The sequence below is a fragment of the Myotis myotis genome, unplaced genomic scaffold, assembly GCF_014108235.1.
Source record: "Myotis myotis isolate mMyoMyo1 unplaced genomic scaffold, mMyoMyo1.p scaffold_m19_p_6, whole genome shotgun sequence".
Taxonomy (NCBI): domain Eukaryota; kingdom Metazoa; phylum Chordata; class Mammalia; order Chiroptera; family Vespertilionidae; genus Myotis; species Myotis myotis.
The window spans coordinates 29,105,133-29,166,080 of NW_023416368.1; the positions used below are offsets into that span (position 1 = coordinate 29,105,133).

Genomic DNA, 60,948 nt, shown 5'->3' on the forward strand with positions numbered 1-60,948 from the left:
GACTTTTCCCACTGCCAACCTAAGTGCCAAATGGCCTGATTTAAAAAAATCAAGATGAATGAAAATCAATGTTGGTAGGGATGACGTTATTGGAAATGCTGTGGAGATTTGCAATATTAAGGTAGAATCCCTGTTTTCAAGGGAAAAAGCTGGCTCCTCCCCCTCAAGTTCTAGAAGTATGGGGGATAATGCTGAGGTGAAAGCAGTGGTGACGTATGCTGGCCTTGGGGTTAGGAAGCAAAGCTGAAAAAGAGGTCTCTTTACTCTGATCTTGAATGAACAGAACTGGGCCCAAAACCCAGTTCTCCAAATCAAAAAGTCCTGTCTTCTTAGAAAAAAGTTGTTACTGGAAGTAGAAACAAAGAGATTTCCAAAACCATGCAAAAGAGCCAAAGTAAATGACATACCACAAGCTTAAATAAAAGTTAACAACAATGGGAGTTAGGGTGGGCAGAGATTGTCAGTTACATCACTAGAAAAGAAACAGTTCTGTTGAACATGGTGGGCTCCTTATTTGGGGTTCCTGTGGCCCTACAAGCCTGGCTCTGTAGTTAAAACCTATTTCAAATCTGGGACATTACCCTGCAGCCCTGTATTTGGTGTCTTTAAAGATTAAGGCCACAGGATAGTTAGGAAGGGGCCTGGCCTCTGGCTTTTTACTTCCCTTACTGCAAATCATGGCTAGAGTTTCTACCATAAGCTCTTGTGCCTGAAAAGCCCTCCTCTCGGACAGAGACCCAGGAGTTGGTCTGACCTCCCTTGAGGAGAAAGAGGAATCTAGTCTCCTTAAGAAGTACCCACTGTCCTCTGTGTGCCCCCCCAAATCAGAGGCATGATGTTTCTCTCTCTCTCTCCCTTCCTCTCTGAAATCAATAAAAACACATTTTTTTTTTTTTAAAAAAAGAAACACAATGATGAGAATCATTGATAGGCTGCACGCCCTCTACTAAGGGTCAAGCCCACAACTCACTGTGACCTCCTGGTTCATAGGTCAACACTCAACCACTGAGCCATAATGGCCATTCGAAAACCTCACCTACCTCCCCCAAACAGTATTACATGTTAAGTTTTTATATGGTAAAGTCTCTGCATTATTTTCTATTGGATTTAGTGGTTATCAGAAGTAGAAGCTAGTTCAATAGCTAGTCTGCTGTTCTTTGCAAAGAAGGGACATTTTAGCAGAAAAAAACAAAACAATAACGACAATGGTTTCTTAGGATTTGCCCAGGGAAGCCTGGAACTGCGATACTATGAACTTGAAATACTTCAATGGCTATGCATTTTTAGAATATAATCACTGTCATACACATTTAAATAAGATTGTATTTTTCCACAGTGTAATTTCTACAAGAACCCTGTTCCTGCAATCACTTGTTTCAAACCTTCCTACACCCAGCCTGAAGGTAACTGAAAACACCAGGAAAGATAAAATGAGGAGAATGCCACAAATAAAACTTCTAACTCCATTTCTAAAGGTCAAGGAAATGTCATCTCCCTGGGCTTCCACTGATTTTTGAGTTAGGGGCAAAAATTGGGATGGTTCTTCTTGGTCAGATAATCTAATCTTCAATGAGAAGGTCCCATTAAAATTATTCTGAAGGATAACTCCTGTGCCACATTTTTATTGGTAAGTTTATTCACTGTCCACCACTCCACTTACTAGAAAAGCAGTTTTAAAAGATCTGATTTTTAAGCATTTCTATTATTTCAGAATATTCTCTTCAACTTTTGTCATATACTCTTTTGTAACCCTTCTACAACCCCAAACCAACTCCAAATGTAAAACAACAGAAAACAAAAACCTTCCATGGGAGAGGCATGATATAGGGGAAAGTTTTTCTTTCTCTTCAGAAAATTTTCAAAATGGACTTAAGAAGCAAGATAGGGATGCCATTCGTGCTGTCATCAATAAAAAAACAACCAAAAAAACCACAAACCCAATTTGTTTTAAAAAATCGTTTTCCAGTGTGAGAGTACATTTAATGCTGCAGCCAATTAATGACCAGGCAAGTATACCTGTCACTGGGTGCTATAAATGGTTTCCATCTATCAAATATTAAAAAAAAAAAGAGAATACCCAGGAGCAACCAGACCCTCCCCAAAGGCACTGAAACAAAAGACTGATCTGTTTATATAGTCACATGAAAAATAAACATCTTTATTTTTTGCCTACTTTATTTCATTTTTTTCAAATAAAATTTAAATCTGTACAAAGTATACTGTTACAGTATATATTTTGTAAGAATCAATGCCTAAAAGAATCACAATACTTCAATAAGCAGTACAGCAGACCTCGCTAGTTTCAGCTTTGATATTGAACAAACTCAAGCCGGCTGATGCACAACACATTTGCTTGGTTTCCACATGGTGAGTTCCCAGCACTGAGATGGGAGAACATGACAGCAAGTATGGTTTATATTACAGCCTGACACACAGTGCTTCTTCATATGATAATAACTACACATATTTAATACAGAATGCTCAAATTTACTTTTTAAATTGCATTTGCTTACTTCTTAGTTGGCAAATTTCAGCATTCTCAATGGGGTCCCCAAACAGTACAAATTAATGATATTCTACTATGTAATTGGCACATCTCCAATAAGGATTAACTTGTAAACTCAAAGAATATCACAACTTTGTCCTAAAATTTAACTGATACACATCTGGTCCATTTAACCAAAGTCATTTTGGAAAGATATTAAAGAACAATTCTATTTCTGAAAGGATATCACTTTGACCATTCTTTAGAGAAGATAAATTTTTAAATTGTCATTAAAATGCTTTACTATAAAAATTTTACAAACTTGATTAGAAATTTCAAGATGATTCACAGCAGACAAAAACAAACTGTTTATATTCCAACAATACCTACTTTTAGACTTTCAAACAGAGCACAACCATGTCAGCTGTGTTAACTAAAATTCTGAACAATGTACTAAATTTATAAGTGGTGCTGGGTCTAGCAAGTGTAAATACATAGTATATTTTACTGAAAAGAATTGTCTTCTTTATACTTTATTTGTTTTCCCATAAGGAAACATTAATGTTTACATTCTTTAATAAAGTTAATCTTACATCAGAATATAACTTAATACTGTCAGCAACAAGAACCACACACAGTAAAATAAGAAGCACATTTAAAATAAGTCTGAATTCACATAGATTAACATTTGTTGGTTAATAAAATATCGACAGTATTACAATCTTACAATATTTACAGTAAGAAAAATCTAGAGTAATATATACCTTTCACAGCAGGATTCCTTTTTTTTTTTTTTTAATTTCTTCCAGTTTGGGATTGTGTATACACAAAAAGCTCAAATAAAGCAACTCTGTAATATAATCTTAAAATAATGGCTACTGGGGGAAATTCTATCACAACCATTGAAAATAATGGTGACTTTTCACGGAGTCTGTGGCATCTGAGAATCCAGTTAATTAACCAAAGTCTTGCTCAAACCAGCCTCAGTTACCTAGATTAAAGCTGCAGAACTCCGGCCTTCCCTGACTACTGAAAACCCAACAGATTTTCTCAAAATGCTATAAGAAAAGAGGGAAAATAGGTTTTAGGTCACACCTCATGGATAGAAGCCTCTGGCCAGTGCACACTCCCCAACTTATATTAAAAGAGGGCCAATTTTATCGCCGAAGTATTACAAGAGTTTACCCTCCAGTTACAGGGCACTCTGACACTGCGCTCAATCAATCCTTAACTCTTGTACAATTGGGATAAGACAAGAACTTGGCCCATATATTACACACCAGCATCTTAAGCGACTTGGGACTGGGGCAAAGAAACAGACTAGGTTGGTTTGCATTGAGACCAACAGGGAAAATGGAAAGCAATGCATATTTCCAATTAGAATGGCAAGAAGACCCACATCCCTAAACTGGAATTTTGCCAGGGCATCAGAGTTAGCACCCCCTCTCTGAGTACCACAAGCTATTAGAATGTGTGCTCTGGGCCTCCTCGAAGAGAGAGCAACTACAGTAAGTAACACCATGTGGGACATTATTTCAGTGATGACTCCCAAGAAAGCAGTTACCATTCTTGAAGCTGGGGCTGTCCACAGCACCTGAGAGCACTCATCTGAGCTGTGACTTGTCCCAACCCTGCTTACTTTAAGACATCTGATGGGCACAGAGCACTCAGGGATACAGCTGCTGGCTACTTTGGACTCTAGATCTTACAGGTAATCAACAGGTATCTGAGATTGAATTAGCAAACTGTACCATAGCTCCTTAAACAGACATAGTCAGGTTTGAAATCAGGTGAAGTATGAATCTTCACTGTCAGGTCAGAAATCAAAGTGGGAATCTCCCCACATCAGCCAAGGTTATTTTGTCAAAACCTTAGGAGTTGGACAGTTTTTCATGTTGCAAGTGATTAGTTTACTTATTTCAGTCAAGCTGGATTGGCAAACCAGACTGATCTATTTAGTTAGCTTTGATTTATTGATTCTTAATGTATGTGTAAACCCAAAACTGTTGTATTTGGGTTAAATACACTGACAGAGAAAATTCAAACAACAAAAGTTTTCAGCAAACTTCTGTGGCATTTTCTTTTTGTAAGTCAATGCAAGATCTAAAGGTATTTCTACCCAACAAAATCTGTTTAAGTGTTTAATGTTATTTCCTTTTTGGTCCTATACAGAATGCTATGACTTCTATATAGGTCTGAATGCTGCTCCATGTAGATTCCTTCTGTATATCTAAAAATATATACTTCTCAGTAGTTCAATACATGGTTAATCTTCCCACAGAGGAAGATTTTTGTAATCACATGTTGCAAAGTAGAAAAACATCTCCTTTCTAAGAAAGGAAATATACTTTCCTATTGTACACTTTTGAATAAGCCCAAAGGCATGCACCAAAAATCATTATTAAAACTAATACATGCACTAAAATGGTGTAGAGTTAGACTTAAAGTGCTGCTTCTCAATTTTTAAATTTGGAGAAGACATCTTGTCAGTTGTTGACTCAAAGATCTCCACCCCGCCACCCACCCCATTTCATGGCATCAAGAGAGAAATGTAAAAAGTATGCATAAATCTTTAAACTATTTTTTACATGGGGGAAAGGACAGATATATCAACTATCCTATTTATAAACTGGATTCCAAGTTTTAAATAAAACCAATATTTACTGGTAAAAATTGTCAAAGTGAATACATCCAAAGAAATGTTACTAATAAATAATGTTCTACACAGAGAATAATTTACTTTGGTTTTATGCACCTTCTCAAAAATAATACTGGTGTCCCACATATCACCAAACTGATGTGTTCCAGCAAAGTTGTAAGGCAAATCTTTTTTTCCTAGTGACATCTTGTTTCCCAATAGACAAAACTAAAATCTTTTGGTGAGGAAGGGGTTAAGATAATGGCTAACCCCTTGGCATCCTGAGCATTGTGGTTTATCAAACTCTACCCTGCTAGAAGCTATCAGGCACTCTGACCCCTGCCTTGAACCAGAAATGGCTCCCATGTCTAGAGATGCCCTGACTCCTTATAAATAGCTCTCAGAACTTTGCTTTCTTCCTTCTGTCTGGATGTTGTAATATCTAACAAAGCTGGTTACAATGTCATATTTCGCTAATTGGGGCCACCATCTAACAGTAATTCCAGAAATGTTTTAAGCCAATAGCTAGTTATTAATTTTATCAACTGAATTAAAATATTCTTTATAGAGTTATCTAGAGCCGAGATCTTTTAACTTGGGTTTCAGAAGATATGTGATGCACCTGAGGTTATTTGCAAAATTACCTATGTGCATTTTTTTCTGGGGAGAGGGTCCATCACTTTCATCAGATTATCAAAGGAATCTGTAACCCCAAAAAGGGGTTATAGGTACTTAGAGGGTTACCCGTAATTCATCTTATATCAGGATTGGGAAATGGGGGCAGAAAACTAAAAAGAGCCTAAAAGGGGGGGGGGGGGAGGCAAATTGCTGATCTTTTCCTTTTATTCACATTTGCAAAATAGTGCTTCAAACTAGGAAAAATAATTAATTAAGCTGATTAAACTCCATAAAAATAATCAAAGCCACTTTCTAAAATATTTTTCATTTTCCATATAGGGTAAATTTAGTCTCTAAGAAAAAGTTTGGAGACTGAATTTTTCTCTTTTCCCAAAGGAAATTCATAGACATAATGCTGATCATCATCCACAGTTAAAGATTTGACAACATAAAACTTAAGAGAACTCTAATGATGCAAGCCTTATAGTTTTGAGTAAAGGATTATTTGGAGTCAGATACACATTTGTCAACCTTAGTGTCCCCAAATTGGTCCATATTTAGACAACTACCAGGCACAATTCCACTACATAAGCCTAAAATCTGAACAATGGAAATTTAACTTTCTACTCAAATTAAAAACAAAGCTACAAGGCTCCAGCCACAAACGTTCACACTATGTCATAGAGGACTTTCTCTTTTCAAACATATCACTGAATTCTCAACACAATTTGCAAACAGTAAGATCCAGAATGACTAGCAAGACATGCCGAGAAGAGGATGTCAAGAATTAAAACATTACTCCCAGCTCCCCCCAATCTAGAAACACACTCTGGCATTCCAAAAATAAATCAGATCTGAAGAGAGGCCTCTTACTTGTTGGTTTTAAGTATGAGTTGCCTAAAAGGCTATGGGAAAGGGAATATAAAATGAAATAATTAAACAACTTACAAAAATAATTTTAGCCAAAACACATTTTCACACTATTGACAAAACTATCAACCTTTTTCCCCCCCTTCAATTCTGAACCTACCTGTGTTGCACAATTTCACTAAGACAAAATATATGTTCACAGGTATATTTTTTGTTCTCCTATTCTTTCTAGAGCACATCTTTACGTTATAAGAATGCCTCAAGTTAAAATAAAGTCTCTTATCCCTTGCCACGCCCCCCTCAAAAAGTGAGTCAACTTTGAATTCCAAAAAGGAATATTCATTTAATGTAATTATTCAATACCACTTATATCACATTGACCATGAGAAAACTCTATGAGCATTATGGAAAACTACATGAAAGAGGGAGCTGCCACTTGCCACCCACTTTACTTCCAGATTTTTAAGCCAATACCCAGCTAGACTCAAATCTCATTGATTTCAGTGAATACAAATCACTCCAAAACCAACCCATCTCAGGCTGGAAGTTGGATCTCAAAGACATCATTTTATATATATATATATATTTCTATCCTAAGCTTTCACTTTGTCTATTCAAATAGTTTAATAAAGCTCACACTTACAAAGGATTTTATTGGCAAATAAAGGTCCATATTAAAAATTTCATCAAAACAATTTTTTTTTTCACATAGCTAACACTAAGAAATGTTTTTTCAGATTTACAAAGCATATTTAATTGCATATAAGCGTGCTTTGGGTGGGATATTAAAAACATAACTCTGTAAGAAATTAGAAAAGACTAGAAACAAAAGTGAAAGTGACTAGTCTTAACTTCCAAAAAATCAAGTGCAAAGGTAAATAGTGCAAATAATGAAAACTAGAAAATTTATAGGCAATTTTACATAGTTTTACCCGCTTTTGCACTTTTACATATTGACAACTTTATAAACCCTAACAACAATGCAGCATGGAAATGGGCTATCATTTATCTCCATTGACTAGACTCAAGGAAGCCTTTCAAAGACATTTAAATCACTGGTTCTTGACACAGGTTTGGGAATTCACTTCTTTTTCAACATTCCTAAGGGTAGGAGCTATTAAAGAAGGCTCTGGACTGACTTGTAACTGTATTATAAGTTCAAATCTGACACACAATGAAATGTGAAAATCAAACTGTCAATTCTACAAAATAAGTAATAAAAACAATTCTGCTATTGTTAATGAATTTAACAAAAAATTACCTTCCAAATACAAAATCAACACCTTTCTTTTAGCTATCTTTAAACAGATTTTATCACATATACAGATTTGGGTAAAATGAAACTTGAAAATAATCTGTCAAAATCACTGAGAGTAAGTACATACTAAACTAAAAAACAAGAGTTAATACAAATATACTTGAATTAGGTAACTTTAAAAGTAAGTATTATAGCAATTCTTTATCTTATATAATTTAAAACACTTCTGGGGTATTGGGAACAGAAATCTAAACATGTTCAATTCACTCTACAAAGGGCATAAGAACTTCCAAGATGTACTAAATTATATTATTAACATCTTCCACCACTGAACTCTTGGGAGTTCTGCAATTTGAAAGTAACAGAAAAAGTGGGAAAACAAACAAACTTGAGTTTGGGGGGGTGGTATGTTGTCTGATTTCATAAATATAGTATTCTGAGGGTCTCATAAGGTTCACAATGTTAAAATGGTTGTTAGGATTGCAAATGTAGAATAGAAAAGATGCCTAATATTGCAATTTAGTGTTTTTATCTGGCTTATGGTTGTCTTCTAAGAAATGTATGTGGACCAAAGGCTATAAAAACAAGGTATAATATAGATCTTTGTAGACTGCAAAAAAGTCAAATGATTTTGATCTAAGGACCATTTTGAAAAGTAAAGGTAAGTTATCTTATAATATGAGCCCAGGAGAATAGAGAGTACATATGATATATATTCCTGATAGTTTATAAATTACTAGAGGCCTGGTGCATGAATTCGTGTACAGGTGGGGTCTGGCCGGCCCGCCCAATCAGGGCTGCTTGGGCCAGGCGGGGGAGGAGATGAGGGAGATTGGCTGGCCAGCCCCGTTCCTGATCCATCAGGGTGGAGGTGGGGGAATTGGGGGTGGGGCCGGCAGGGGGAGGGGCTGCAGGCGGTTGGCCGGCCAGTTGGCCGGCCCCGCCCCCTGGTCAAACTCCTGGTTGAGGGAAAATTTGCATATTAGCCTTTTATTACATAGGATAACTGAAAAAGCTCTTAAACTAATAAGTCTGCGGGACCAACTTGCCTTGACCAGAAAAGTTGCCATTCCACAATTGTTCTACGTAATTTGTCCAGAAAAGCAAAAATCCTACATCTAAAAACATATCTGTATAATGCATCATCATTATAATATCTAGCTACAGACCAACAACTTCCCCATAACCAACAAGGGACCCATTTTCTCTGGCAATTGAAATTTCCTTAGCAAAGATCAACTTCATTGTCCTTAGTAAAAAACTCTCATTTAAGACTCCACCTTAGTATCTTTTCCTACCTCTAATAAAAATCCTCCCACTTTACCTTCAAACCATTCCGATATACCTATCACACTCACAAAAGCACATCAAACAACTCTCTCCTTTCTGCTCTCAGATTTCCAAAGCAGTAAGTCTCAGCCCCAGTAACTTACCTAAAATACACATACTTCTTACTCTCTTCAATTCACAAATTTCTTAATTCACAAATTCTTGACAATTTTGATGTCCTTCAAACTACCAACTAAGACTATGGGGAAAACAGCAGTCAGAAAAACTGCCTGATTACCTCATAATACAAAAATTTTCCTGGGGTCAATTAGCTATGTTCTAAGACAGGAGTCAGCAATTTATTTACTTCCTTCTCAATGGGGTAAGCTTGAATGCCACTGGCAAGCCTATGGCAAAAAGAATAAAGAAGGAGAGACAAACAAGGAAAAAGGAAGATGGGTGAAAGAAAATGCCAGATGTGTAAGGCAGGGAGGTAGGTGAAATGCCACCAACAAACTACCTGAACTGGAAACCGTCAAATCCACTCCAGCTGAATGCGAGTTTGACCCACTCCCAACACGTGTCTAATAATCATTAGCTGATTGCCATCATTGTTTGACTAAGTCAAGGTGAATACATAAGTCACCTATCTCATTACGTTGACTGCCAGTTTACAATAAGGACATCTTTTCTTAAGTCCTCTTAGGATCCTTCTACATTAATCCAGGTTAGACCAAAACACATGCTAACAAGAATATTTCCATGTTTCTTAAGATTTTAGAACATAAAGGTTTGGTCCTTGAACTTGGAGGCCTTTTGAATTATTAAAGTGCATCCTAAATCAAGAAAATTAAATTCTTTAGCTTAAAATTTTCCCATGAAATGCTACAAAAATTTAATAAGCAAATTACTAATAATCATTTTAACAAAGTATGCATTCATAAAAACACTAAAATCTTGCAATTCCAAAATTGAGTAAAATATTTCTGGTCTGTAAGAGTAATTTTATTTTACATAGAGTATCACCACCATGTTTCCACCTTTCAAACAAGACAATTTTCCACAAAAGCAAAGCACATCAGGAAAAAGAAAATGAATACCAAACATAACATGGAGACAAAATAAATGAGTAACTATGAAATTCTCTTTAAGAATAACACATAACTTTTGCCACACTCAAACTTTCCTAAAGGCATACATTGCCCAGACCATTCAATATCAAAACTTGGTCGTCAGTTTAGCAGCTGAAAGATGACAAACCGTTGGTTTGAAACCAATCATCCTTCACTTTTCATCTGGTTGTTCTTGCATTTAGAAATTCTACCTGACTCATGCCACTGCTAGTTTAGATGATCTTAGCCCATGATAATTAATGTTCCAAAAGAGCCTGTCAAATGGCCTAGGCCTTGAATTTAGGTTAAGTTTTAGGATTAATAACTTCAAATATTAAAATCAGCTGTTTTAAAAAACACATTGTAAATTCCCTATAGTAACTTATGCTGCTGGATGAAAACAGTAATTTTAATAGCAGTGGTCACTTTAGTTTTATAGTGTACTTCATTATGAATGGCCTATATTCAGTTAAGTTGTAACGGAAAATACCCCCAGAAATATTACAATGTCTGATTTAAAAATGGATAAACTTTAACAGACAACTTTGTACAATTTTAGTTAATTTATTCACTTAAGCAATTCCAATAAATTCTCCTTCCTATTCATTCCACTCTCATGGGGAAGTATATATATCTCCAAATTATTAAGATATTCAAATTTAGGGAAAATCAACTATAAATGTTATACTCAGGATTATCACCAATTGTTCCAAACCTAAGTTGCTAAAGATCCCCTGGATTTAGCATCCTTTTACTTAGAAAGCAGGATCGCATTATGATATTGAAAAGACTCTGAAAAGGGGAAAAAGTCATTAGATTTGATATCTCGTGTTTTATGGGGGGCAATCTTAAAAATATGTTCACATGTATAATAAAATGAATTGTGGAACTATGAAAGCCACCAGAGCAACAATTTCAGAAATCCCCATTCTAAAATCATCTGGAATGTGTGTAAGTAATATTAAAAAATGAGTGGGAATATGAAGAAGAGAGGGTGAACATTCGAAGGAGATAAAAATAATCATGCCCATGATCCAGTCACCAATGGTCGGTAGATATCTCAAAATGTCATGAAAGAAGAATGTTTAGAAAGTTTCAACAGTGCTAAATGCAAAATGTTAAAGCACAGAAACAGTAAATGAGATAACCCCCACAAACATCAATTTCCATTTTAAAAAAAAAAAACAGGAACAAAAAATTGACATAGGCATCTTTTTAATATACCAAATTTTAACTGACTTAAAAGATTATGTAAAATGCTTGGGCCAGTAGTACCCACCCAGATTCTCATTATCATTGACCTTATCTTTTCCCCTCCCTTCCACCCAAATTTAGTTCAGTTTTCCTGCAGGGAAGTACAGCATTCCTATATTAAGAAGAAATGAAAACAGTGAGTACAACTGATATAGATCCATTGACTTTTATTACAAATGTACTTGATCACTTGGCTTCAAAAAGTTTAAAATCAATACCCTATTTTCTGTATGCCAGTACAAAGCAAACTGTTTTACAAATTAAATACCTAAAATTTTGACAAAAATATTAAAATTTGATGAAAAATAATTATAAAAATCCTTAATATCTCTCTCTCTCTTCAAAAAAGGAGGCAGTCTTCCCAGTCCTATTATACAATATTAATAATATTCACCATTTTTAGAATAGGTAGCTAAATTATATTTTTCTGTTAGCATACAAAACTCTTAGACTAATAGATTTTATTTGTATATTCTCCAGTTAAGTTTGTGAATGCCATCTGATTGCAATATAATCAACTATCTTTAATTGAGTCCTAATTTACACTTGTTTAATAATTTGCATAGTTTCAAAGGGATAAAGGTAATTCTACAACTAATTATCATAGGCTATTACAGTGCTATTTTCAAGGCAATAAGTATTTGCTCCCAAATAAAATTATCTGTCTTCTTTAGGCAGGGGTTAAAATTACTAGCAGCTTTCTCAATTACCTGAAAAATAATTTGGAATAGTTATCCATCTCCAGATGTGAAGACCTAAAAAACACACTGATATATATTTTCCACTTTGAGTCAAATTTCAACCCCTGCATGGGACAACTAGAAAGTGAGACTTTCAAGGTTTTTTATTTTCCCTATTGGTTTTGGTTTCTACTCTCCATGGCTTTTAAGAAGCTGGAAAAGTCTGTCTTTCCTAACTTGCATTGTTGTTTTTTCCATTTGGCAAATATTCATCTATCTCCAATCTGTATCTAGTGGAGGAAAAGCCAACATGGCTTTTCTTATAAACTTCCTTTGTTGTCAAAGGCATGTATAATGATTTCTACAGTTCTGGTTAGTTAACTTTAGCTCCCTCTGTGGCTGGATGACTGCTGCTTCTAACATCAGCATGACAAATAGGAGGCACAAATAAAAAGTAGCTTTAAAAAAGATTTGGTGATTTAAAAGAAAAAACAAACAAACAACAACACCAAACACACACACATAATATATGGGCATTTCAAATCTGGTGGCTGATCTCTAGATTAAATTACTTGACAGTGTCTCTCATTTTAAAGAACATCAATATTGCAATGCATTTCAAGTTTTCTTGTATACTTAGGCAAATAATAGTTTAACCAAACTCTTGGACCTTAATAATAAGACAAAGCAGATCATAAAAAATAAGGCATACTTGTCAGGAATTAAGTTTTGTTTGCTTATTTTTGGCACATTTGATCATACTGTCTTCTATGAATAACACATATGGTCAAATATACCAACCATTTCCTTTTTTATTTCAGCACAAACAGGGTTTACCAACTAGTAAAATAAAAACAAGGAAAAACTCCAACATAAAACACTGAGATATAGACCTTGGTAAAGTACCGAGCACCTGGGGAGCAGGAGGCGAAAAGGGAGGGGGGAGAGGGATGAAACAGGAGAGAGAAGGGAAGGTTTGGGAGGGTGCTTGGGGAGGTAAAGTGAGATGCAAAATAAGAGCATCTTTACAGTCACTTAGTCTTTTCTATGATCATCTCTTAAGTCTTACAAGATCTGCATGTGGATTTCTTTTAAAACCCACTGACTATAAATCAGACAATGGTTTCAAAATCTTGGTAAGATTGTGTTTAACTGTTATAGTGTAAAGACAACTGCACAACTGTGCTTCTTGATCCAGTAGGATTCCAAGCAGAATCGGAAGTCTATAGGTAAGAAAGGCTTCATTTTAGGTAACTTAGACCCTAAAGAAAACCTCATGAGAGAACTCGCATCTCAAAGAAAGGACACTTAGCCTAAGTTTGCTGTGTTTTTGTTGACCTGCACTACTTATTGCTGGCTACTATAAAACACTGATCTAGGAGTACTCCAACAACCTGTAGTACAAGGATTAACTTTAAGAAGCTATAGTAAACAAGAGACAAAATCAAAGCAATTCTCTTTCCTAACTAGTAACAGCACAGATAATGCAGTCTTTTCCATATCACAGTTAAAGTACAGTGAACAAAACAGCTCAACAAACCTTAAGACAAAAAAGTGCAGGTTATTAATGTTTACATGCAGTTGAATAAGCATTCCAAATGTCACATTATGCACTGTAAAAGCTCAACTTTACTATGTGGAAATAAGAAAATGCACCTTGGGGAAAGGGGAAAAGCAATTTAACTATTTCCAGTGATTTTGTAAGTAAAGAAATTCCTAACTATTGTACGGTCACTTCATATTTAACATTGTATGAATAGTAAAAGCAAACTATGGGAACTATAATGGGAAAATGCACAGTACAATGGAAATAGCTTGTTATTCAACACATACAGTAGATCTCAAAAACAAAGACAACACACTCAACCAGGGAGCTTAAAAATATCAAATCAAAACCAAAGAACCAGCAGAAAAAAAAAATCCTTCAAAAAGACAACTGTTTCACCTTCCTAGGCCAATGCTTTACAATATGAGAAGCACTGACACCTTCCAGCTCCTACAGGTGATGTCTCCTACATACAGCAGTTAGATCTATATGTCTGAATTTGCCAAGAAACAATTCTATCCACACAACCCTCTCTGTCAGACAAGGTCCTTTTTAAAAAAACAAACACAAAATGCTTTCTACAGAATTCCAAACCAAAATGTACTGTTTAAGGCATCTTTTTTTATAACATTTTCTCTTCACTCAAAGATGATAGTCATGCAGCAGTTTAATGATAAAAATATATTAATATTTTACTATACAGCAGCAAGGAGTTAGTTGTCAATTAAAAGCACACAAACATTTTTAAATGAAAACCTGTAAAAGACTATCGTTACTAACAATTTCAGTTTGGAGGACACCAGCTTGGTAAAGTGCTCTCCTAAGCTTTTCATTTTCATACGCTACACCTTGAATATATGAATGATAGAACATACTTTTGATAGGCTTGTACACTTGGGGAACACAAATACACTTAGCATATAATGTAGCCAGTAATAACTAGCACCACAGCTACATGGAAATCCTTTACGTACACCAACTTAACTTAGCTTTCTCTTTTAAAAGGAAACTCAGAATCCATGGCTCAGTAGGATAACTATAATTGTGTTGCTCTGCTTTTTAACAGGTCTACATAAGTTAATAGCACTGGCAAAAACCAAAGGATAGCTTCAGACCTCTTACAAATTTAGGAGACAGTGCTAGTGACCACAAATAGACTCACTACCTGATGTCCAAGTACAGGTTCACTGGAAATTGCTGCACGTTAGTTTTTAAAATCTTTCTACACATAATGAAAAAAATATATTATGAACAATACAAGTACATCTCATATACACAGTGACAAAATGACTACTCAAAGCAAACAGATGCAGAAAAATATTATGGGAGATTTCCTTTTTCTCTCTTTCTCTATTTCCTTTTGCTATTTGAATAACTTTGGTTCCAACCATAAAAATCACAACTTAGCAAATTTCATTTAAATGCCTTTTTTAATAATTTCTTCATGTTCACAGAAGTTTCACTGACCATTTTTATGTTTAAGGTCCAGATGCAATGCATATTGTATAAAAGAGAGCACTTATTGTTTATCTTGCATGAATTAAACCTACGTACCTTTAACTCTACAAACTTCTGCATAACATTTAGACAAAGCTCAGACACACAGCATGCCTAGCCCTCATATATATATACACATCTCTAATCACAGGTATATAGGGTGTCAAATATACTATAATAACCTCCATGTAAGGTTTGAAATTTGGTAACAAAATGAGAAAAACTAAAAATATTATTTTACGTGTTCTAAAATATCTCTTTTTTGTGCTAAAGTCAAATGTTAGCTCAACATGAAAAGGACTTTTATATAATTCAGCAATATTATAATCTTGACCATTTTGCAAACACTTTTAATAATAATAGCTTAAACGTGTACAAAAGTTCTTGGTTAATTAGGGAAATAAACACTCAGTTCTTTATATTTTTTAATCAAGTAGGAAACACAGTTCATATAATGTTATTACTTTTTGTATTTTTTTTTTGTTTTAGCAGCTGCTTACTGTTTTATATGGTGGATAAAGTGGACAACATCCAGCGATGGGTGGCAAGTCAAGAAGAGAAACTGTCAGTTGGTGGAGGTTCTGTGGGTGGTGCTCCCTTGGAGTTAAGTTTTTTTTTTTTTTACTTTTTATTTTCTCTCTTTCTTTACAGTATATTTTCTGTGTGTGTAGTTGTGTGTGAGTATGTATGTGTGTGTATGCATGTGTGTGGGGTTTTTTTCCATTCAGTTTGATCAATCTTCTTCCCCTTCTTCCTCACCCTGCAGTAGCAGGGTGGCAGCGGTGGTTTCCTCCTGCTGCTGCTGTTGCTGCTGGTGGAGTTGCTCACAGGCAGCTCGCTTCTCCCTCTGCTTCTCTTGAATCTTCTTCATCTCCTCCGAGTATTTGCAGAAGGTGTGTCCGAACTTGGCCCACACCTTGTAGGGCACGGTGATGGAGTTGCGGTAGGTGGGTTTCACCTCGCTCACTCGCATAAACACACCGTACTTGTTGGAGCCCACATCGAAGAAGAAGCGCTTGTTGTCCACAGTCAAGGAGGTGCCCTCGGGCAGCTCTGCCGGCTCCTCCTCCACTCCGTAGTCGTCGATGAGCTTGGCCAGAGCGTCGCGGAACTCGATGAGCCCTTGTGCGGGCAGCGCAATGGTCTGGCCCTGCGTGGAACCCAGGCCGGGCCCCCGATTGACCGTCTGGCGGATGCGCAGGAAGCGGCCGCGCTGGTTCTCCTTGAGATCCATGTAGTACTTGCGGTTCTCGCGCACCAGGAACTCACTCTTGAGCGCCCGGCGCGGCTCGTCCTGCGCCTGGGCCAGGTCGGGCGGCTGGCTGGGGCCCAGCTGCGCGTAGTGCTCGATGAAGTCGCCCAGGTAGTCACGGAACTCCACGGCCACTGACATGGAGAGAGTGAGGCGACTCTTGTTGCCGCCCGCGCCCACCTCAGCGATCTTCAGGAAGCGGCCCTTGGCGTTCTGCTTCACGTCCAGGTAGAAGCGCTTGTTTTGGATGTCCACCCGCTTGGAGGCCAGCTCCTGCGTCTCATGCTGCAGCCCCCCCGGGGCCCCGCCGCCGCCACTGCCGCCGCCGCCCCCGCCGCCACCACCGCCCCCGCCGGAGCCCGAGCCTGAGCCCGGGTGCCCCAGGGAGCCGCCCGAGCCCAGCGCCGCACCACCCTGCTCGCTGCCGCTGTCTCGGTCCGCCATGATGCTGCGCTCCGCCGCCTCGCCGCCGCCGGCTGCCGCTCCGCCCGCCGCCGCCTCAGTCGCCTCAGCCGCCGCTGCTTTCCCTCCCCGGCTCCGCCTGCTGCCGCCGCAACCCCCACAGCCAGTCAGCCACTCTCGCGAGATCTGCGGGAGAGACGAGACAGACGAGACCCGGTAACAGGGCACTGACTCCCCAGTACAGTAGCAGGGCGCCCTACTGTACGCACCCACCCGCCCGCCGGGCACGTGACCTGCGCCCCCTCCCCACTGCCAGCCCCCGCCCGCCGCCCGCCCGCCAGGCGGCGCCCACCCCAGGCTCTCACCCTACACCCCTGGCTGGGAGGTGGAGGGAGGGGGGGGGGGCAGGACGCGCTGCGTCGCAGCTGCTGCCGCCGCCACCACTGTGGCTGTCGCTGTTGGCCAGACCCTGGGCGGCCTTGGCCCGGAGAGTTGGGGGACTATGGGTGAGACGAGAGCTGCCATACTAAGCATAGGGAGCGGGCCTGAGCTCTGCTTTCCAGTGACCCCAAAGGGATGTGGGGGTAGGGGCCTGCGCAGCGCAGCAGAGCCCTCTGCAGAGAGGGACACCAAGTCACGGCCACCCCTCCCCTGCAGGCCCCAACAAGACCCAGACCCAAACCCAGAACGGCCCACATGCCGCCAGGCTGGGCTGTCTCCTACCGCAGAGCCCTGGCCGCAGAGGAGGGTGAGGAAGAGGAGAGGTGGTGCAGCAGTAACCCTTAGCTGCAGAAGGGGCTGCCGGGGATGAGGTCGGGGCGCCGGCAGCAGTGGCGCGGAGCAGCAGACACCTAGCCGGTCCCTCCCCTCGCTCCCGCCGCTCCCCCTCCCAGCGCAGCGGCTCTGGCCTCAGATGATCCCGCTCCCCCCTCCCCCCAACCGCAGCCCCGCACAGTCGGGCGGGCGCACTCACCGGCGGGGGGAGCTGAGCAGAGGACGGCGGCCGCACCAGGGCCGGGGTGCCCGCAATGCCTGTTCCAGTTGGCTATGCCCTTCCCCCCAAACAACAATCAAAAAGAAACCCCCCACTCACCCAAAAACCTTCCACCAGCCCCCTCTGGGACCCAGACTGCCTGCCTACCTCCCCCTCCTCCTTCCGAGATTTGGGGAAGGGGGGCAACTCTGCTTAGGGCTGAGCCCAGTCTAGGTTGCTGGCCAGCTCTGCAGATGAACCAGGCCCTGCCGAGCCTTCAGCCCCCTAGCCCACTCTTCTTCCTCTCTGGAAGGACCCAGAATGGAGGAGAAAATCAAGCAGGCTTTAGGATATTCACGAGCTAAAAATGCCAGGAATTTCCTGGGAAACGCAGTTCCTTACGGGATTCATTAACACAGGTTCACTCATCATTTTGCCCCTCCCAGAAACTCCCGAGTGTCAAGGAGAGCCCCCACCTCTCAAAAAGTAAAACATTAAATGATTTTTTGGGCAGACAGCTAGGTTACCGACCATTAGTTAACCAATGAGTCTTTGGACAGTGACAGCTAAAGGGGTTGTCTCTAGTCTCGGAAATCACTGATTTTTCTCTTCCTACATTTGAGACATAATCTAAGGCCTATTTTCCTTCTCCAAAATATATAGCGAATGCTCATAACTACCTCACTGCAGCCTGCAGTCCTAACAGCTGTAGGAAAGCTAAGGCCTATCTCCAGAGGACCCCCTGCCAATGTCCCTACCCCCTACCCATCACCTTCTACAGGGGCTCAGAAGGTACAGACCTAACAGCCCTAATCCTGACTTTCTCAAGCATGGATTGCTGCCTCCATCCTGAGAAGAGTATGCCTATCCCATCAATGGGTTCCCTTCCCCCTGAACATACTGCACCCCCTCAAGTAAGGAGACTTGTCTCCCTCACTCTTAGCCCTGGAAACAGCTGAGTACATGGTTGCCCAAGCTTCCTGGAAGAGAGGTGAAAATAGTACTAATGATCAAGAAACCCAGACCAGTCCAAGGTATAAGCCTTGTCAATACCTGAGCCTTCAAAGCCCTAATATTTCCCTTCGCAACATCCTGGGCAAACCTGCCTGCTAGGTATCCACAGCTTTCTTTTTCTCTTAGCAAGGGCCCCATTCTACCCAGCATTAGTTACTTCAGCTCTAGGCTGACGTTTGCTACTTCTATTCAAGAGATAACAGGGCAAAAAGCACCCTGGCTACCAAAGAGCAAACTGAGGTAATCTTGTGAGCCAGCTCTAGAATCACTCATCAGGCCAGTGGTCCTGGAAATGACTTCCTAATGGGGAAGCCCACTAAGAGGTAGAAATCCAGGCTTTGGGCACCATAAAGAACTTCCCCTTAGTTTGGGGGGCATCCTCCAGTATCACATAGTTCCCTTTCAATGCTGATTTTCCTGCACTCCCTCTCCTGTCGGGAAAGGGACGTAGGAACTATAAGCGCACTTCGAGCCACACAGAAAAACGTATAAAGAAGCGGAGGCTTCTCGAGGCTCCCATAGTAACGATCAGGACCCTGGATAGACCCCAGCCCCAAACGGACGCAAACGCTGAGTGGCAGGGTTTCCTTACAGAACCCAGCGGAGCAGGGGCATTTTGGTACCACTTGTAAGCTGAGGGTAAGATCTGGTGAAGTCCGAGCTAGAAGAGTCGCTGCTCTTCCTCAAGTGTTTATCCTGCGCTATACCAAGCTCTTGCCCCCTCAGAAGAGCGCAAGGCAGCAACAAAGCCAATAGGATTGCGATGAGGGGGCACGCGCCAATCCGCCAGCCTTCTTCCGTGCTAATGGTCACTTCCCCAGGGCAGAAAACTAGGGCTTTAAGCCGTCAGCCGTCTTGGACCACCTTTGGAGTCTAAATTTCTTGCCCTGTCCCAAATGATTATGTTCAGGGGCTCTGAAGCAATTTTAGTTTGGGAATGTTCTGATTTTCTGAAAAACTGTATCCAGGAACCGAGTTCTTAGTTCCCCATTACATAAGTAACTGATGACGTTTCTAGACAAAACATAAGTTAAATATCATTTGAACGATTAAAATGGGAATATTAAGCTCAAATAATCAAGCAACCGAAACCTGGATCTCTCTGCATAAATATGTACTTACTTATTTTATGCTATTTATTCTACATGTATATATATAAAATTTTTGCTATTATAAACCAGCTTCCCACCTACTTTTTAAATGTATCTAAAAAAGCAAATGAGAGTAATGCCTTTTCCAAAACAATTCAATGAAAAATTTGATATTTAGTACATTTTTTCACTGCTCAAACAAGAGTTAATTGTAGGATAAGCCTGTAAATCTGGACTTTTGGTCAGATTGGGAGGGTGGTGAAAGGTAGTTTTTCTTAGGTTATGGAATACAGTAGCCTTAAAAAGATAATCTAAGAAGAATGAATAATGACCCAGGGAAAGTCTTAAAACAAAAAGTTTGAACCTTAAGTAGAATTTCAAAGTCAGATTTGCATCCTAACATTGAAAATCCATTAGAAAATTTGTGGATTTAAAATGACTTCTAACCATTGGTTAACTACCTAAACAATATACTAACTTGGTAAATGAAAAGCCAGTTTTAGTGTCTAGCTGTTTAAATATGTAATTTTAAAATAAGTAGTTGTAAGATTAAATTTAAAATTTCAATGCAATGTAGGAAATAGAAAGAAAAACGAAATATATTAATATGCAACAAAATGTGTTAATGAAAAATCATAAAAGATTCCCTTTTTCAAAGTATGCTTACATTAAAAAATGATAAATGTCTCTAGATTTCTTGTGCTTTTAGTAACACTAACACACATTTTGAAGAGAATAGACTGCTTTATTTTTAATCCCATCATCTGTCTTTAACAAACTCTTACCAACAAAAAATTGTTTGCAAGTGAAACAGACATTAGGCAAAACCAAAAAGAAAAAAGCCTCAATTTCCCTCAGCCTAAACTATGGGTGATTCTGAAATAACCTAATTCAGCTTTGCCTTTTAAAAGTAAAAATTAGCACACGCATTTATAAAATAAACTTGGAGACAGGGGATCTTCTTCTGGGTAATAAGCCCTTTTGAAACAATATGCGATTAAATTTCACAAAATCACAATTTCTAAAATAAAAGAGAACAAGAACACTAAAACATGTTTTCAAGTGCTGCTTAGGTTAAATGCCTGTCTTAAACTAGACAATTATCTTCAATATCCAAATCATTAAAACTGGAATGTTGTACTGCAAGTGTTCAAAGTGGAGAAATTACCACTTCTCATGGCTATCTACCAGAAAAATTATGGGAGACTCTCAAGTAGATCTTAACATTTAATGACAACAACAAAGGCTAATAGTAATATTTCACCAATCATTTTTAAAAATGCGCATCCCCTTTCTATAGCTCGCCTGAACTTTAATATTATGCCTCTTCAATGCTATTTTAATGCGTAGGGTTAAAGATATAAATTTAAAATTTAAAATCTAAGAGAACAATCCATGTAATAAAATCTTCGCCTTTCACAAAACGTTTTCATTTTAAGCATGCTCAGAAGAGTTAAATAAACGTACCACACATTCTAAATTAGACAAAAATTTTCAGAAAACTGACATTTCATGTACCCAACAGGTCCAAACAGAACCAATGCAAAGGTCAATAGCTCTCTCTCTTCCGGAAGATACTTAAATGGTTTTACTAGTACCCAAAGGAATGAAATCAGCAACTCCCTCCACACACTAGTCAACACTCCAATTTTCAAAGCCGAAATTTGAAAACGTCCGTTTGGGAGGGAAACAGTGGGGGGTCTTGAAGTAATAAAAAAAAAAAAATCCCTTTTCTTCTCTGACAGTCTACCCAAAGCTGTCAAACCCAATTTAGCCTATTGTAAAGCACTAGAACCTCCCTTCCAAGGACGCGAGACACAAACACAGATACCGCTGCAAAAAGCTGCCCCAAAGCGCCTGGTCGGACAGAAACGTAAGGGGCCCAAATAAGAACGAATTAGAACCCTCAAGAGGGTCTGCAGAGACAGCGAGATTAAGGTGGCGTTTATTCAGCGGCAGACAACGAACCAAAGAAAGTTGCCCCAGTCGGACTCTTGGGCCTTTCTCTATCCAAGTTCAGGTTCCAGGCAGATAGATCTGCGGGGGTGGGCGGTCCCTGGGTCCTTTCCCCTACACACATCTCACCCGCCTCTGGAGCCCACTGTTGCTCAAAGGGAAGCCCCTCCGGCTTCACAACCATTCCTTTGGCCCCCATCAAAGGCAGAGGAGGCTGTTGAGCTGACCTAGCTCTGTGGGGCAGCAAAAATGCCTTGCGCGGGCCACCCATCCTTGGGCCTGGCTTCATCTGCGATGTCAGCATGAATGTTATTATTTTTCATTTTTACAACGAATCCTGGGCGGGTGTATGTATTACGGGGGGAGGGGGGAGGGAAGGGGGAGGTGGAACACAGGAGAGGAGGGGTTGGTAGTGGAGCCTAGAACCCTCCTTCCCCTCCCCTTCTGCCAGGGTTGCTGTGCAGGGAGTGCCGGCCACGTTTGGCGCACTGTCCCAGGCCCCGGGCGAAGGTGGCCAGGGAAAATAGGGCTTAGGGATTGCTAAGCAAACGGGCACCACTGGTGGTCTCCAGTGCCTGCGGAGGTAGGATTGTTTTCTTTCCTTAAGGGGCGTGTTATTTTGTTCTTTTTTGGAGGTGTTCATTCTTGCGCGACGGGGGAGGAGGGGGGGGCGTTGCTGCACCGCCAGGGTCTCCCGAGGGAGGGTGCGGGGATGTCTACTACACAGACATAATTACTAGTACAGTAATTACTCCTGGGGGGTAAGAAGGCGATTAGAGGGATGGGGTGGGCTCGAGCTGTGGCAGTGGCCGCAGGAAAGGTCGCGAGGGGCTTACCCGGGCGGGCGGGCGGGCGCTGTCCTGCCGCAGGTGAGGGAGGGCGCGCGCTCGGCAGGCGCGAGGAAGGGGGAGGAGGGCGCGCGCGCACACCTGTCCTGGACAGCGGCGCGAGCCGAGCTGCGCTTCGCTGGAGCTCCGCTGCCCGAGGAGGGAGGAGGGCGGGCTGGCAGGCGGGGGCGGGACGCCGAGGGGAGGAGGAGGAGGCGACTCGGAAGGCTGGCTCGGCTCTCGCTCGCTCTCCCTCCCGCGGGCTAGCCCCGCTCACACGCGGCTTCTCCCGCTCACTCACAGCCCCCTTGGCTCTCCCCCCTCCTCCTCCTTCCCCGACGGGATCCGCTCGCCGCGGCCGCCGCTGCAGACGGCAAGTCGTGGCAGCCAGACGTCGGCGCGTAACCCGGCGCTCCGTGCGTGACTCCGGGCGACGTCAGCGCGCGCCCCGCGCTACCCACCATTTTCCCCCCTCCGTGGCTCTCGCCCTCCGCCCTCACGTCCCTCGGATTCAGTTGCGGCGGCGGCGGCGGCCGCGGAGCGCGCTCCCTCCGCCCCCATCTTGCGCGTGCGCGCGCCCCCCGCCGTCGGCGCGTCAACAGTCAGCGGCCCAGGCCTGGAAGCACGTCTGAGGAGGGGGCTGCCTGCGGACTCTCCGCCCGCACTTCCTCCGTCCGCCGCCGGCAGCGGCCTCTGGAGGACTTACCCCTTCTTGGGATTTGAAGGCCGAAGCCGGGCTCAAGCGGGAACGGGGCCCTGCAGGGCCTGCGTCAGCTCCAGTTTAGGGCCCTCAGAGTCATAGTTGGTGCAGCTCCCAGCGCGTCACCCTCCCTCCGCCCCCCTCCGGCCCTCGTCCCGCCCTCATTTCTCTGGAGGCAAAGGGCCTCTTATCTCCCGGGAGGGTCTCACCTTGGCCTTCAAACGCCGTTCGGGCGGGGCTGGAAGGGCAGAATTAGCGTAGAGGAAGGTGGGTCGACCGCGTTCGGGCTGCAGCCCCGGGAATCCTTGACAGGAAGTGTGGGGTTTGCTGCCCGGCCTCCCACGCAGTGTAGGTGAAACTGGGCCCCTTGGAGGGACTGTGACTAAGGACAAAACTCTGATAAATATTATGTATGCGTCCTTGGGCCGAGAGGGAGAAAGCAAAAGGGGCGAGTTAATTTTCACAAATTGCTATGCAGAGATTGAAATGCACAACTATAAAATGTCCTCTTAAGAGTTGCCTGGAAATCTTACCAAGTTTAACAAGATTTTTGGTGCACGGCAACTTTTTTCCTGGCTTCGTATGCTGTCACAGCTTCATTCTGCAACACTGCGTGCATAGAACGTGGATCTGTTAAAAATTATTAGCTACAAAACGAAACTGCTTTCACTATCTTTATCATTTTAATTTCAGAGAAGTCAATAAGCTTACTTTTCCAATAAGCTTATCTAATTAACCTGCGAGGTAAGTAAGAGCAAAGTGAAATTAACCCCATTTTATAGACGAGGAAATTGAGTTACAAAAAATAAGTATTAGTTCACGTTGCAAGAAGTCTGTCAGTGATAGAGGGAAATATATTATCCCTCACTTTATCCACTAAATCGGAAATCCCTCAAATGTTTACTTCCAGGTATCTTTTCATCCCCGCCCACCCACCCCCCCCCCCCCACGCCATGTATGGTAGACAGTGTCTAATGTCTGAAAGAAATAATTTCGGGAGATATTCTTGGAGACCCCAAACCATAGAAGACTCTAAAAGATTTGAATTTTGAGCTTGAAATTTTCTGCCATAGAAAATTGCAGCTCAGCAGTAAGTTATTGTGAAACAGTTCAGCTCCCATACTAACAGCATAATGTTTATCAATGCCTAGTTAGAGGTGAGAAAATGTTTGAGACAGGTTTAAGAATGATGGGTCATTTCCTTTGAATTGCTTCTTTATTCACCTCATCTTTAGGTGGCAGCACTACTATATAAATATCTTTGAAACTGCAGTCTTCTGCAACTTGATATCCTAAAGAGTGTTTTGTCCAGGAGGTTCTAGAAGAGGAAAAAATAGAAAGTCAGAGAAATTATTAAAATACATGGAGGTACTGAGGGAAAAGATGAGAAGGTTTCACCTCAATAAGCTCCCCACCACCACCTTTTTTAGTTATATGAGGAGCAAGCATCTTTACTGTAAACTTGATCTCTTACGGGAACAGCACAAGCTAACCTTCCAAAGCAAGCTATAGTTTCTCAATACTGCATATTTATCAAGCATTTACAACTTTTTAAAAAATAATATTTTCATTGATTTCAGAGAGGAAGGGAGAGGGAGAGATTGAGACATCAATGATGAGAGACAATCATTGACCAGCTGCCTCCTGCACGTCCCCTGCTGGGGATCGACCCTGCAAACCCGGCGTGTGCCCTGGACCAGAATCGAACGCTGGCCCTTCAGTCCCCAGGCCAACACTCTAGTCACTGAGCGAAACCGACCAGGGCAAGCATTTATAACTTTAAAATTACTAGTTGTATAGTTGCTGGTATTCTAACTACAATTTTAAATTTAGGTGCAGTTTTCCTCATTAAATTTCATCAAGCTTATGAAGATCCCAAATAGGACCTAACTGTTGAATCTTTTTAAAAAAATTGTTTTTCCGCCCTGACCAGTTTAGCTCAGTGGATAGAGCATCGGCTTGTGGACTGAAGGGTCCCAGGTTCAATTCCAGTCAAGGGCATGTACCTTGGTTGCGGGCACATCCCCAGTAGGAGGTGTGCAGGAGGCAGCTGATCAATGTTTCTCTCTCATTGATGTTTCTAACTCTCTATCCCTCTCCCTTCCTCTCTGTAAAAAAATCAATAAAATACATTTTTAAAAAATTGTTTTTCCTTTATTGATTTTTAGAGAGAGAGGAAGGGAGAGGGTAAAGAGATAGAAACACCCATGAAAGATTGGCTGCTCCTACACACCCCTTACTGGAGATCGAGTCTGAAACCCAGGCATGTGTCCTGACCAGGAATCAAACCAGTGACCCCTTGGTTCCTGGGTCAACATTCTACCACTGATCCACACTGGCCAGGCTCATTTGTTGAATGTTTTGAAGAAGAAGAACTCTTGGTTTCTTTCCTCACTTTCTAAATAGTTCATCCTATATAATATATAATAAAGAGATAATATGCTAATTGACTGTCACACCCTCACACAAGATGGCCACCACAAGATGGCTGGCAGGGGAGGGCAGTTGGGGGTGACCGGGTCAGCAGGGGAGGGCAGTTTGGGGGGACCAGGCCAGCAGGGGAGCAGTTAGGCATCGATCAGGCTGGCAGGGGAGTGGTTAAGGGGCAATCAGGCTGGCAGGCAGAAGCGGTTAGGGGCAATCAGACAGGCAGGTAGGCGAGTGGTTGGGAGCCAGCAGTCCCGGATTGTGAGAGGGATGTCTGACTGCTGGTTTAGGCCCGATCCCACAGTGACTCGGACGTCCCCCGAGGGGTCCCAGATTGGAGAGGGTGCAGGCTGGGCTGAGGGACATCCCCCCCCCTCAGTGCATAAATTTCATGCACCGGGCCTCTAGTATACAAATAAATGATTACTCAAATTCAGAAAAATTAGAGAACAAGCTAAATCAAATGCAAAATAATAGCAATTTACAGATATTCTATATTTTAATTTCTCACACTTTTGAGGGTAATAAATTGTGATATATGGGGGTTTTTTGGTACAAATGTTTTCTAAGTAAAACTTTGTCATAACTAATTTAGTTCTCCCTGTACTAAACAAAATTGAATTTACATGCATCATAAAATAGACTGCATTAGATTTATAGCATAAACATAACCATCAAGGAATATAGAGGTATGACCATCAGGAGTGGGAAATCAAATTATTTTTAGATAGAGGATAAGTCTTAATAAAGTCTTTCTTGATGGCAGCTTTCAACTTTCTCAAGTCAAATTTGGGGAAGGCGTCTCAAGCAAATTGGTAGAACTCAAACTGAGCAGTATTATGTTAAGATTTTTAAGCTTTCTGGTGCCAGCAGATCATGCAGCCTGGGGGCCTTGGCTCCAAATTTCTGCCAACTCCATTTTGGCAGTAAAGTGTTCTGTTGAACAAAGTTTGCACGTGTTTGGGGTGTGAAGTGGTTCCTCAGGCATTTATCTGGTTTCATTCCAGTCTTGGGACTTAAGGAACTGATGGTCAAAAGCATGAGACTTGTGTAGTTCATATGTGCCCTGACACAGACTATGCTGGTGATCTTGAATTTTCACTTAAATAAGGGCAGCTTTTTTCTTTGTTGGTGTAAGAGTTATTGAAGTGGACCCTTTGGTTTACTCCTTAAATGCTAATATGCTATTGAACCAGTTCTCAGAAGCAGGTAAGCAGAACCTTCTCTGTTGAGGGTGTAGAGCTGTGGAAATTCACTCCTCACCCTATCCACAGTACCATCTAAATGTGTTTATCTAGATGAAACTCACTAAATAACATAGGACTTGAGAGCAAAGGGGGCAGTAATTATTAAAATTTGATCTCATTGTCAGATTATAACTGTGAGCTTCTGATCTTTTTTTGGTATGAGTTGTCTAGCTTCACCTCTTTTAACCACCTCCTCCCATCCTGAAGTCATGGTTAAGAAACAACACCTGGCCCAGTGCTAAGTTGTCTTATTTCAGGAAGAGAAACATATACAGTCTCAATTCCATTATTTTTTTCAAGTAATTCTAATTGAAAATCCTTGCATAATCTGGGATAGCACAGTTTGAAAGCTACTGTTAGAGCATTCTTTTATTTTTGTGTTTTGTGTTGTTTCTATTTCCTGTTTTAAGAGTAATGGAAAGAAAAAATTGCAAAAGTAAAAGTAACAGTTGTTGAAATTATTATCTTACTTTTAAACATAATAAATGGAATGTCAATTTATAGGATACAAGTATGGTAATTTGAAAATGGTAGTTATTTTTTGTACTTTTTCCAAGAGTGTGGCCTAAATTCTTAATATCACCTTTCCCTTTTCTTCTCTTTAAAAGTAATTCCAAAGGCACAAATAATATATGGATGAGGGTAGAGATGGAGAGAAAAGCTGGGCCTTTCCAAGAGTCATCTATCTAGACTGGAAAGTACATTGTTGCGCATTGTATGGTGATTCCCAAACTCCTTCGCTTGCTTACTTTAGAATATCCGTGTGTTACCATTTTACTACCTGGAGCAAGAATATATATATATATATATATATATATATATATATATATACACACACACACACACACACAAACAACCAGATGCCACTGTTCTCCGAAGCTAATTTAGGCCATTTTTACAGTACAACTGAATGTAGTAGCACTTTGCAATTAGATGATCATTTGTGTTTCTTTTTATGGTGAATAAAATGTGTGTGCATGAGGGGGAATACAAAGTAAATTTTTTAATGTTTTGTGCTATAGTATTTTTTTCTTTGAAGTATACTTTTCCTTGTTTACTTAAATACTAAAAATTAATTATTAAATACAAATGCAGTGTAAATGTAAATGTAATGATTAGTTTTTATTTTCTAGATCAGGGGTCCTCAAACTATGGCCCGTGGGCCACATGCAAATACAAATATTGTATTTGTTCCCATTTTGTGTTTTTACTTCAAAATAAGATATGTTCAGTTTGCATAGGAATTTGTTCATAGTTTTTTTTTAAACTATAGTCCGGCCCTCCAACGGTCTGAGGGACAGTGAACTGGCCCCCTGTTTAAATGAGGACCCCTGTTCTAGATAGTGAATCAATATTTACTTGATAAGTATGTGTATAAAGATGAAATGTTTTTAATTACTATTTTGAAATCCCATTAATATACATATTACATAAATATATGTTTAAATAACTTTTTTTTTGCCTTGAATTTCCTTTTTAAAGTAGGTATTACCTGCTATATCAGGACTAGTTTTGGGACCCACCACTGTTTACTGGTATGTCAGCCTTATTTTCTTCAGTCATTTATTGAATAGTATCTGTCAACTGCCTATTTGCCAGACATTGTTCTAAGTGCTCAATTAAAACAAATTCCTGCTTTCATAGTTTGCCATTCTAGTAAGACAAATAAACAAATATATATTGCTGGGTAGTGGATAAGTTCTAAAAAGAAAAACAAAGAAAGGGGGAAAAGTTTTCTGTGAGATTGTGTGTGTGCATGCCTCCCACCTGACATTTTAAATAGTATGATCAAGAAAACCTTTATGAAGAGGGAGTAACATTTGGTCAGAGACCTGAAATAGTCATCCATGGGGATATCTGGGGAGACAGAGACCTGAAGTAGTCATCCATGGGGATATCTGGGGAGATATTTCAGGCATTGTGAACAATTTATGACACATAAAATCCTCAAGTATAATCCAGGTAACATCCCATGTGATAATTACCTATACATTCTTTTTATTTTTTTTAAATTTTTTTTTATTGATTTTTTACAGAGAGGAAGGGAGAGAGATAGAGAGCCAGAAACATCGATGAGAGAGAAACACCGATCAGCCGCCTCCTGCACATCTCCCACTGGGGACGTGCCCGCAACCCAGGCACATGCCCCCGACCGGAATCGAACCCGGGACCTTTCAGTCCGCAGGCCGACGCTCTAGCCACTGAGCCAAACCGGTTTCGGCATTTTTTTTTTTTTTTAAGAGAAAATTATTTCATTAGGTTTTCTGGGTACTCATTAGGTTTTCTGAAAAAAAATTTCATCTAATATCATTGTTGCTCTATATTTCCCATGATTATTTCATTACTTAATACAATAAAAGTTATGACTACAAACAGGCAGAGATTCACAATAATACATCTGCAATTACATTTCTTTCATTTGTAACATGCCTTCCTGTCTCTGGATTTTGGCTGCTTCCCTGTGTTTGTTTCTATGTATTGGGTAGAGCTGCTAGGTCTCCTTGAGTTGGTAGAGTGGCCTTGTGTAGTAGTTGTTTTCTAGAGCCCAGTGGCTCAGCCTCCCCAGTCACCTGAGCTGAGAGCTCTAGGTACACCCCTTTGTGGGCTGTGAGCATAGTCTTGTTGTAGTTGAAACTTGATTGCTGTTGGTGTCGCTGGGAGGAATCGACCTTCAGGCCAATTGGCTGTGAGGTCCAGCTGTGACTACAGCAAGAGAGCTGCTGTGTAGGAGACACCCCTATGGATCAGGACTTGCTTCAGTGGGGCTTTGGTGCTTACTGTGTCTGCCCCTTGAGTGTGTCACTTATGGATGTGTAGAGTTGTTAACTGATATGGTCTGACACTGACCACTGGGTACACTGGCTCTTGGGTCTCCAGAGAGGTACAAAGTCAGCCACTGCCTGGGGCCACCCAGCAGGAGCTACAGAGAGATCTTCAGATTCCTCCTCTTTGTATTGGGTTTGGAAGTGCCTAGATGAGACCCAGCTATGAAGCAAGGCAGATTGGTGCTGGTCCTGGGTCTTGGGCCTTTTATTGATAGGTTTGGCACTCCCTGGCCCAGCTGCAGCTTATTTGAAAGATTTTATCCTGAGCAAGGAAAGGCCATTTATATGCAAAAGCTGCTGCACACAGCTTGGGTGAGGTAAATTGGATGAGGTGGGGTCTTAGGGAATCACCAAGGCAGAGCAAACAGAAATGGCTGCCAGTTAGCCCAGTGACCTGGGAGCTCCCAGCATAGGAACAATGATCCCTGCCAGCACCTCCATCTGGGAGAAAGCCTCCCTGAGTTCCTGCCCAGATGCCAGACAATCCAGTTCCTCCTCATATGTGTCTGTGTTCCCCAGAGCCTCTTCCTGGAGTTGGAGCTCAGAGGAAGCAGGACCTTGTAAGTTCAATTCTTGTTGCCAGCCTTTTAAGAAGAACAGCTGGGTCTCCAGCAGCCTCTGTGTCACTGAGCCCCAATCTACGCTGGTTTTTATAGCTCACAGTTCTTACTGCTCATAGGGACTTCTTTTCCCAGCTCTGGAACCCTGGGCTGGGGGTCTGGTATGGGGCTGGGATCCCTAGCTTCTCCCGGCGGCCTCCACAGAGATGATCTCCCTCCCTATTAAAAAAGCGGCACACGTGGGTGCTGGCCCAGCCTGGTCCGCATCTCGGCACCTCCTACCAGTCTCAGTGTGCTTTCTTTAATACTTCTCTAGGCATAGGACTTCCATTCAGCCAGCTTCCCAGCAGTCCTGGATGATGGTTGCTTTGTCTTTTAGTTGTAATTTTGATGTGGTTGTGGGAGGCAGTGAGTACAGGCATTTACTACGCCGCCATCTTCTGAGAAAAATCCCAAATTATTTTCTTAATTTGTTTGGTGGCAAAAACTGGAATTGACATGACTCTAAAGTCTTCATTTATTCCATTTGGTGTTACTATTGATGCATTTCATTGTGGAAATATGTGTTTGATTAATGGCTGCTGCCCAGGACAATACATGTTTTGTTTTGTTTTGAAAAAAATATTTTTATTGATTTTAGAGAGGAAAGGAGAGAGAGAGATAGAAACATCAATGATCAGAGGGAATCATTGATCGGCTGGCTCATACATGCCCCCTACTGGGGATCGTGCCTGCAATCCTGGGCATGTGCCCTAACCAGGAATTTAATTGTGACTGCCTAGTTCATAGGTCAATGCTCAACCACTAAACCACACTAGCCAGGCTATACATCTTAAGTAAAATGTAGACAGCATAATATATTAAACTCCTAAATTATTTTTAAAATATTTGATTTAGAAACTCATCTGGCCCCAGGGATTTGGGATAAAAGATTGCACACTTGTATCAGATTTCTTCTTGATTCTCTGATTAAATATCTCCATTGATATTAATCTTTAGATATCTTTTAATAAAAAATGGAATGTTTATATAGTGCTCTTATTATAAACCTGGCACTGTGTAAACACTGTATATATTAGCTCATGAAGTCCTCACAGCAACCTTATAAGTAAGTTCTGTTATCCTCATTTTACAGATGAGAAACCTGAGGCATGGAGAGATTAAGAAAACCTGTCAAAATCACACAGCTACCAAGTGTCAGAGCTAGGAATTGAACCTAGACAATTTTCTTTCATAGCTTGCACTCTTTGCCATTGAATTAACTCCCTGTCTCCTTCCCTCCTTCCTATACCTCTACTTTGGAGAAGTTTAGAATATTAACCCTGTCTAAGAGTGTGGTTTCTATCTCTACTCTGAAATATCAGACATCAAAACTTTACATTTCTTGCCAGCTAGTGTGGCTCAGTGGTTGAGTGTCCCAGTGGTTTGATTCCCAATCAGGGCACATGGGAGCCTATAGGAGGGAGCCAATCAATGTTTTTCTCTCATCATTGATGTTTTTCTCTCCCTTCCCCTCTCCTTACCTCTCTGAAATCAATAAAAATATACATACATGCACTGAGATTGTCTATAAAGATAATTTGAGCCATTTCTATTTCCAGTTGAAATTGGAGATTTACTTATACTCATTCTTAATCTGATAAATTTTCGTATTAACTTTGCCTTTCACCATCCTTTTCCTTTCCTCTGGATATTCTTGGATAATAATGGGGCACCTCCCCTATTATTGTGGCCTTGTCAGATGTCAGGGCATGTTAGAAATTTGGCTTTAGTTTAGTGAGCAGCAGAATCCTAGCTAATAAAGAGGGAATATGCAAATTGACCATCACTCTGTAATGGTCAAGATGGTGGTGCCCATGGCAGAGGCAGGGATTCCATAACACAAGATGGCTGCGCCCACAGCAGATGCTGAGTTCCCATAACGAGACTTAATGAGCAATCAGCAAGGACCTGAGGCTGCACCCCCCGTCTGGTGGAGCTTGACAGGGGACCTCAGGCCGTGCCCCCGGCCCTGGCGCCAGGCTGGGGTACCTCATGCTGCACCTGCCCGGCAGGGCTTGACAAGGGAACCTAAGGTCATGCCTTCTGCTCAGCAGGGCTTGATGGGGAACCTCAGAGCGCATCCCCTGCCTGGCGGGGCTTAATGAGGACCTTAAGGCATTCCCCCTGCTCTGGCCCAGGCCAGGGGACCTTAGGCCATGCCCCCCACCCCGGTGCTGGACCAGGCAACCTGAGGCTGCACCCAGTGGGCCAGCCAGGTCTGGATCTAGCCCAATGGGGGCAGGGCCGGCTGGGTCTGGGTCTCGTTCGATTTTGAGGTGCACGTGGGTGGGTGGGGACTTGACTCTGGTTCCCATGGAGTGCCCCAGACTCTGACAGGAGGAAGATTTTCATGTACATTTTACTAATTTTCTTTCATCTCTGACACTTCTATTATAAAGGGCAAATAGCAATATTAAAATATTTCCTCTAATTCCCTTTTAATGTGCACGAATTTCGTGCACTGGGTCACTAGTCTGCTAAATAAAGCTCAGTCACTGCTTTGTGGGTTTCTTTCACTCAATGAATTATATAATTTGCATCAGATCACTTTATTGTAAGCATATAAATTAGCATTTTTTATTTGGGATTTTGTTTTTATTAGTTTGTCCTCATGTAATAGTTCCTCCATAAGCAATTAGAAACTGAAATCATTTCTGTTTTTATTTATTTGTTTCTTTATTGGCTACATAAAAACAAGAGTGATTGAATATATATTGTGAGGTTAGGCAAAGACTCTATCATGTATAACTGTATAACATAGGTAAGGTCAATCTGAGCAAGTATATTGAACTTTCCAAGTATCTATTCTTGATTGTCCCAGAGATTCATTGTGAGACATTAAAAATATCACTTTTATCATTCTCTGTGAAAATTAATGTGTTCTTGAATACAAAGATGAAAGTTCTGACACTCAGTAAAGCATTATCTTTTGTAATGTTGATAGACTTGTTCTGAGCCAAACACAGTTTCTCTAGGGTCATTCAACAGCTCATGTTTGCTAAGTTTAGGGGTGCAATTTATGGTCACCTGAGCTAAAAAAGAATTAAACCCATCAATTTTATCGCATTAGCATACTGCTGAAACAATGGTCCTAACAAGTCAGTTATTAGTTTGCTGAGAAAGAAATAAAAAAGAGACTGAATAAATACATACATGCACTGAGATTGGCTATAAAGTACATCAGTCTATTCTGTGGAAGTTGAGGGCTTTGCCAGGCTTACCTTGAGTAATTTTCTATCTCTGTATCCTGAGGGATAAAAAAGATGAGATTTTCTCCTAAGATCACGATCCTGGACACACAGCTTTTCTCCACTAGGTTCTCTGTAATATTCTACATTCTTATTGTCGAGTACAAAATTTTGAGGCACACCAACAATATTTATCAAGTTGTGACCTGGCTCAGTTGGCTGAAGCATCATTCCATGTACCAAGAGGTTGCCATTTTGATTCCTGCTCAGGGCACATGTTCAGGGTTTTGGGCTTCATCCCCAGTAGGGAGTGTGCAGCAGGCAAAGGATGCTTCTTTCTCATTGATGTTTCTCTCTGTCTACCTGTCCCTTCCTCTCACTCTCTCTAAAATAAATAAAAACATTTAAACATTTATCAAGGTGTAACATGTCTGGGGATAAAAATTCAATATTTACAATTCACCTCACCTGTATATAAATAAACTTTAATGAGATTATGTGAATAACTTTTTCTAGCTCTTCTGTTTTTTCCCAACCTTTATTTAAGAAATCCTCCTTGTCTGGCCAGTGTGGCCCAGTGGTTGAGCTTCAACCCTTGAACCAAGAGATCACTGGTTGGATTCCCAGTCAGGGCACAAGCCCCGGATTTCCAGCTGGATCCCCAGGGGTGGGGTGGGGGGCGGTGCATGCAGAAGGCAGCTGATTGATCAATGATGTTTCTCTCTCATAAAATTTTCTCTACCTCTCTATCCCTCTCCCTTCCTCTCTTTCTAAAAATCAACAAAAAACATTTTTTTTTTTTTAAAAAAGGGTTTAATGCACACCTTAAAGTATTTTTCCCCCATCAAAAAAGAAAAAAAGAAATTGTAGGGAGTGGCTCTAGGGTCAAGCATCCGGCTGACCTGTGGCAGGGCCACAAACAAGTCCCAGCCTGGAGGGCAGAGCTCTCTTAGCATAATTAAGTCTGACCTTGTAGCCCTCCCTATTTCCTTCCTAAGTAGCTAATGGGCTATGGGAGGTGCAGCAAGTGTTGCCAAAATAAGAACATTTGTATACATGTTAATCTACCCTTGTTTTAATCAGACTATAAAATAAAGCATCGGCTGCAGGCTGGTTCTTTTGTGTCCTCATCCAGGCACAGGAGATCCACCGAGCCCCAGCTGTATTCTCTTGTCTGTCTTTTCTTCAATATTTCACTGCCCCTCCTCAGGTTCACACCCTTGGCCATGCTGGAGTGGCACAAGAAATCCCTCCTGTGGTAGTCAAGAACTGGGCTGGGTAATCCAATCTCCAATGTTCAAAACTCTGCTCTTAAATTTCTAACTATGTGACCTTGGGCAAATTAACCTCTATAGGCCCCAGTTTCCTCATTTATCCAATGAGGATAATAATACCAACTTTTACATAGATATATTATGAGGATTAAATTAGTTAATTCATAAAAAGCATTTAGAAGAGGATCTGGCACATAGCACTCCATAAATGTGAATTCCCACCTGCTGGGGCACTAACCTTTCCTCTCTCTCTCTCTCTCTCTCTCTCTCTCTCTCTCTCTCTCTCTCTCTCTCTCTCTCTCTCTCTCTCTCTCTCCAGATTCAGGCTTAACAGTTTTGGCCTAAGATTAAAACTGTCCTCTTACTCATTAGATTAATCAACTAAATTGCTTTGAAAACCTCCAAGTTTTCTTTTCTCATTGTTGGACCATTTTACTCTTTCTCTGTCTGAACACCTTTTTTATTGGTTCTGTATAGTAAGTTTTCCATTTACACACTGAAAGCTTTTGTTGTGTGATTACTAGGGTATGAGTTCCTTGAGGACAGGGACTGTCTCCATTTTCTCTATTACTCCAGTCCCTTTCTTCCTCCCTGCTGCAAATCTATGCTAAAGAAAGGGTTTTGTGTTTTTTTTTTTAAACAAATGAATTCATTTCTTTAGCTTTTGTATTTTTTGCTCATTTTATGCTAGGTATTCTAATCTGAGCTTCCAGTTTTCCTGAAAATTCTCTTTCCCCAATTATCTCTGGACATTTTAACTTCAGCTGGTGATGCTGAGATCCCATCCTGGATCATCATACTTTTTTGGCAGGTAGGAAGTTCAGTTTACCACATATTCCGTTCAGATGTTAGAAAAAAAATCCCATTTAATTCACCTGAATTTAATTTTGCTTATATTCTCTTGATTTCAGATAAACTGATTATTCTCTTTAAAATCTATCAGCTTTGAGAGGGGTTCTATCTTGAAGAACTGTTTCATTCTTTATTTGGAGATAGAGCCATACTACCCTCACTTTCTTTACATGCAGAATAAAAATCAGCTCTTCTCACTTGGAAGAAAGGAGAATGAATTATGCCAATATTTCTAAATTTTATTTTTAATATGTATAAAAGATATATGTAACACATAAGATTAATAATATAATGAAATACCCAACTTGAGTGCTAGAACATTTCTCAGTAACTTGTATCTACTTTTGTGTTCCTCCTCTATCTCTTCCCCTGCCCTCAGAGGTTACCAGTATTCTACATTTTGTCCTTCTCATTCCATTGATGTTTCCTTTTTTAAAGTTTAGGTTTATGACAAATGTATATATGCTAATATGTTGTTTAATTTGTGTATTTTTGAGCTTTATAAAAATGCTATCATCCAATATGTAGTGTTTTGGGATTTATCCTATTAGCACTATGTTTCTAAATTCATTCATGTTGTTGTATAGAATGGTTGTCCATATTGTTTTTTTTAACATATATTTTTATCAATTTCAGAGAGGAAGGGAAAGGGAGAGAGAGATAGAAACATCAATGATGAGAATCATTGATCAGCTGCCTCCTGCCTCCCCCGGGAGTGGCGCCCGCAACCCACGCAAGTGCCCTGACCTGGAATCATAGGTTGATGCAAAACCACTTAGCCACACCAGCCAAGCTGATTGTTCATTTTCAATACTATAACATTCCATTGTGTGAAGATACTACAATTTATTCTCCTGCTGGTACAAGTTGGGTTGTTTCTAGCCTTACAAAAATTTATAAACATTGATGCATTAAAAATTCTTATGCATGCCTCCTGGTCACATATGCAAGTGTTTCTTTTGTTATATACCTAGAAGTAGGGGTGCTGGTTTATGGAGTTTGTAAATATTTAACTGTGAGATAACGAATGCGAAATTGTTTCTCACTCTCCCACAGTTTATAAGAATTCTACTTATTCCTCGGTATTTGGTATTTTTACATTTAATTTTTGCTGGTTTACTGGGGGTAAAATGGTGTATACTTATTTCTTTTTTATAGAATGAAAATCATTCTTACCTAAAGCTTTTTAAAACTTCTTCTTCCTTTTGATATTAAGAGTTTGCAGCCTGCCCTGGCCAGTTTTCTCAGTGGTTAGAATGTTGGCCTGCAGACCAAAGGGTCTTGGGTTGGATTCTTGGTCAAGGGCACAAACCTGGGTTGCAGGTTTCCCAGTCTGGTCGGGCGCACACAGGAGGCAATCAATCGCTGAGTTTCTCTCTTTCTGTCTCTCTGTCTCCCCCCACCTCCACCCCTCCCCCTTCCCTCCTACTCTCTCTAAAAGTCAATGGAAAAATATCTTCAGGTGAGGATAAAAAATAAGCCCTGGCCAGTTTTGCTCAGTGGATAGAGCAGTGATGGTGAACCTTTTGAGCTCGGCGTGTCAGCATTTTGAAAAACCCTAACTTAACTCTGGTGCTGTGTCACATATAGAAATTTTTTGATATTTGCAACCATAGTAAAACAAAGATTTATATTTTTGATATTTATTTTATATATTTAAATGCCATTTAACAAAGAAAAATCAACCAAAAAAGTGAGTTCACGTGTCACCTCTGACATGCGTGTCATAGGTTCGCCATCACTGGGATAGAGTGTTGGCCCATAGACTGAGGATCATAGATTTGATTCCAGTCAAGGGCATGCACCTCAGTTGTAGGCTCAATCCCTGGGCCTGGTCGGGGCATGTGCGGAAGGCAATCAGTTGATGTGTCTCTCTCACATTGATGTTTCTCTCTCTCCCACTCCCTTCCATGCTTTCTCTAAAAATCAATGGGGAAAAATAACCTTAACTGAGGATTAACAAAAAATAAAAACTAAATAAATATGCCCAATCTTAAAAAAAAAAAAAAGAGTTTGCAGCCTGACCTGACATACTATGCTTGGGATTCTGTTGAGAGAAAGCCATTTATTTGCGTGATAGTTTCTGCTAAAGGTATAAAAGCTGAGAGAGGGTGGAGGCTGCTAACTAGGTTGTTTGAATGTTGCTTTTAAGTTGATCTTACATAAATACCAAATTATACACAGTCTAAAATTTCTTGTTACTACTTTACAGAAATGGAAATGTGTTAAATTATATTCTTTGTTATTGACCCATCACAAATTAATCTGTCTTGAGTTTATACCTATCTGTAAAACTATAATAATAAAAGCAATAATATGCTAATTAAACTGGATGTCCTTCTGGATATCCTTCTGGACAACCTTTCGGATGAAGCCAGGGCTGCGAGGGAGGCCCGGGTCCTGGGTGCTTGCTGGCAGCTGGAGGGAAGCCCAGGTCCCAGGTGCCAGAAAAAGCTGGTGCTGGCAGCAGGGCGAAGGAAGGCTTATTCTTGCATGAATTTCGTGCATCGTGCCTCTAGTCTATATATAAAAGCCTAAGCGACCGTCTGACCATTCCACAGGTAGCTATGATGCGCAATGACCATCAGAGGGCAGACACTCAATGCACAGGCATGGAAACATGAAACAGACTGATGAATCTCAGAGGGAAGGGGGTGGGAGTAGGGCGGGAAGAGATTAACCAAAGATTTTATATGCATACTAGAGGCTTGGTGTATGGATTTGTGCACTGGTGGGGTCCCTTGGCCTGGCCTGCAGGGATCAGGCCAAAACCAGCTTGGTGCACTCATTTGTGCACCCATGGGGTCCCTCAGCCTGGCCTGTGGGGATCGGGCTGAAACCGGCAGGCCAAGGGACCCCACCAGTGCATGAATCGGTGCGCCGGTCCTCTAGTTTTAAATAAAAAGCTCCTTCAATCTGTTGATCTGGAATATTTCTATTGAACCAAGCTTAGTAAAAGCTATCTTTATATAATTCCTTGTGTTTTAATTGTACCAAAGAGATTCAACTTACCGTCTTTTAACATGGTTATACCATCTAACACAAATTAGTCTTTCAAAGAAATTTCAGAACTCCAAATGTTCATCTTACTAGTTATCCACTGAATTGACATTAACCAGGAAAATAAGCCCAAACAGATGGTATAGCTACACTGTGCCCTAAAACATGTGGGTTTTTTTTTATTGAAAAAGCCATCTTGTATATAACAGTTTTCATCAATAACTAAAAACACATGGAGATAGAAAAAGAGAATCCAAGATAAATGGCAATATATGTATATTTTGAAGAAAAACTTTTAAGGACCTTGTGTTTATTGTCTTTAAAAACAAATATGTGTGTCATTTATCTAGTTTTTCTTGATTTTGAATGAAAGGTTTTTGAAGGAAGGGGCTGTGTGTTTGCTTTACGTTTCCTTATTATATTGTTAAGTATAGTTTCATATCCCAAAGGGGAACTCAGAAAATATGAATTGAGTGTAAAAGTCCCTTATTTATCATCAACATATGTTGAATGACAAAATGATTGAGTGAATATTTATGACCAAACCATAAGAAAGCTGCAGTTTACTTGCTTCTCTATGGTCTATAGCTATTGTTGGATTTCAGGGTGAATACATTTATTCCAGGTAAGTGTTTTTCAACTTTACTTATATAGCTAAAACTGTGTTTAGTAAAGTTGTTATCAGTGTTTGGTTTCTTTCTCTGTTCTCTTTTCAAGCCAGGTGTTAATCCTCATTTCCTCATTCCAGATATTCACCACTATATTGATCAAGGAGCTGCTGAAGGGACACTGACTCCTGGATAGCTTCCTCCAAGTGGGGGCTTTTTCTTTCTATCATGCAGAGTAAGTGAGCTTTTTTGTTGTTTGTAAGTGGTAATCTATAAGATGGGGCAAACTTAGAGGTTAAGCCTTTACTTCTCACATGGATTGCAACATGACAACATTCTCACTGTAGTAGGCAGCCACCCTGAAGGCCCTCAGTGATTCCTGACTTTTGGTATATATACACTATTATAGTCCTCTCCCACATTATATGAAGATTGGTCTGTTTGACCAATAGAATATGGCAGATGTAGTGGTATGCCACTTGCAAGATTAGATTATGAAAGACTACAAGGACACAGGGTCCACAGGCAAAATTGGAACCTCAACTAGTTCTAAAGGGAATTGTTTCTGAGGTTGGAAAATGCTAACCCAAATTCCATGCCAAGAAGATCCAGGTCTTTCTTGGATATAGAAACAGTGAGAGAAAAACCTAGATATATAAGTAGAAATAAGTGGGAATTTCACTAAAAGCTATTGGACAAAAAGAGACCACTTAATGAAAAGAAATGAAATACTGATACATGCTCTAACATAGTTGATCTTAAAAACATGCTAGGTGAAAGAAGCCAGTCACAAAGACCAGTTATTGTATAGTTTTATATGTAATGAAGGGTGGTGGTGAGGTGGGGGTTTGGGATGTCATGGCTTAGTTCAGGATTACTTTGGAAATAATAAAAATGTTCTAAGATTCACCACTGATTGTGGTGATGGTTGCAAAACTCTGTAAATAAAGCCATTGAATTGTACACTTTGAATGAGGAAACTGTATAGTTTATAAATTATATATCAATAAGGCTGTTTAAAAAAAGACTGTGGCTTCCTTCTTGGACTTTCTCTCTCTCTTCTATCACATGTTCTGAAGGAAGTCAGCTGCCATGTCTTGAGGACACTCAGACAACCTAACTATGGAAAGACTTATGTTGTGAGGAACTGAGGTTTCCAGCTAACAGTCAAAGAAGAACTGAAGCCTGCCAAATAACCTTTTCAATGATCTTTGCTAATCCTATAGGTGGAAAATGGTGTCTTATTGAAGGTTTAATTTGCACTTTCCTATTATTAGTCATATTAGGCATAATTAATATGTTTAAAGGCATTTGTAAGAGAGCAAGAAATAAAAACACGAACACCATATTCAGTGGTGTGAGGAAACATCTTTAATCCCAAGGCATCAAATATGAAAGTTAAAAGTGGATGGAGATGCTCTAGCTGGTTTTGCTCAGTGGATAGAACGTTGGCCTGTGGGTCGAAGGGTCCTGGGTTCGATTCTGGTCAAGGGCATATACCTCGGTTGCAGGCTCCTCCCTGGCCTGGGCCCCGGTCAGGGTGCATGTGAGAAAAATCACTGGTTTCTCTCACATCAATATTTCTCTCTTGTCTTTTCCTCTTTCTTCCACTCTCTCTAAAAATCAATGGAAAAATAGCCTCAGGTGAGAGGCTAATAAAAAGTGATGGAGAAATGACAAATGACTAAGGTTAGAGAAAGGCAAAACCTAGATACTGCAGCAATGGAACCTCAGAGAGCCAAAGAATTGGAGGGGTAAAGAATATATGCAGGGAAGGAATGGGTTGAAGGGTGTGGATTATTTAAAAGTTCTTACAAGGATCATGTAGAACCCAGATGCTCACCCTCTACAGCCACCATACGTAGTCAGATGCTTTCTTCTACTTCAACATACAGGAGATGGGAGGTAGCTTCTTTGGAGAAATTGAACTAGAGAACCTCTGGACTTGGTTACATCAAGCTCTGGGGAATGAGTATGAAAACAAATGTATGGGCCCTGGCCAGTGTGGCTCACTTGGTTGGAGCATCCTCCAATACACCAAAAGGTCACAGGTTCAATTCCCAGTCAGGGCACATACCCAGGCTGCAGGTTTGATCTGCATTTGGGGTGCATGTAGGAGACAACTGATTGATGTTTCACGTTCACATCGATGTTTCTCTCTCTATCCTTCTCCTTCTTTTCTCTGTCTCTCTCAAATCAATAAGAGTATGTCCTTGGGTGAGGATTAAAAATATAACAAACAAACAAACAAAAATCCTTGCCCTGACCGGTTTGGCTCAGTGGATAGAGCGTCAGCCTGTGGACTGAAGGGTCCCAGGTTCGATTCCAGTCAAGGGCATGTACCTTGGTTGCGGGCACATCCCCAGTAGGGAGTGTGCAGAAGGCAGCTAATCGATGTTTCTCTCTCATTGATGTTTCTAACTCTCTCTCCCTCTCCCTTCCTCTCTGTAAAAAAATCAATAAAATATATATTAAAAAAAATAAGACATGCACTGTCAAACCCAAATATTAAAAAAAATTTAAAAAATGAAAATCCTTGTATAACTTTAAAAAAAGAAAGAAAACAAATGCATGGGATAAAAACATGAAAGTCTGTATTCTAAACAGGACATTCTACTCTTTTCCCTACCCAGCTTTAGAAAGCTAGCAACCAGGTTGTTTTATCTCCAGGCAAGAAATAAGAGGATCTTTCTTTGAAAACCTGAACTAATACAGAAAATATAATTTTCTCTACTTTAATTTTTAAAAAAGCCATGGTATAATAGATTCATAACACATCCAGAATATAACCACCTTTCCCCACCTTCACTTACTACCATTCTGGTGCTAGCCACCATCTTTCCATACTTAAACTATTATAGCATTTTCCTGTCTCTAGAGCTGTCAACTTAGTAGTCAGAAGAATCCTATCTAATAAAGAGGGAATATGCTAATTGACTCTCACACCATTGCAAAGATGGTGGTGCCACAGCCAATAAGGAGGGAATATGCTAATTGACTGCCCCACCCTCAAAGATAGCAACACCCACAGCCAGTAAGGACGGAATATGCTAATTGACTACCACACCCTCAAAGATAGCGGTGCCCACAGCCACAAGATGGCAGTGCCCAGTCCCCTCAGCCCCGCCAGGGCGGCAGGTGTGTGGCCAGGCCGGGCCCATGCCTGCCTGCTTCCGGAGACCCTCAATCCCCTCAGTCCCCCAGCCGCCCAGGGCCGGCCAAGGCTCAGGTAACCAGGGCTGTCCGAGGCTCAGGTAACCAGGGCCGGCCAAGGCTTGCACTGCCAGCAGTGGCAGCAGCAGAGATGTGATGGGGTGTCGCCTTCCCCTGATTGCCAGGCCACCTCCCACCCCTGAGAGCTCTCAGACTGTGAGAGGGGGCAGGCCAGGCTGAGGGACTCCCCTTCCAGTGCATGAATTTTCATGCACCGGGCCTCTAGTCTTTTTATAATAGAGGTTAGATTATATTACTTTTCTATCCTTATAATTTTTATCTCCCTTTATTTTTTCACAGCATATTATATTTTTTCAGATATTATATATTTATTTGCTTAATTATTTATTACATATCAACCTTGACTAAAATGTAAGCTCTCTAGGGGAGAGATTTTTTCAATTTTTGTTGCCTGCCATATCCCCAGAATCTAGCATAGCATACATTTGTTGGCTGAAGGAGTCTATCAATAAAGGGGTGATCATATATACTTTTCTCTTTTGAATTTTTAAATGGTTAGTTATTGCAATAAATTTTCTGATGTTGAGCCAAAACCGGTTTGGCTCAGTGGATAGAGCGTCGGCCTGCGGACTGAAAGGTCCCAGGTTCGATTCCGGTCAAGGGCATGTACCTGGGTTGTGGGCACATTCCCAGTAGGAGATGTGCAGGAGGCAGCTGATCGATGTTTCTCTCCAGTGTTTCTAACTCTCTATCTCTCTCCCTTCGTCTCTGTAAAAAATCAATAAAATATATTTAAAAAAAAAATTTTCTGATGTTGAACTATCCTTGCATTCCTAATGTGATTCCACTTAGTCTGGTGTTTAATTCTTTTAAGATGCTGCTGAATTTTATTTGCTAGTATTTTAGTTACTATTTCCTCAGTAGATTTTCTTTAATTGTGGTACCTTTACTGGATTTTGTTCTTTCATCTGCTTTGGATTGAAACAAAGGAGCATCTTTCCCCCCCTCAAGGCAACCTAAATTTATCTTGCTTAGCAGAAGAGAGATGAATTTGCTCTAATTTAAAGAACCAGGATTATTTCAGTTCATATTTTTCTCCAATATTTGAGGCTGAGGTTCCTCTCAAGTCAAGTTCCACTTACTGATCACATCCATTAAAGTGTTGGTGAGGATGTGGAGATATTGGAACTGTCATATATTACTGATAGGAATGTAACTAGGTGAGCCCCTTGTGGAAAACTGTTTGGCAGTTTCTCAAGAAGTTAAATCTAGCCCTTGCAATTTTTTTCAGTGGTTAGAGCATCAGGCCTCAGATCGAAGGGTCTCAGGTTCAATTCCCCATCAAGGGCACATACCTGGGTTGCAGGTTTTGATCCATGTCCCTGGTTGGGGCATGTGCGGGAGGCAACCAATTCATGTGTTGCTGTCACATCAATGTCTCTCTCTTTCTCTTTCCCCTCTCTCCCTCCCTTCCACTCTCTCTAAAATCAGTGGAAAAAATACCCACAGGTGAGGGTTAAAAAAAGAAGTTAAGTATAGAATTACATATGATCTGGTAATTCTACTCCTGGATATATTTCCAAAATAATTGAAAACAGATGTTTAAACAACAACTTGTACACAAATGTAAATAGAAGACAACTCAAATATCCACCAAAAGATGAATGGATAAACAAAATGTGATATGATAATCCATATGATGAATATTATTCAGTCATGAAATGAAGTCCTAGTACATGCTACAACATGGATGAAACTTGAGAACATTATGCTAAGTGAAAGAAACCAGGCATAAAAGCCCAAATATTATATGATTCTATTTATATGAAATATCTAGAAAAGGCAAATCTGGATACTGAGGTAAGTCAGTCTCTATAGCCTAATAAACAGAAAGCAGACTAATGGTTGCCAGGGGAGAGGGAAAGGAGGGAATAGGAAATGACTGCTTAATGGGTACAAGGTTTTTTTGGGGGGTGATGAAACAGTTCTGAAACTAGATGGTGGTGATGGTTGCACAACGTTGTAAAATGTACTTAATACCATTGAATTGTACACCTTAAAAGGATAAAATGCTAAATTGTATGTTATACAGAGTGGAGGAAAGGTAGGTTTACAGTTGTTCATATGAAAAATAATACAAGAATTAATTTCGCTTGTATTATAATATAAAAGTAATCCCTGTCTCACACACCCTCTGGTTTTAGTGCTGGAGTTATGTTGACATATTCTTACTTACCTGTTCTACTCTTTAAAGCAATTCTATAATGAACTTGCCCTTGCTATTCACAGTATCAGTTTCCATCATTTTGGATTGCATCTCGTTTGGGGCCAGCCTACTGTCTGCTATTTGTTTCTTAAGATGAAATTCTGTGCAGTGTTCATAGCAGACTACTCCTTTCCTTTCTTAGTTCTTTCAGCTCCCAAAGGGGCTGAGGGAGGATGAGGAGAAACACTCCTTCCTTTTCTCCCTTTTTATAGGTTCTTCCACTTATTCATTTCACTTCAAATGGAGAAATCAGTTAACTGGAACCATCAGACTTCCACCCTTTAAGTGGTGGCTTGAAGAAGGAAAAGAGGGCCATTTCAGCTTTCAAGAGCTCTTTGCTCAAATTTCTACAGGAATAGTAGAGGAAGGGGCTGGCTCTTTCAGTCATGAGTGATTATGTTCTGCAACGCTAAACCTATAAATATTAAATGCCAATTTTTGTGGTGGTAAATGCCACCAAATTGGCTTGTCTTTAAAACTACACATAACCCTGGCAAATATAATTTCAGCTCTTTTCTCACACTGCAGTATCCTTTTACTTACACCATACTTTGACAGAAAAAGAATGGAACAAGCTTCATTTTGATTCATGAATGTTGTTTTTATTCTAAATACCCCATGTGAGGGGAATGCAAATGGACACAAGATATATGCAAATTCACTTGCATACCCAGAGAAGGCAAATGAGGCTTATAGTTCTTAGGTTCCTTGATCAGGCTCCCTGGGTGAAAAGGCTAAAGAGGTGTCTGTAACTGAATTACAGAGAACGTCATGTTTGAGAAGGGAGAGGAGAGATGTTGGCTGCCATACAGCTCCCAGCATTCCAGAACCTGCATATAAAAGTGAGTGCAGCTGCCAAGGCAAGGGAAGGCGCTCAATGAAAGAACGGCCTTCACTGGCATGAGGGCGCCCAGGGCACAGAATGCATAGAGCAGGATAAAATGGAATTGCCAACTTTTCTGTTTTAGGTTTTGACCCCAAATCCCTGCATATAAGTCTTTAAACCACTGACTATCTCTTCTTGCCTTCTCTCGTCTCTTTCAGCCCAGGCCAGGACTAGGGTACAGTGAGTGAGACACAAAACTTAAGGGGAGCCAAAACACTCAGTAATCAAGATAATGTTTTAATGTAATATTTTTTAAATTAAAAATGAGTGCAAAATAATCTATGATGAAAATTTCAAAATTTTAAATACAGAATTCTGTCCTGCACTTGTACAACCCTGCCTTAGTCACTTCACCTTAAACCTGACTCTGATTCCATTGAAACTTTATTTGCAAAGCAGGTGGATGGTTATAGTTTTTTTTTAAACCGCTGTATTAAAATATTATTTTTCTTGATTACTGAGAGATTTTTTTGTTTGTTTGGGGCACCTATTAAATTTGGTGCCCAATGGGGAGTATGTTACTCATCTTACCCTAGTTCTGGCTCTGTTTGAATCTCTCCTTTTTTCTTTTTTTATAACCTTATGATGATTCTGTTTGTGAACAAGCTCTTTCTTGAATTTGACTTATTATAATGAGAACTGGGAACATGCAGGCTTTTGCAGAGAGCTTTCCTCATTCCACCTTCATTCTTTGACTTCTTTCTCTGAAATCAGTTCCCTGGCAGAGCACTCTTAATTTTCCTTTCCTGTCCTTTTGTTGCTGTGTCTCACATCTCCTACATTTCTAGATCCCAGCTAGCCAAGATCTATCATCTGTGATTTCCAAGAGCCCCTGAATTCTTGTACTGACTTTAGACAACTAGGAAAAAAGAGAAATTTGCTCCTCTTGTGATGGAGGTTCTTATGTTTGAATCATGTCCGCCACTCACAGGACAGGGTGAGATGGCTCGCTTAGAAAAATGTGTACATACCATGACAGAGACATGCCAAAATTATCTCTGAGTTACTTATGTCTGTGTTGTATTTATAAAAGAGGATTTATGAATGGTCTTTACTTTGGGTTGCCTTAATGTTTCTGTTCTATCCTAGGTTTGCATTACAGTAACATCAGAAGTATTTTTAAGTAATGTATATTCAACTATACACAATGAGAGGGAGGGTGGAAAGGAGAGAAAGAAAGGAAAAAATTTAAATTTTTAAGGTAAATCTGAGCCATTCCCCCAAATGAGGATGGATTCCAGAGCATCAGAAGGGAGATGTGAATGTGGTGTTTCCTTACAAAGCTATGTCTATAGAACTGTACTTTATGAAAAGTTTTAAGGATATTTAGAGTAATTTGTCTGTGATTAGCTTTTTCCTTATGTGTTGATTTCAGGCCCCCTGCCCCCCTCCCCCTATCAATGCTATTCCACTGGATAGTAACAAATGATTGTTGCTCTTGTGTTTTGTAATAGTGTTTTTCACTTGTTTTCTCATCCCTAATATTGGGATAATACTAATACTGACCTCATAGGGTAACTAGGAGGATTAAATGAAATAATGCATATAATATGCCTGGTGTTTAGTAGGTATTCAGTAAATATTAGCTATGACTATAATAGATCTTTTTCATTGCACATGTGAATGAAAAAGGAGCCACATACTAAACCTGACAAGCTCACAGGGGGCCTGCATGATGGGCCTTACAAACTCAGAGACGGAAACTAACTTCATAGGGTGGTCTGAACATAAAAATGATGGGTAGGCATGTCCTAGGCATGCAACTTCCTTAACAAAGGTCAGTCTTTACTTAAGCGAGCCTGTTTATTGCCTTTTGCATCTAAGATAACATATTTTTGAAATGTCAGAGAAATCTCCTTTTCCAAACCCCTCAGGGCACAGCCATTGCACCAGAGTACAAACCACAGAACCCCTCACTGTTATCTTGTTTTCCACATACCATCTCTATATGCTGTAAATGTTAATTGTTAACTATCCTGTACCCATCAATGTGAAAGAAGTATGTGTCTCTCTGTTTTGCTTTTTATCCAGTCCCAGAGATTCCCTCCTTTTTTACTTTCTCCCGCCTCCTTAATCTATCACCAATGGATTTCATGTAACCCTCTTACTCAGTGTTCTCAACCTTCCTAATGCCACGACCCTTTAATACAGTTCCTCATGTTGTGGTGACCACCAACCATAAAATTATTTTCGTTGCTACTTCATAACTGTAATTTTGCTACTGTTATGAATCGTAATGTAAATATCTGATATGCAGGATGTATTTTCATTGTTACAAATTGAACATAATTAAAGCATAGTGATTAATCACAAAAACAATATGTAATTATATATGTGTTTTCAAATCATCTTAGGCAAGCCCTGTGAAAGGGCTGTTCAACCCTCAAAGGGGTCGCAACCCATAGGTTGAGAACCGCTGCTCTTACTTCTTGTCCTTTTATTTTACTGTATAAAATAACCTGCAAAACTGCATTTTTTGGAGCATTTTCTCAATCTTTTAAGATTTTGCTTCCTGAAAATTGTAATCAAATTGGCTCAAATAAACTCATAAAAGTTATCTATAGATTTAGACATTTCTTACATCAGTACATGGCTGCATGGTAAGTCTACAGTTTGAGGAGTTGCTAATAAAAATATTGGCTTCTGACTATAATGGTAAGATCTAGTCAGGCTTTCTTCTAACAGCATGTTATGAGTTTTTTGTTTTTTTTTATAACAATATGTTTAGTAAATTCATAGATAAGAACAATTACTAACTTCTAAGGACCACAAAGAAAACGTGATACACTTAGAGCAAAATGTTATGAAATAGACTTACAGCTTGGGTCCCTTTATAATTTCTACTAATAGTGATCAACTACATTTTAATTCCTTGTTCTATTCCCAGGTGTTAATGGGAGATTATCTTCCTTCCATTCTTAAGCTTGCTTTGCATGTTTAAAAATATCAGTTTTGGCACTAGTGCTAAAAGTTGTAGCAGTTTGGTAAAAAGACCCTAAGCCCTAGCCGGTTTGGCTCAGTGAATAGAGTATAGGCCTGTGGACTGAAGGGCCCAGGTTCATTTCCAGTCAAGGGCACATGCCTGGGTTGTAGGCTCAGTCCCCAGTCGGGGTGAGTGCAGGGAGGCAGCTGGTCGGTGATTCTCATCATTGATATTCTATCTGTCCCTCTCCCTCTCTGAAATCAATAAAAAATCTATTTTAAAAAAAGACCCTAAGAGCAGTTTCCTCCTATTTTCAGTTTTCTCATTCTTTTATCTGGTTGGGGCTCAGTCCTCATTCTATTAGATTTATTAGGGGAAGAAGTCCCGTCAATCTTCCAAATATTTAATTTCTCTCCTCTTCTTAGCAAAAACTTACAGGGAAAGATAAAAAGGGTATTTTACACATACCTTTTTCTAATTAGGGATTTCCTTAATAGTTGGCTTTACATAATTAAGCTAAGAAATCCCCCAGCATCTATCACTCCTTTCTAATCATTGCTTAATACCATTAAAATTAGTTTCTCTAGAGCAGAGGTTGGCAAACTATGGCCTATAGTCCTGCTGCATGTTTTGTAAAGAAGTTTTATTGACCTATTGTGCATGGCTGCTTTCCTGCTACAACAGCAGAGTTGGGTTGAGACCATATGGTCCAAAAGCCTAAAATATTGACTGTCTGGCCCTTTAAGAAAATGTTTTATGGACCTACTGCTCTAGAGCAGCTGTAGCTTTTGGCTTTGTGGTCAGTTGTCTGTTGCTGAATAATGAATTACCCTACAATTTAGCAGGTGAAAACAACAGATATTTATTATTCACAGTTTCTGTGGGTCAAGAATTGAGTGGTTTAACTGGGTAGTTCAGTCTTAGGTTTTCCCATGAGATTGCAGTCAAGATGTTGGCTTAACTAGAGTTGAAGCATCCTTCCAAGATGGTTTGTTCACATGACTCTTAGTAGAAAGCCTTAATTCCTTGCTAGCTCTTGGCAGGAGGTCTCAGCTCCTTGCCACATGGACCTTGCCATAGGACTACCTGAGTGTCCTCACAACATAGCAATTGCCTTCTCCCAGCAAGAGATCTGAGAGAGACCAAGGAGAAGGCTATAACATCTTTTAGGATCTGGTCTCAGAAGTCATACATCTTTATTTACGCCATACTCTATTTGTTAGAAGTTACTAAATTCAGTACACACTCAAAGAGAGGAGAATTAAGTTTCATATTTATTTTATTTTATTTATTTATTTTAATATATTTTATTGATTTTTTACAGAGAGGAAGGGAGAGAGAGAGAGAGTCAGAAACATCGATGAGAGAGAAACATCGATCAGCTGCCTCCTGCACATCCCCCACCGGGGATGTGCCCGCAACCCAGGTACATGCCCTTGACCGGAATCGAACCTGGGGCCCTTCAGTCTGCAGGCCGACGCTCTATCCACTGAGCCAAACCGGTTTCGGCTAAGTTTCATATTTAAAGGGAAGGTGTATCAAAGAATTTATGGACATATTTTAAAACCACCAAGCTTGATTGCAAACCTTTTTTAAGGTGTTTTTTAAAGGCCTAAAATGAGTTGACAAACTTTTTCAGAAAAGAGCCAGTTAGTAAATATTTTTGCCTTTGTGGGCCAAATGGTCTCTGTTACAACTATTTAACTATGTGTCAGGAAAGTAGCCATTGACAATAGGTAAATAAATGGGCATGGCTGTGATGGGTAAAATTTTATTTATAAAAATAGGCAGGGGGTTGTATTTGGCTCATGGGCTGTAGTTTGCTGACTCCTAGACTAGAAGATTATTTTTCAAGAACACAAATAAAAAAGTCAACTCTCATAGAAGACAATTTAAAGCCAGAGATCTGTGCACCTTTGGTCCTTTCCAACCAGGTCATAAGCTCCTCCAGGATAAGAACCATGGCTTATACTTTTTATTCTTCTTCAGCACTTAATAAGATTTTGGGCATATGGTTGCTATTTAATTAATAAGAGCTTATTATTTAATGCGTTCATAGTATTCCATTGTATGACTACTTTTTAATACTTAACCAGTTGTTTCTGGTCTTTGTTAGTACAAATAAGCTGCAAAAATTATGTTTCTTATACATATTTGTATAAGAAATATGTGAGTATATACACATGTGAGTATATTTTAGGAAAGACTCCTAGGAATATAATTGCTCAGTCAAAGATCTTGTATACTGTTAATCTGACAAAAATAGTTTAAAATTAAAGATAATGTTTAACTTATTTCATATGTACAATATTTCAAGACAAAGAAAACGCTATATGGAATGACTTTATCTATAGACTTGTGATCTTCATAGAACCCTGTATGCTTTTTCTATGTAAAATAGTATAATTGAATGCTAATGACTAATGTGTGTATTGTCAATGTGGGGTCTGTAGGCCACAGAGCAGGCAGGAATGAAACATGTCTCCCATCATCATGCTTTCAGAAACTTCTTAAGATGCCTCAGAGAATGTTTAGATTTCCCAGAACATAATACAGAAATCAACACTAGCACTGCCCTTGCCACATCATAATTTATATCTTGGAAGTCCTTGTTAAGACACAAATATATTCAGGAAGCAGTATATTCCCTTATCCCACTATCGTGTCAGTGCGTCCTTTGGAAAGTCTCAAGGGATTGGCCTTACATGGGTGCATCAAGAAAGAGGTTACATTTTAAAGAGTTATTTTCTACTAAAAGAATCATTATTGTGGAAAAGGGGAGGAATGGACCAAAATGTGTTAAGTACTTACTAAGTAGCAGATTCTTTACTCATGTTTCCTGTTAAAGTAGATATTATTATCTCTGTTTCACAGATGAGGAAACATGTTCAGAGTATTTGTTGACGTTCTGGTCAAAAAGCTAGTAAGTAGTGGTCAGAATTGATTTGCATTGAGGTCTTTCTAACTCCAAAGTTGGTTCTACTATATTGCGCTGCCTCCCAGTGTGCTCAGAATGCATTGATATCATCATGATAGAGACACAGAAGACTTCAGGGCACTGATTCCCCTAGTCTGGCCTTATGACATTTCAGGAAAATTGCAGCCATGGCTCTGTTTTGCTCTGTCCAAGAAGAAGCAAGAGCTGTCTACCTAAAAGCAGACTTTCTAGAAGGTAAAGGGAAGCCAGCAGAAGAGATAAATGGGATAATAAGAAGGAATGACCTTGACCTAAAGTTGAGAGAAATTATTTAATTCAGTCATGTTCTCTGGTCATTATGCTATTTAGAGGAAATAAAAAGGGGAAAAGAAAGAGAAGGCAAATAGAGAGGAAAAGGGTGGTGGTTAGGGGGAATATCTGAGAAGAATGAAACTATTTGCTATTAATGGTTCCAATGAGGCAAGATCAAAACTGAAACTCCTTTGCTGTTCCTCTTTATGGTTTTACTTTAGGGTGAAGATCGATTTCAGTGTATTTCAGCTTCTCTACCTAAAAAATATTAGAAACAACCTTTGATTCTAGTAATTACTTTTCTCCCTGGCCTAGGAGATTGTCTATGGATTGTATTTTTTTCTCTATATAGATATGATATGTATAGACATATAATATAATGAAAAAGCTAGCGGAAATTTCATTCATTTGGACTCTATTAATTCAGAATTTATAATAAAAATTAGCTATTGGTCATGCTGAAATTTATGTCACTGGGAATACACTCATGTGTTGCTGAACAACAGAGATACATTCTGAGAACTGTGCAAACATCATCGAATGCACTTACACAAACCTAGATGTCATAGCCTACTATATACCTAGACTGCCAGTATGTGGTATAGCCTATTGCTCCTAGGCTACAAGCCTGTGCAGTATGTTACTGAACTGAATACTGCAGGCAACTGTAAAGGGTACAGTAAAAATATGGTATAAAAAATAAAAAATGATACACCTGTATAGGACACTTACCATAAATGAAGCTTGTAGAACTGGCCTAGGACATTACTGTATATCGAGCATGTCAAACTCACGGCCCATGGGCCGCATGCGGCCCACCGACAATATTTTTGCTGCCCAGCCAATATCATGGTATGTCAGAAACATTTTAATAAACATTTTGTAACTTAATTTTTACAATATCCTGTTATACATAATCTTATCTAATAAAAGAGAAACATGGTAATTAGCATACGACCACTACCCTTCCCATTGGCTAATCAGGGCAATATGCAAATTAACTGCCAGCCAAGATGGCGGCCGGCAGCCAGGCAGCTTGAAACTAACATGAGGCTTGCTTGCTTCAGTGACGGAGGACTCCAACATTCCCCGCCTGCCTTGCCGGCCTCTGAGCTTGCAGTTTAAGAAACATTGTAACAAATATAGAAGCTAAACAAAACCCCAGAAACCAGCTTTCAGCGAGCCGGGATCTCAGAGCTGGAGTTATACATTGTTTCGATTATAGAACCGAAACAGACCAGATACCTGCTTTCAGGAGCGGAGGCCTAAGAGCTGAAGCCTCAGAGCTAAAGCTGGCCCAGAATAAAAAAAGAAAAAAGAAAAAAAGGAGCAGTTGGGAGCTTCAGTCGGCCTGAAAACAGCCCTCAGCCCCTCACCCAGGCTGGCTAGGCACCCCAGTGGGGACCCCCACCCTGATCCAGGACACCCTTCAGGGCAAACCAGCCAGCCCCACCCATGCACCAGGCCTCTATCCTATATAGTAAAAGGGTAATATACCTCCCAGCACCGGGATCAGCGGAGCCACGTGGCCTCCCGGCACCGGGATCAGCATGACAGGGGGCAGCGCCCAAACCCCCTGATCGCCCTGTGGCTCTGTGTGTGACAGGGGGCGGGGCCACAACCTCCCTATCTGCCCTGCTCTGTTTGTGACAGGGGAAGGCTCCCCAACCCCCTGATCAGCCCTGCTCTGTGCCTGATAGGGGGGAGCTCCCTAACCCCCTGATCGCCCTGCGGCTCTGTGTGTGACAGGGTGTGGCGCCCCAACCCCCCCCCCCCCCCACGGGTCCTGCTCTGTGTGTGACGGGATAGAGCCATAACCTCCCCATCGGCCCTGCCCTGAGTGTGACAGTGGCGGTGCCCCAACCCCCTGATCGGCCCTGCTCTGTGGGTGATTGGGGGCGGCGCCCCAATCCCCTGATCCACCCTGTCCTGAGTGTGACAGGGGGCGGTGCCCCAACTCCCCTATTGGCCCTACTCTGTGAGTGACAGGGGGAGCTCCTCAACCCCCCTGATGGGCCCTGCTCTGTGCGTGACAGGGGGTGGCGCCGCAACCTCCCCATCGACCCTGCCTTGAGTGTGACAGGGGGCGGTGCCCCAACCCCCCAATCGGCCCTACCCTGAGCGTGACTGAGTGTGGCATCGCAACCTCCCAATCTGCCCTGCCCTGTGCATGACAGGGGAAGGCGCCCCAACTCCCCAATCGGCCCTGCTCTGAGCCTGACCAGGGGCTGCACTTAGGGATTGGGCCTGCCCTCTGCCACCCGGGAGCAGGCCTAAGCCAGCAGGTTATCTCCCGAGGGGTCCCAGACTGCGAGAGGGCACAGGCCAGGCTGAGGGACCCCCTCCCCCCTGAGTGCACAAATTTTTGTGCACCAGGCCTCTAGTTATTAATAATGAACTACAACATTCGCTAATGACTGATTACTATAACTGTGTTGCATTCATTCCCCTTATGCACCTTACGTGCAGGCCCACTATTTCTCTCCACTAATACTAGCAGTGAATATTTTAGCAGCCGATTGCGATGTCATTAGTCTAGGACTGACTTGTTTGGTGTGTGCATAAGGAAATATTTCGCTTTCGGAGGACAAGAAAAATAGGTTTAGCCCTGACCAGTTTGGCTCAGTGGATAGAGCGTCGGCCTGCGGACTGAAGGGTCCCAGGTTCGATTCCAGTCAAGGGCATGTACCTTGGTTGCAGGCACATCCCCAGTAGGGGTTGTGCAGGAGGCGGCTGTTTGATGTTTCTCTCTCATCGATGTTTCTAACTCTCTATCCCTCTCCTTTCCTCTCTGTAAAAAATCAATAAAATATATTTTTGAAAAAAGAAAAATAGGTTTATTTGCATTACGCTTATTAATGTGTGCAGCTATTCAGTATCTGATAAGTTAATGTTCAAGAAAAAATATTAATTTTTATTAAAATGTTTTATTATTTTATGTTAAAGATTACTCATTTATTTCAGCCCTTTGTATCCAGCATGTCTCTATCGAAATAAACCTACATTTCTAAGAAAATTGAAGCTTTTGTTTTTTTGTGGCCCACATAAACTTAAACCTTGTGTATTTGGCCAGTGTTAGCCTTTGAGTTTGACATGCTTGCTGTACATGATTATAGACTTTATAAATACTGCACACTTAAGCTACAGTACATTTATAAAAAATGTTTTCTGTCTTCAGTAATAAGTAATATTAACTGAAGGGATTAAGCAAAACAAACAACCAAACAAAAAACCTGATAGAAACATTATAGCGATTACCAGAGGAAAGGGGGTAGGGAGGAAGTAGAAGAGGACATAGGGGAGATAAATGGTGATGGAAAGAGACTTGACTTGGGGTGGTGAGCATACAGTACAATATACAGATGTATTGTAGAATGGTACACCTGAAACCTATATAATTTTATTAACCAATGTCACCCCGATAAATTCAATAAAGTTATTATTAAGCTAAAAAGCATAAATAATCTTAGCTTACTGTGACTTTTTACTTTATAAACTTTTAACTTTTTAAAAATTTATTTTAGAGAGAGGAAGAGAGAGAGAGAGGAAACATTGATGTGAGAGAGAAACATTGATCAGTTGGTTGCCTTCTGTACATGCCTTGATCAGGGACTGAAACCCAAACCCAAAACCTGGGTATGTGCCCTGACCAGGAATTGAACCTTGAACCTGCCACTTTTTGGCCCATGAAAGGACACTCCAACCAATTGAGCCACACCAGGGCAACTTTTAACTTTTAAAAAAACTTTCTAGCCCTGGGCAGTGTTATTAAGTGGTTAGAGTGTCTGTCCTGCCCACTGAAGGGTCTCAGGTTTGATTCCCAGTCAAGGGTATGTTATGTGGGTTACAGGTTTGATCTCCAGCCTGGGCCACGTGCTGGAGGCAACCTGGAAAAAATATTCTGGAGTGAGGATTAACAAAACAAGCAAACAAAAATAAATAATAATAGTAAAAAAACCTTCCTACTCTTTTGTATTAATACTTAGCTTAAAACAAAACTCACTGTAGCTGGTTTTGCTCAGTGGATAGAGCATCGGCCAGTAGACTGAAGGGTCTCAGGTTCAATTCTGGTCAAGGGCATGTACCTCCGGTGCAGGCTTGATCCCTGTCATGTGGTTGTTTCTTTCTCTCTCCCCCTCCCTCCCTTCCACTCTCTCTAAAAATTAATGGAAAAATATCCTCAGGTGAGGATTAACACAGCAAAAAACAAAACAAAAAACAAACCCAAAACACAAACACCTTGTACACCTTATCAAGTATTATGCATTGTAGATTGTGCTAAGATCTTATGTGGCTTCATCACTAGGCAATAGAAAATTTTCAGCCTCCTTATAATCTTATGATACCACTGTCTTATATGCTGCCCATCATTGACTAAAACGTCATTAGGCAGTGTGTGTGTGTGTGTGTGTGTGTGTGTGTGTGTGTGTGTGTGTGTATGTATTTTTTTTTAAAGACAATGAAGTCATGAAAAACACAAATGGTGATATTCAACTCAATTAAGATAATTAGTTACCTATAAGTAATTTAAAACCATTTGATCTTTACTGCTTTAGTCTGAATTCAGAACAAAAAAATAGTTGACATTATTCAGCAGTGAAATTCTTGTTTATATGACATTAAATAGCAATTGAGTTAATCCCTAAGGGAATACTATACAGCCTTAGATCAACTTTTAGGGAAAGTTGAAAGTAAGAGGTTAAAAAATAATTTTTGAAAGGAAGGGTTATACCAAAAGGAAGTAGAGAATTAGAGTCTAGAAAGTATTACTGGAATTCACACGAAAGAGGTTTTTTGGTGACATCCAGAGGTCAGTTTTGGTAGTGTGGTGTGGATGGAAGCAAAATTTCAGGTTTTAAGGAATGACTCAATAGTAAAGAAATGGTGGCTTCTAGAGAACATTCATTCTAAATGTGTGGCAGGGAAAAGAAGGGTAGTAATAATGGAGGAAGGAGCAGTAAGTGCAAGTGGGGATCTTTGCAAAAAGTGGGAAACTTTTGCATAATTGAAAGCAGAGAAAGAAGACTATGCTAGAAAAGATGCCCAGCTGGCGAGGCTCAATGATTGAGCGTCGACCTATGAACCAGGAGGTCACGGTTCGATTCCCGGCTAGGGCACACGCTTGGGTTGTGGGCTTGATCCCCAGTAGGGTGCATTGCAGGAGGCAGCCGATCAATGATTCTCTCTCATTATTGATGTTTCTATCTCTCCCTCTCCCTTCCTCTCTGAAACCAATAAAAAAATTTTTTTTTTTAAAGAAAAGAATGAGAAGGAATAGGATTAAGAGGCTGGGCAGAAAAGGAAAAAAATTAATAAATTAGACTTTGCAAAATAAAAATATTCTGTTCTTTGACAGACACTTCAAGAAAATGAGAAAACAAGCCACACACTGGGAAAAAACATTTGCAAGACACATATCTGATAAAGTATTGGTAACCCAAATATGTAAAAGACTCTAAGAAAACAAGCAATCCAAGAAAGAAAAAAATGGACAAAAGATGTGAACATTTTATAAAAGAAGATATACAGATGGCAAGTAAGTACTTGAAAAGATGTTACATGATTGGTCATTAGGAAAATGCAAATTAAAATAACAATGAGATATCACTGCACACCTAGTAGAATGGCTCAAATGAAAAACAATAGCTGCAATGATCCTGTCAAATGCTGGTAATGATGGAGAACAACTGGAAATTGCATTCATTGCTGGTGGGAATGCAAAATGGTCCAGCCACTTTGGGGAACACTTGGCAGTTCCTATGAAATTAAACATGCATTTACTATGACCCAACAATCCCATTCTTATTTAAGAGAAATGAAGACTTACCCAGACAAAAAACCTCTATGGGAATTTTGTAGCAGCTTTGTCCATATTTTTTAAAAGTTAGAAATGTGCCAAGTGTCTATCAACTGGTGAAACAAATTATGGCATACCTATATAATGGAATACTGTTCCTCATACAAAGGAACAACTACTGATACATGCAACACCATAAATGACTCAAGAGCATTATGCTCTGTGAAGGAAGCCAGGTTCAAAAGACAACATACTATATGATTCATTTATATGACATTTGGAAAAGGGAAAACTATAGGGACAGAAATCCAGTCAGCACTTACTGGATGGCTGAGGGAAGGGGAGGTACAAAGAGGTAGGAAGGCTTTTTTAAATTTTTATTTTTTGTAATAGAAATACTACGTATCTTAGTTTTTGCAATGGTTAAAATTTTTGCAATGACAAACTGTGTAAGTTTGTCAAAATTCATAGAACTTTACACCTTAAAAGAGTGAATTTTACTGTATGTAAATTATACCTCAATCAACTTCTTAAAAATTCTTAAAGTGTTGGGTAGAGAATATTTCCTTGGCAAAAGTAGGAATATTTGATCACCCATGTTCTTTGTTGCTTTAAAGAATTTGCATACATGTTTCCTCTACTTAAGGAGTCTCTTTCCTCCCCCGCCCCACCCCCCAACCCCCCACTAGCTCCTTATTCTCCTTTGGGTTTAGTAAAGCATTACTTTCCCCAGAAAACTTTACCGGACCCCATAAACTTGGAACGTGCTCTTGCTATGTGCTCTTAATGACACTCTTATTTAGTCCATATGGAGGGTTATATCATACTCGATTGCAACTGCTTATTTAATTGTCTTTTTCTCTCTTTATTCTGTAAGCTCCACAAGGGCAGGAATAGCAGGAATAGCATCCATCTTAGCTAACTATTGCAAAGATATTTGCATTTAGCACAGAGCCAGGAATGATATTTGTTGAATGAATGGGGAGAAAGCAGAAGGTTCGGAATGGCTCAATGAAAAATTGAATATTAAATTGATAAGGAATGAAAAATATGTAAGTTATTTCCACAACTACATCTCTAATCCTGACTCTAACCCATGTTTCACCACCAATTTTGATTTTCTCTCATATCTTCACATGGATGTACCACCGTTACTTTAGCCTTAATATTATTAAGCAGAAGTAAATTTTCCTCCTCAATTTTATTCAAATTGAATTCTTTTCCCAATTATTCTATTTCTGTCAAGTGTTATCTCTATACTTACAGTTTTCCAAAGGAGAGACCTTAGAATTACATTTAACTTTTCCTTCTATTTGCTCTCTCATCTAGTTTGATATAAAAATTTGTAAATCATTCTTTTAAAATGTTTCTTTTTGCTTTTCCATTCCTACTGATGTTCTTATAGAGCCAAATCTGGCCAGAGAGGCAGGCACTAAATAAGGAAACACATTCTAATATGTAATTAATTATGACTTGTGATAAGTACATGAAGGAAATAAACAGAGTGCTGGTACAGAAAATTATGGGATGGAGAGGGCCTAATCTACATAGGGTGGCAAGAGAAAACTTTTTTGAGAATATTCTATTTAAGCTGAGAAGAGTGAGAGAGAGCTAGCAGCAACAGGAAGAATAAAAGACCGTATTAATAGGAGGAAAAGTATGGGCTAGGATTTGAGGTGGGAAAGAAATTGGTGTCCAATCATAGCCTGTTCCAGGAACTGAAAGATGATTGTAGCTGGAGGGCAGTGAGCAATGGGGAAGAGTGACAAAGAGGAGATTGAAGAAGCAGGCAGGGACCAGGTCATGGTAAGTGTTATACACTATGGCAAAGGGTTTAGATATTATTTTGCCTAAGGTGAAGCTACTGAAGGATTTTAATCTAGGGAATAACATTATGTGAGAAGTTTAAACTAAAATACTAGATTACAACAATGAGCAAGATAGGAGGGAGGGTGATTGGAAGTAAAGCCTTCTAAGGCCCTTGATTATTCAGGATGAAAATAAGATAACTTGCTTTATACTTTCTCATGAACATGTTAACACATTGTATGCGGAAAATGTATTTATACGTTTTACGTATTTATACGTCCTACCAGTGTAGTAGAGTGCGGGACACGTATTAATACGTTTTTTATAGACTAGCAGTAGAATGCGGGTAACGTATAAATACGTAAACTAAAGTTATCGTAATTTTACTGAACGTTGCCATTTGCGCAAAAAATTAGCAAAAATGGCCCGCGCCACCTGTTAGCGCGTGATAAAAACTACCCGCAAACAATGTGTTAAAAAGGTATAGATAATTATCAAGACCATAGAATTAGTTCCGGAGGATGAGGAGAACCAAGATGGCGGCATAGGTTAACGCCGGAGTTTGCTGCTTTGAACAACTACTTCAAAAGTGAAACCAAAAAACGGAAGGGACATCACCCAGAACCACAGGAACGCTGGCTGAGTGGAAGTCCTACAACTAGGAGGAAAGAGAAACGCATACGGACACTCAGAGGAGGCGCAGTGCTGAAGTCAAATTCTGAGGTGCGGAGTGCGCGGAGGGCGCGGTTGGCGTTTTCAATCGGGAGGGAGTCGCAGAATCTGAGCTCCAGATCCGGGCGAGTCTTTAGGGACCCAGACTCAAACGGGAGAAGCGGGACTGTCTGGCTTCAGTCAGAGCGAGTGCAGCTTTCTCTCTGAGCTTTGCAGCGGGTGCTGGGACTCAGAGAGGCAGAGCCCCTGGGGACAGGACTGAGAGCCGCCATAACTGCTCTCTCCAGCCCACCCTGTTGATCCTGTGCGACCCGCCCCGCCCAAGCCCTGCACACAGGCATTTGCCGGATAGCCTCAGGCAAAGGCTAGATTAGCACCTCCCTAGAGGACAGAAGTTCTCTCACTGCTGACACAGCTGATTCTCATAGCCACTTGGCCTGGAGGTCAAACCCTCCCTGGAATTAGCTACAACAATCAAGATTTAACTATAAGACTGCGAACAAAGACCACTAGGGGGTGCACCAAGGAAGCATGACAAAATTGTCAATGGAAGATATAGAGTTCAGAACCACACTTTTAAGGTCTCTCAAGAACTGTTTAGAAGCCGCCGATAAACTTAATGAGATCTACGAGAAAACTAATGAGACCCTCGATCTTATATTGGGGAACCAACTAGAAATTAAGCATACAAGGACTGAAATAACGAATATTATACAGACTCCCGACA

At 40.5% G+C, this 60,948-nt stretch overlaps 2 protein-coding genes and 1 long non-coding RNA gene across 6 annotated transcripts; 1 reads left to right on the forward strand and 2 right to left on the reverse strand.

The window, feature by feature from the left end:
- Positions 1-1,720: 1,720 nt before the first annotated feature.
- On the reverse strand, positions 1,721-8,749 carry LOC118657667 (IgA inducing protein). Its single transcript, XM_036311981.1, is given in 2 exon segments — positions 1,721-2,413; positions 2,415-8,749. Coding segments are annotated over 2 exon segments (162 nt in total). The 5' UTR covers positions 2,466-8,749; the 3' UTR covers positions 1,721-2,302.
- Positions 8,750-15,141: 6,392 nt separating this feature from the next.
- On the reverse strand, positions 15,142-23,773 carry PURA (purine rich element binding protein A). Of its 4 annotated transcripts, none has more exons than XM_036311985.1 (2): positions 23,652-23,773; positions 15,142-17,067 (listed from the first exon to the last, which is right to left on the reverse strand). In XM_036311985.1, the coding sequence occupies exon 2, from the start codon at positions 16,921-16,923 to the stop codon at positions 15,961-15,963; it is 963 nt and encodes a 320-aa protein (XP_036167878.1). In that variant the 5' UTR covers positions 16,924-17,067; positions 23,652-23,773; the 3' UTR covers positions 15,142-15,960. The 4 variants fall into 4 exon arrangements, with proteins under 4 accessions (XP_036167878.1, XP_036167875.1, XP_036167876.1 ...); XM_036311982.1 differs by lacking the exon at positions 23,652-23,773 and adding an exon at positions 23,449-23,574; XM_036311983.1 differs by lacking the exon at positions 23,652-23,773 and adding an exon at positions 22,752-22,958.
- Positions 23,774-23,870: 97 nt separating this feature from the next.
- On the forward strand, positions 23,871-40,999 carry LOC118657669. The gene is made up of 5 exons (XR_004968069.1): positions 23,871-24,186; positions 28,602-28,651; positions 35,697-35,816; positions 39,606-39,700; positions 40,545-40,999. It is a non-coding gene; the product is annotated as an uncharacterized LOC118657669 (long non-coding RNA).
- Positions 41,000-60,948: the final 19,949 nt, after the last annotated feature.

Bases quoted from the DNA above. Each gene is read 5' to 3' on its own strand.
- PURA (XM_036311985.1), bottom strand. From the start codon at position 16,923: ATGGCGGACCGAGACAGCGGCAGCGAGCAGGGTGGTGCGGCGCTGGGC.